The sequence below is a fragment of the Hyaena hyaena genome, unplaced genomic scaffold (assembly GCF_003009895.1).
Source record: "Hyaena hyaena isolate Hyena2069 unplaced genomic scaffold, ASM300989v1 scaffold_50, whole genome shotgun sequence".
NCBI lineage: Eukaryota > Metazoa > Chordata > Mammalia > Carnivora > Hyaenidae > Hyaena > Hyaena hyaena.
In genome coordinates, this window is record NW_024080682.1 from 4,763,647 (window position 1) to 4,832,507 (window position 68,861).

The following is a 68,861-nucleotide window of genomic DNA, read 5'->3' on the forward strand; positions in this document are numbered from 1 at the left end:
TGGCCGCCTTGATACATGCTGATTGTGAAAACTGCTGATCGGGAAACGCGTTTGCACACGTCGTCCGGCCCGCCTCTCGTGCTGATTGCCCACATTACTAAAATTGTACGGCCCTGGTACACAACCTCGGGCGGTCTTGTTGTGGTCTTTCCAGCATGAAGACTTTGGTGGTGGCGTTAGGTGAAGTCTCGGTGTCCAGGGGGGCCTGGGAGAGGGCAGGTGGCTAGAGACACGGTAGTGTCTAACGTCGTGTTACTCTGTGTGGCCTCCCGTGCCGGGCAGTGTGTGTGCTGAGGTGTGCTGTGTGCTGTGCTGTGTGCTGTGTGCTGTGCTGTGCTGTGTGCTGTGTGCTGTGCTGTGTGCTGTGTGCTGTGCTGTGCTGCGGTGTGCGGTGTGCTGTGCTGTGTGCTGTGCACTGTGTGTGTTGTGCTGTGGTGTGCTGTGTGCTGTGCTGTGCTGTGTGCTGTGTGCTGTGCTGTGTACTGTGTGCTGTGCTGTACTGTGTGCTGTGTGCTGTGTGCTGTGGTGTGTGCTGTGTGCTGTGTGCTGTGCTGTGCTGTGTGCTGTGTGCTCTGTGTTGTGCTGTGTGCTGTGCTGTGTCCTGTGTGCTGTGTGCTGTGTGCTGTGCTGTGCTGCGATGTGCGGTGTGCTGTGCGGTGTGCTGTGCTGTGTGCTGTGCACTGTGTGTGTTGTGCTGTGGTGTGCTGTGCTGTACTGTGTGCTGTGTGCTGTGCTGTGTGCTGTGTGCTGTGCTGTGTACTGTGTGCTGTGCTGTACTGTGTGCTGTGTGCTGTGTGCTGTGGTGTGTGATGTGTGCTGTGCTGTGTGCTGTGTGCTGTGTGCTGTGCTGTGCTGTGTGCTGTGTGCTCTGTGTTGTGCTGTGTGCTGTGCTGTGTCCTGTGTGCTGTGTCCTGTGTGCTGTGCTGTGCTGCGCTGTGGTGTGGCCTGGAGGATGTTGTTTATACCACCGGAGGCCACAGAGCCAGGGTCGCAGGGCAGAAGATAATAACTTCGTGTGGACGGAGGACCGCGCAGGGGTCTGGGCTGCAGGACACACTGCCCACCGCCCGCGTCACTGGGCCCCTTCTCCTCTCCTCACTTCCTGTCCTGGCACTTGATCATTCAATTATGGGGTTTGATTTGTTCATGTGGTTGGTTTAAAAGTTAAAGTCCGGGACCTCCAACCTTACCCAGCCTGCTGCCTTTGGCTAAGTGTGCGTGCGTGTGCGTGTACGTGTGTGCGTGCATGTGCATTTGCGTGTGCATGCGTGTGTATGTGTGCGCTTGTGTGTGCACACGCGCGCGCGTGGCTTGAAGACCCCAGGGGAAACCGGGATGCTACGACTCATCTTCGTACCAGTCCTAATGCCCCAGCTCCTGAGTCAGCAGCCGTTGCTACTGCAGGCGGGGCGGCTGACTCTCCTCGGGCTACGCTGAGCTGCTCTCTCAGTCCCGTCCGTCTAGCGGAGCTCTGGGCCTGCGCCTGGCAGCGGGATTCAATCTGTCTGAATACATACATGAGAACGAGCATGCTAATAGACACGTAGCATTAAATAAGGAATTGTGTGCGAAAGTCACACACGCCCCTTCTGCAGTTGGGTCACCGAAAACGAACCGAACGCTATGCTTTTCCTGGAAGATGGGTTTCAGAAGCGTCAGAAACCCACGTGGGAATAAGTCAGATTAATTTTCATTAGCTTGGATAAGCCTTATTCTGAAATCTTGAATGTTCTCTTTTAATTAATTTCAAATGTGACTAATCCCTTTTAGGCGTATTACGATATTAACAGTAGACCGGCGTGTGGCAGGCAGAGGCAGTGAGTACCCTTGGTCCCTGTAAATAATTAGGCCGCTGGCTTATAACGCATAATGTCTAACGCTGTAAAAATCCCAATCTTCTACTTCCGTCTCTTTGGCAAAGACGAGGAGGCTCGTGCCGGGCACACAGGCTAAAACAGGAATCCAGTATTGTTCAAGGACACCCCGAGGGACGTGCGGGCCCCCGCTGGCTGGCAGCGGTTTATCCGGCTTGGTTTTCCTCTTCCCAAAAGCAGATCGAGAAGGCCGTTAGACCGGCAGCTCTCACAACTGTGCCCCTGCCCCGCCGGGCCCCCAGCCCCGGGGCGGGACAGGGCCGGTCGGGTGGAGTGCACGGGGACGTGGCAAGGAGCTGCCTTCTGCTCCCGCGAAGCACCAGGGGTCCGGCGACACGGCAGCAGCCGGCGCCGGCCAGCGGCCCAGCTGCCAGGCTCGCCCGCGCGGCGGCTCCAGGCAGAGGCAGGCGGGAGTCCGCTCGCTCGCCCGCACCCCGCTCCACTCGTCGCGTTTCACGGAGTCAAAACAGGACGTTCTTCCTGTGCCGATGACCACAAGGGACGGGAGGCTCGAGCTGGCGCTGGCCGCCCAGCCGCGGGCGCTGCAGGCGGGCTCTGGCCCCGCAGGGCGAGGGGGGCACTGGCAGCCACACGCCGCTGCTCCTCTTCGCCGCCACTGCTTCGGGCGCCGGCGCCGAGGCCCCCGGGCTCAGCCCTGTGGCAGGAACCGAGGGTCCGCAAATAAATCCTGACGTGCACACCGAGCCATACCTGCAAGTCTCCGCTGTCCTCGGCTTGCGCTTTAGGAGAGACACAAATGTAATTAATAATGTTAATCAGTTAATGAAAGTATCAGGTACTGACTGATGAGTGCTAGATAGAGAATTGAAATAGGACCCTGTGATAGAGCAGATTGCGTCACGAGAGACCCGGGGGGGCGGGGGGGGGGACACTGAAAGGGGAACGGGGACCCAAGGACCCGGAGCAACGGGACGTCTTCCCAGCCCCGGCCCTGCCAGGTGCCCCGTGACCCCCCACCCCGAACAAGAGGCGCCCCGGTGGGCTCACCCTCCCCCACATCGAGCCGGAGTCCTGCACACGGAGGGCAGGCGCCCCCCAGCACCAGCAGAGTGCTGACCCTGCCGAGAGGTGGCTAGGGGACGCCGCCCTCCCCAGCTAGAGACGGGGTGGCCCGGCCTGAGCAGGGAGGGGCCCTCCGCCGGCCCCTAGAATCATCCTAGGCCTCCAGAGATGCCAGGTGGCCTCTGCCGGCAGCGGCGCCAGCGGGGACCCGTGGGGGCCCCAGCAGCCCCAGAGAAGAAGCGGAGGAAACGAGCCAACGAGCACCTCAAGATCTCCGAACATTAGATTGTTTTTTAATGTATTTCTTTTTTGAAGGAGAGAGAGAGAGCGCACGCGCACAAGCAAAGGAGGGGCAGAGAGAGAGAATCGCAAGCAGGCCCCGCGCTGTCAGCACAGAGCCCGACATGGGGCTCGAACTCACGAACTGTGAAATCATGACCTGAGCCAAGATCGAGAGGCAGGCGCTTAACCGCCTGAGCCCCCCAGGCGCCCGTGTATCGTAGGTTTTGACGAGTACGTGACCCCAGACAGTGCAGAAGAGATCCATTCTAAAAGTCAAGAAAACAGCTGGGTCAAATCATGCTAATATTCCCCTGCTGCAAAGTGTCTCCAACTAGAAATGATCTGTGAAGTGAGAAATTCCCGGGAGGGCCTGCAGTGTGTAGTTTTAGATGCCCTCCACTGGAAGGTAGTTGTAAAACATTTGCTCAGAGTGTTTTGATTACCTTTATGTTATTACCAGGTGACAATAAATGCGGTGCGGTGGTTTTTACCTAAAAATGTAAATGTCATTTACAGTGACATTGTAGTTGTCACTGTAAATAAAGAGTGACAACTATAGAACTGAAAAAATACAGTAACCGAAGTAGAAAACTCACTGGACAGGTTCCTAATGCAGTAGAACTGACAAAAGATAGAAGCAGGGACCTTGAAGACAGACCAGTGGAATTTACACCCTCTCAGCAACAGAGAGCAAATACCCAGAAACCCAAACGGTTTCAGAGACTGTGGGACCATAACGACACATCCAGCATTCATGTCGTCGGAGCCCCAGAAGGAAAGGGGGAAAGGGTAGACACTGGCCGGAAGCTTGGGAAGTTTGGTAAAACGCATAACCCTACAGGCTCACGAAGTAGTTTACCTTAGGATAGACCCCCCCAAAACTCATTGAAGATGTATCATCAGGAAAGTAAAGACCAAGGGAAAATGTTGAAAGCAGCCAGAGAGAGATCGCAAATACAGGGACACTAACTCGAATGCTGGCGAATTTCTTATCAGAAACCACAGAGGCCAGAAGTAAGTGGCATCACGTGGCTCAGGCGCTAGAAGAAAAGAGCTGTTAGCCACAAAGTCTGTGTCCTCCGTGAAGCTGTCTATGAGGAGTGAAGGGGAAATAGAAGTGTTCTCAAAAGAAAAAAAAAATTGAAAATGTTGTCACTTCCAGACCCACTGGGGTCCCCGGGACGTCAGGACGGTGATGAAGGAGGGTCAGCAAGGGAGACCCCGGGAGGGACAGACGGATGCAGACACGACAGGTGCTTTTCCTTACGATCTTCCTGAATCATCTCTGATGATTGAAACAGAAATGGCAACGCCATTTGATACTCAGGGCCGCGATGTGTAAGAGCGAGGAAATCAAAGCTGAACGGAATCAGGTTTGGATGCTTCGTCGGAAACGGGGAAACGGAGGCCGCGTAGTGAAACACTCCGTGACGTGTCTCCGGAGAAACTGAGCGGCAGCTCGGCAGGCTAATGCCAAATTTGGAGAAAGCTAATAATTTGCATTATCAGCACTGCATCACCAGGACTCAGTGCTTGATCGAACAGGACTTACGATGTATGAGCACTTACACGTGCATACGGAAACATCCCTCTTGCTTATTTTTCCCTTGGGTTAGCGATAGTCAGACCTGCAAATGCATAAATTCATCTTAGGCGACTACAAAGAAGGTGCCTCGCGTGGTGATGAGTACCTCTGCCCGCAGTCGTGGTTTTAAAACCTGTGGCCTGATACGCCGTCGCTCCGTAGGGCACACACATCCAAGAGGTTGTATTCTGCCTGGAAAGTGGCTTGTGATCTCCTCTTGTGCAGAAGCAGGAGCACGGACCTTCTCGGTGGCCACAGGGGCACATGGGCCACCGTCTGAAAGCGCAGCGGGTTCGGCTAAGATGGCCGTCAAGCAGCGGAGACGTGACAGGGGGGAGCTGGAAACGCAGACGGGGGAGGCCAACAGAAAACGGACAGCACGAGGCAGCCCGGAAGCCCAGAGCCCACCCGCCGCGGTCTTGTGACGAGGGTCCGTTCCCCTCCGTGTGGCCTCCCTGTTCGGCCCCTCGGGTTACAGACTGGAGTGTCCGGGCCCTTCCCCCAAGAGGCGGCCTGAAGGGGCCCCTGGGGAGGCCGAAGTGGTCTCAACCCTGTGTTTCTGGGCCCTGCGCGCGGCCCTGGCCTGTCCCACCCCTTCTATGGCTTCCGTGAGCCCCGGGCTCCACGCACCCCCCACCTGCCCTGACTTGGCAGTTTGGGCGCTGCCGAGCGCTGCTCCCCGCCAGTAGGGCCCTCGGTCGCGCGGGAGCTAGAAGGGACGAGCTCTGGGAAGACAGGAAGGCCCTCTGCTTGGGGTGCATCTGATCCCCCCCCGAAAATCCTGGACATGTGGGAACGCCCTGGGGCTCCCTGGACCTGCCCATGTGACAACCGCCAGCGGTGAATAGAGCCCTGGCGCCCCCCCCCCGCCAGCACCCATGTGTTCACCTTGAAAGCACATCATCCTACCTTGAATGACTCTCTTTGTACCTATTTGCACGTGAAGGTGATGCCCCAAATAAAACACCAAATGGGAGATTTCAGGGAAAAAATGAAACCCAGAAAATTGTGGGCCACTTAAGCTCCTCTGGGAAAGCGGGCTGGGCGGGGGACACTGTGGAAGCGTTAATATTTATACCCCATCGAGACCACATTTCAAATGTCAAGTCTGTGTGTAATTGTGAGAGAGATATATAAATAGAGGAATTATTATAATTCCGTCATAATTTGCTACTTGACCAAAATAAACTAATAAGATAAATAAACACGGCTGCTTTTGCCCAACTGACTAATATGACCTGAATAGAAATAAAATATTGGATGAGCTGGAGATGCCAAGTTTACACTAGATTAGCAACAAAATCTCAGCGCGCCGTTGCGATATAATTAACGGGATGATTTAATGTGTTTTTAGCTCAGATCGTCGCGAGGGGTGTTTTTGCCATAGCGTAGAAGTGACCACACGGCGTCTGGGCTGCAGGGGAATGAAAGGTTGTCATATTTTTGAGTCCGCTGGCAGAGTGATCCGTTGGGCCCTCTGCAAGACAACGGAGATGTTTTTCTTCCAATCACTCACAGCCATTATTTAATGTGGGCTAACAGCCACCGTCTTCATTAATATATTAACCTATGGCTCAGAAAGGCCTTGCCGTAAACCAGCTGAAGCCTCCTCGTGACGGGTTTATGTCACGGGGCTGGCGAGAGACAGAGCCGCGGAAACACTGACCTCAGGCATAAGCCCGGGGTCCGTTACCGAGAGCAGAAGCGGGCGAGTGAGGAGAGAGGCCGTCACAGCCCTCCCGAAGCCACCTCGTGCGTGACAGGGCCGGTTAAAAACATATGTGCTCTGGGGCGCCCGGGGGCTCGGTCGGTTACGCATCCGACTTCAGCTCAGGTCCTGATCTCACTGTTGGAGAGTCTGAGCCCCGTGTGGGGTGCTGTCAACACAGAGCCCACCCTCTGTCTCCCTTCTCCGTCCCTTCCCTGATTGCGCGCTCTCTCTCTCTCTCCGTCTCTCTCTCTCTCTCCCAGAAGTAAATAAACATTTTTAAAAACACATGTATGATACAACCTTAAAACGCAATATTCTGCAGCCGCAGGAACAATGCGATAGGACCACAGTATCTCCCTGGCCTCGACTTCGGCTCTTATCACCGTATCTCCCGGCCTCCCGGCCTCTCAAAAACACAGGCCTTTCCCGGACCGCGGTCACTGCTCTTCCCAAGGCAGCGCTTCCTTCAGGGAGACGTGGAAGAGAAAGGTCAAGGCCAAGCATGACCTCGGGAGGCCTCCTCTGGCTACTGGCAGCGCCCCAGCGCCCAGCAGCAGGGCCGCCCCTTCAGCGCTTCCGTTTCTTCCCCGGTGCCTGTCCCTGACGTGCAGTGTACTTTCTCCACCTTAATTTTCATCCCTTTCCCCCAAAAGGTGAATTCCACCCGGGCATGAGGATGAGTCAGGACTCAAGCAGGAAACAGAAGGGACCTTGAGTTGGATTCTTTGAGGAGAGTTTAATAAAAGCACCATTTCCCAAGACTTGGATGGAGGTAGGGAAGTCGGGGGGGGGGGGCAGTAACCCAGCCCGGGGGGGACGGGGACGCTGGAGAGGAAGACAGCCAGGGCAGGAGCCACCCGACGCTCAGTTCAGGGCAGCTGGGCCAGGGCTAGTGCCCCACGGGGAGGGGGCTGGGTCCTAAGTACCCCTCAGTCCGCAGCTGCCCCTCATCGCCCACCCCAACCGGAGCCCAGAGGCGGGGCCCAGGGCACAACGCAGGGTAAGGCTGGGGGAGGGGGGTGACGCACGGGGAAGCCAGGTTTGTCCGCTCTTGAACTTCTGTGCGCAGGAGGCTTGAGCGTCCTGTGGCTGCCAACAAAGTACCGCACGCAGTGGGGGGCGTAGGACAGGAGAAACACATTCTCTCACGGTCTGACGGCCAGATGTCTGAAATAAAAATTTCAGCAGGGCTGCGCTCCCTCGGAAGACTCTGGAAAGAAACTGCCCCACATCTTCCGGGAGCTCCGGGTGGACATAGATGCCCCTTGGCGTCCCTTTGCTATAAACCCAGCCTCCGTCTTCACAGGACCGTCTCCCCATGTGTGTGTCTGTCTGTCCTCACAAGGACACGAGTCCGATTGGATCCAGGCCCATCCCACTGAGCATGACCTCATCTTAACTGGATGACATGGGGAAAACCCTGTTTCCAAAAAAGGCGGCATTCACAGGTGCTGGGTTGAGACTTCAGGTGTTCAGGGGACGCACTCAACCCGTAATACTGATTAGTCAATGATGAATCAACGCATGACTTGTCTCTCCTGAGAATAAAAAAGAGGAGTGAAGTTTGGGGGTCACTCAGAGCAGGTCGTTAAAGGCTCTCCTTCCATTATATATCTATTTTTTTCTTTTCTTGATGTGACATCAGATTATGGCCAGCAGTAAATCTCCAAGAAAAACAAAGGCCAGGATTTAGTGCCAGAAAGAGATCCTGAAAAAAAATGCTAAAAAATAAATGAATGACGCAAGGGGCTAGTAGCAGCAAGGGCGGTGTACAGTCCAGGCATAGGACCCGGAGAGGTTCAGGGCGCAGAAACGCTGCCTTGGGATGGGGGCACGGTGCCGTCACCCACACCCCGCCACGCGCAGCACAGGGACCCGGCTCCACAGGAGGGCTCTTCTCTAAAGAAAGGAAATGTTCCCAAAGCCCCCAGCGACTGTCCTGGCCTCCTGGCCCCCCCCCCACCCTGAAGTGAAGCCTCACAAGGATGAGCCCCACAGGGATACAAAGCCCCCTCTCAACACGCTGTTGCCTTTTTCCTCGCTTGAAGGTCAACAGGGAAAGACTGGACATTTCCAGGAAGCCAGAAACATGGACGAGAAAGAGCAAGAGAAACAGGAAAAAGGGAAGCGAGAAGCCATCTGTACCTATGGTCCCAATTCAATCAAAGATACACACAGTGTGGACGCCTGGGCGGCTCAGTCGATTGAGTGGCGGACTCTTGGTTTCGGCTCAGGTCATGGTCCCAGGGTCATGGGATCAGGCCCTGTGTTGGGTTCTGTGCTGTGCATGGAGCCTGTTTGAGATTCTCTTCCTCTTCGTCTGCCCCTAACCTTACACACACACACACACACACACGCGCGCGCACGCGCGCGCGCGCTCTCTCTCTCTCTCAAATAAATAAATGAAAATGAAAAATGAAAAAATACACACTGTGTTTGTAGATGCATCAGCACACATGTGTTATGTATGCGCGCGTATATGTGCTTTTCGGGGGTTTTTAAATGTTATTTACCTTTGAGAGAGAGAAAGAGACAGAGCGTGAGCAGAGGAGGGGCAGAGAGAGAGGGAGACACAGAATATGAAGGAAGTTCCAGGCTCTGAGCTGTCCGCACAGCTCGCGACGTGGGGCTCGAACCCACAAACTGTGAGATGGTGACCTGAGTCCAACACTGAACCGACTGAGACACTCAGGTGCCCCATGACTCGTGTGCTTTAGATCTCAGCAAACGAAGTATCGGGATTCACACAGCAAGGCCAAGGTTGGGCTCTGAATGTTAAAAACCCTGATTTATGTTGCTCTCCTCATGATGTGCAGCCATGTCTTCCCATGGAGTAGGATTGTTGAGCTACCAAACTGTTTTTCAAAAAAGCATCTGGAGGTTTATTTAAATACCCAACAGCTACAGTAACAGCACCATTGTTCCGTCGCATTAAGGAGAGTACCCGGTGACAGTCGCCGAGCGTAAGATGGAGCCCAGCGCTCAGCCTGGTATTTCCGTATTTCCTACTTCATGGAAGGCTTTGTTGAACAATATTTTAAGGACATCTCTTCTGTCATAAAAGAACTCAGCAAATCTTCTGGAAATGTGTACCAGTGGGTCCACCAAATAGCCAAATGAGTTAGTCTGTTCAATAGACTTGTTTAATATTATCAAATCAGACGGTGGAGTTAGTCTGACAAAAGCGACTGCTTAGATGAGGGCTGGAGGATGCTTTACTGTTTCTCTTGGCAAGAGCCGACCAATGAATTCCATTGTTTCCTGACTACGACTGTAGTTCCCCGTTACCAACCCAGATGGGTGTCTCCTGCTTATTTAATTTCAGAGGCCACGTGACCAGGTAGGCTAAGAACTATTCTAAAATCTGTACATGCGGGGGCTGTGTAAAACAGAGCCATCGTCACATAATTGAACATGGACTTTTATGTCAGAAGGCCATTCCAGCCCACTCTGATTTTCTCAGTGACATTATGATAAAGGCAAAAGGTGCATTAAAAGCTTTGGATCCATACTGAGGTCATAAAATCTCGCCCATAGACAGTTCCTGTCTAGGGATTCGTATGCCAGCAACAGATCAATAAAGGCTGCAAAAAGTTCTACAATATTCCCAACCAGCTGCTTTATCAAGTACAAGTGAACATTCACTGGTTGAAGACTAAAGCATTCCCGCAATGCCAGTATTAAATATGCAGTTAACTCAAATAAAAGAATTTGTTTTCTATTTATCTTCTTGGGAGAATTAGTTGACCAGTGAAATAGGAGACTTGCTTCATTTTCCAGGATACAGTTCTGATGGAACTACTGGTCTACCCCAACCGCGGCTAGGCGACCCCCTTTCTCCCCCAGCAGGCATTGGAGATGCCTTGTACCGAGTTGTTGGCATTCAACTGGATAAACCTCTAGAGGCAGTACAGAGTCTGTCATCAGAGAAATGCCTTTATCATGGTGACAACCCACTAGTGTCAATGGACCGGAGAGAAGGCAGAAGAAGCAGATGTGTCTCCGGGTAGCTGCTCTCCCTTGAAATCCTGTAAAAATGGCCCGGTGAAATGAAGGACCTAAAAGTGAGTCCCCAAAGTGAGGGGACTCTGGGATCCACAAGCCATCCCTGAAACAGGATCAGTTTACTGGCAACAGAAAGATTAATCATATGTTTCACAAAGGAGCCGCAAAGTTCGGTAATGTGCAGCCTTGATTTACAATGGCCTCCTGATTTATTGTTGTGTATTTTTAAACCATGCTATTTAAAACACAGCTAATTTAAAAGCTAGTGTGTAGGCCCCGTCTGACTATTGCTAAAGATTTACTCTGTGCTAATAAGAAAATTATTGTGTCTATGCTATTCCCACTTCTCCCATGCTGTGATCCAACCTCCAATAAAATTGCCTGTCAGGTGATAGATACTAGTTTTCTACCGTAGGTACTATTTCTTTGTCTTTTTCTCCCCCTCCCCCCCCCGAAATACAGTTTACAAATGTTACAGACACAGCATAAGAAAGAGGCTTCGTAGCAGCAGGGCTCAGGGTGAATAAAACAGCAGGTGTTTTTAAAGGGCCCTTTCCACCGGCAAGACCAGAGGCATATGTGCAGCCTTTCATTTGATGGACTGCGGTCAGAGGGTAGGCACACCAGCAGCCCCCTCTCCTGGATGAGGAAGCCGCCTGCCTCCCCGCCCAGCTAAGCGAGGCGCTCCAGTCGGCCACCTCCTTCCCCTTGCACAGCAGCCACTGGGATTCAGAGGGGACATTCATGAATTGATATTTTTTAAAATCTTAGAAGAGGGCCTGATTCATGGCAAACGTGCAATAAATGTTAGCCATTCTTATTAACACAGAAATATTAAGTTCTATGCAAGCTCAGTTTGTCCTAAATATTGTTAGTACAAGACGAACACGGCCTCCTGAGTGGTTCATTAACCATCCAGCTCTCTTTTTTTAATTTAAATCCAAGTTAGTTAACATATAGTGTAATAATAATACCATATGTATTATTATATATAGAATTTAGTGATTCATTACTTATATATACACCCAGTGCTCATCCCAACAAGTGCCCTGCTTAATGCCCATCACCCATATAGCCCATCCCCCACCCAACACCCTCCAGCAACCCTCAGTCTGTTCTCTGTATTTAAGAGTCTCTTATGGTTCGTCTACCTCTCTGTATTTATCTTATTTTTCCTTCCTTTCCTCTATGTTCATCTATTTTGTTTCTTAAATTCCACATACGAGTGAAATCTTATGATATTTGTCTTTCTCTGACTTATTTCGCTAAGTATAATACCCTCTAGCTCCATCTACGTTGTTGTAAATGCCAAGATTTCATTCTTTTTCATCACCGAGTAGTATTCCATTGTGTATATATGCCACATCTTCTTTATCCATTCATCCGTTGATGGACATTTGGGTTCTTTCCATACTTTGGCTATTGTTGATAGCGCTGCTGTAAACATTGGGGGGGCGAGTGCCCCTCTGAACCAGCATCTTTGCATTCTTTGGATCAATACCTAGCAGTGTAATTGCTGGGTCATAAAGTAGTCCTATTTTTAACTTTTTGGGGGAACTTCCATACTGTTTTCCGGAATGGCTGCACCAGTGTGCATTCCCACCAGCCGTGCAAAAGAGATCCTCTTTCTCTGCATCTTTGCCAACATCGGTTGTTGCCTGAGTTGTTAATGTTGGCCACTCTGACAGGTGTGAGGTGGTATCTCGTGTGGTTTTGATTTGCATTTCCCTGATGATGAGTGATGTTGAGCACTTTTTCATGTGTATGTTAGTCATCTGGATGTCTTCTTTGGAAAAGTGTCTGTTCGTGTCTTTTGCCCATTTCTTCACTGGGTTATTTGTTTTTTGGGTGTTGAGTTTGATAAGTTCTTTATAGGTTTTGGTTACTAACCCTTTATCTGATATGTTATTTGCAAATATCTTCTCCCATTCCATCCGTTGCTTTTTAGTTTTGCTGATTGTTTCCTTTGCTGTGCAGAAGCTTTTTATCTTGATGAGGTCCCAATAGTTCATGTTTGCTTTTGTTTCCCTTGCCTCTGGAGACGTGTTGAGTAAGAGTTGCTGCGGCTGAAGTCAAAGAGATGTTGCCTGTTCTCTCCTCAAGGATTTTGATGGCTTCCTGTCTTATGTTTAGATCTTTCATCCATTTTGAGTTTATTTTTGTGTATGGTGTAAGAAAGTGATACAGGTTCATTCTGCTGCATGTCGCTGTCCAGTTTTCCCAGCACCATTTGCTGAAAAGACTGTCTTTTTTCTGATGGATATTCTTTCCTGCTTTGTCAAAGATGAGTTGGCCATATATTTGTGGATCCATTTCTGGGTTCTCTATTCTGTTCCATTGATCTAAGTGTCTGTTTTTGTGCCAGTACCATCCTGTCTCGATAATTACAGCTTTGTTATACATTTGAAGTCCAGGATTGTGATGCCTCCAGCTTTTGTTTTCTTTTTCAGGATTGCTTTGGCTATTTGGGGTCTTTTCTGGTTTCATACAAATTTTAGGATTGTTTGTTCTAGCTCTGTGAAGAATGCTGGTGTTATTTTGATAGGGATTACATTGAATATGTAGATTGCTTTGGGTAGTATCAACATTTTAACAATATTTGTTCTTAAAAAAATTTTTAAAGGGGGGGCACCTGGGTGGCTCAGTCGGTTGAGTGTCCAACTTCGGCTCAAGTCATGGTCTCACAGCTCATTGGTTCGAGCCCCATGTCGAGCTCTGTGCTGACAGTCAGAGCCTGGAGCCTGCTTCAGATTCTATGTCACCATCTCTCTCTGCTCCTCCCCTGTTCATGCTCACTCTGACTCTAAAAAATAAATAAACATTAAAAAAATTGTAATAATATTTGTTCTTCTGATCCATGAGCATGGAATGTTTTTCCATTTCTTTGTGTCTTCTTCCATTTCTTTCATAAGCTTTCTATAGTTTTCAGTCTATAGATCTTTCACCTCTTTGGTTAGGTTTATTCCTAAGTATTTTATGGTTTCTGGTGCAATTGTAAATGGGATCAAGTCCTTGATTTCTCTTTTTGTTGCTTCATTATTAGCGTATAGAAACGCAGCCGATTTTTGTACACTGATTTTTATATCCTGCAACTTTGCCGAATTCATGAATCAGCTCCAGCAGGTATTTTGGTGGAGTCTTTTGGGTTTTCCACGTAGAATATCATGTTGTCTGTGAAGAGTGAACATCTGACTTCTTCTTTGTCAACTTGGATGCCTTTTATTTCTTTATGTTGCCTGATTGCTGCGGCTAGGACTTCCAGCGCTAGGTTGAATAACAGTGGTGAGAGTGGACATCCCCGTCGTGTTCTTGATCTTAGGGGGAAAGCTCTCCGTTTTTCCCCGTTGAGAATGATATTAGCTGTGGGTCTTTCATGTATGGCCTTTATGATCTTGAGGCATATTTCTTCTATCCCTACTTTCTTGAGGATTTTTAATCAAGAAAGAATGCTGTATTTTGTCAAATGCTTTTTCTGCAAAGCGTCTGATTTAATTTCAGATCAGGTCATGATCTCACGGTTCATGGGACTGAGTCAGGCTCTGCGCTAACAGCATGGAGCCTGTTTGGGATTCTCTCTCCCCCTCTCTCTCTCTGCCCCTCCCTGGCTCACTCACACTCTGTCTCAAAACAAATAAACTTTTAAAAGAGACTTTAGTACAAGGCCTACAAATAATTTTTAAAGAACCTGTTAAAATTCTCCAAAGAGGAGCACCTGGGTGGCTCACTCGGTTAAGCAGCCGACTTCTGCTCGGGACATGATCTCACATTTTGTGGGTTGAAGCCCCGCATCAGGCTCACTGCTGTCAGCACAGAGCCCACCTCAGATCCTCTGTCCCCAGTCCCTCTCTCCCCCGCTCCCCACTCTCTCTCCCTCAAAAATAAACATTAAAAATTTTTTTAAATAGGGGCGCCTGGGTGGCTTAGTCGGTTAAGCGTCCGACTTTCGCTTAGGTCATGATCTCGCGGTTCGTGGGTTCGAGCCCCGCGTCGGGCTCTGTGCTGACTGCCAGCTCGGAGCCTGGAGCCTGTTTCAGTCTGTGACTCCCTCTCTCTCTGACCCTCCCCTGCTAACGCTGTCTCTCTCTCTCTCCTAGAAATAAATAAAAATATTTAAAAAAAGTTTTAATAAATAAATGAAATAAATAAATAAAATTCTCCAAAGAACTGAATATGTTGCAGTGTGAATAACTAAGATAACCAAAGTGAGCCCACAGTCTCCCTTATGGACCTTGAAATCCAAATGACTAGACTGGGGCCCCCAACTCTGCTGTTGTAAAACTTCCGCTACAGGCAACCGACAGATAGAGGTTTTCTTTTTTCTTTTTTAATATAATTTGTCAGATTGGTTTCCACACAACACCCAGCGCTCACCCCAACGAGTGCCCCCCTCCATGCCCATCACCCGCTTTCCCCCCTCCCCCACCCTCCAATAGCTGTTTACTAAAGGCCTTTATGCCAGGCCCTGAGAAAGCAAACAAGTGTGACCCAGGTCCCCTTCCTTGGATAAAACCATAAACGCCAGGCACGGGCCACCATACAGGCTCCACCGCCAGGAGGAAGGCACCGAGAGCGCGTGCCAGGGCCTCCTGAGGGAGAGGAGGAGGAAGGTCCGTGTCAGAACACAGGTCGTGTGCGGCTGGGGCGAGATGCGCGAACAGGTGTCCCCGGGAGGAAGGGCAGCGGGCAGGGTGAGTAGCGAGGTGGGGTGTGGCATTGCTGGTTTGGGGGACGGCAGGGCGAGAAGCGGCCCCGGAACCGTAGAGCGAAGCCACCTGCCTGTGACCTGCTGGTCTCCGGGGACCCCATCCTCATCTCCTGCCGTCCTCACAAGCTGTCACCTTCACAGCCTTCCCGGGACGCAGCAAGGACTTCAGAGAAACAAAAGAACGGAACGTGACTCCCTCCCATTTCCCCAGAAACGCGCGTGTGTGCGTGAGAAGGAGTCTGTGCTGGGGAAGGAGAAAACCAACTTGGGTTTAGAAAGAGAGGAAGAGGTTTCTAAAAAATTGTTCTGTTATTCTTCCTAGGCTTTTTTAAAACTGCTGAGTTACGTTGCATTCTTCCGGAAGCAAACCTTGAGTCAAGGATTTTGATGCTCCCAGGAGCACCCGCTCTCGCCCGCGGCCGGACCAGGGAAAGACAGCCGTCCTGGGTCTAGTCCTGGCCGGAAGCCTGGCGAGCAGCGTGTCAGGAGAGATGGGCCCGTGCGGGAACACTGGACAGAAAACAACACGGGGACGATGGCCCCGCGGGGACCCGAGACCGCCTGATGGTAAAGAAACAGCACAACAAAGACGGCAACGAGAAATCCTACGTGACTAGTGAAATAGGCGGAACCCTTCTGGAGACGGGAAAGCGCCGGTGTGGGGACTGCAAGTGCTCTGATCCCAGAGCGTGTCTATACCGCGCGCGGCGAAGCGGGGCAGCATCTCCTGACGACAGGAGAAGGCCGAGGAGGGGGAGAGCGTGCAGAAGGAACAGAAGAGCTAATGGAAACTAATGACGCCTCTGACATCCAGCCCGCGGTCGACGTGGCTCTCCGTTACCCAAACGCAAAAGAGCTGAGCTGCAGGGCCCGCCCCGGGGAACGGGGGTGTGATGAGGACTTTGGCAATCAGGAATGTGATTGATAACCAGGAGGAAAGCCATGACATTAATAATAAAGGGATCAATGACACACACAAATATATCTGCAGATCATTGCCTCAGCTCAGAGACGGCAAAACCCCAGATGTATCACCGCTTTCAAATTTATTTATAGATCAGTGTCTTAATGTGATAAGCAGCGGGCTTGTAAACTAAAATACTGAAAACCACAGCATGTAACTGTGGCTTTTGTTCCTTTCCTGTCTGCACGAGAGATGTCAGCGCGGGCCCGGGACTCGGGACAGCTCCTTCGTCACCTGGGGAGTGGTGGCACATGGCAGCTTATCCTGCAGCTGACCACTAATGAACACAAACCTGAGGCCCCGTGGACACCCCCAGCTTGGAGCCACGGGGCTCCAGAAGCCTCTCCCGTAGAGGTGTCTGTTTCGTGTCGAATCGGACCCGGTTGCTGCAGCCGCGTGCTGTCTGAGAGGAGAGCTGGGCCCGTGGCCTCGGCGCTGCCGTTCCATCGCTACTTAACGTGCCAAATGGAAAAGAGTGCGGACACTGGCTCTCAAAGTCCCCTTCTGCCCCAGCCTGAGTGCCCTTGGGCGTTCCAAGGAGCCCACTCAGGCACGCATTTGCCCAGCGAGCGAGTGAGCGCCTCCTGCCGGCCAGGGCTAGAAGTAGGCCCTGGAGGTAAAGCATGGCTGCAGAGAGCTGAAGACAGAAGGCGCGCTCTCCCCTCCAGTCGGGGGACGGCGCTGAGCACCGAGTAGGTAAGGGGGGCGCGTAGCAGTGGCAAAGGAGGCCGGAAGCTGTCTCTGGGCAGAGCCGGAGGTGATCAAGCAGGAAGGGGCACTTCCAGCCAGAGGGCAGTCAGGGAGGCTCAAGACCCCGTGTCCTGCCAAACCCAGGCACGTAGGGAAGCGGCCAACAGGGCGCTGGGGTCGGGGAGGCCCAGAGGGGCTGAAAGTCCAGGCTCTGAACCTGGGTCTCCGGGGAACCACGAAAGATCCTAAGCAACGGAACAGCAAAAGGAGATTTAGGTGGAGAGCGAACGCTCTGGCAGCCGGTGGTCAGAGGAGAGCCACCAGGAGGCGACGCTGGGCCGCGCGGCTGCGGGATGGGGAGAAGGGGACTCCGGTCCCACCTGATGTTCTCTGTGTTCTCCATGCGGGGCTGCGGCGTGGATGCTGGGGGAGAAGTCTGGGCTGCCCTTTAGCAGGAGGCGGAGGAAAGGAGTGTGTGTGACCTTGACCTTGCAACCAAGGGCCTCTCTGCATGCTGACCTTTCACCTACCAGCGGGCCAAGAGGAAACCCCAGAGGCGTCGGTGAAGGAGAGTGGGGGTGGGGCACAGGGCTCACTCTGCGGCAGCACAAACCCACACAGCTTTGGGGTTGCAAATTTGGCATTATCTGTGAATTTTTACATTTTTTAAAGTTTATTTATCTTTCAGAGAGACAGAGTGTGAGCCGGTGAGCAGAGAGTGAGACACAGAATCTGAAGCAGCTCCAGGCTCCTGAGCTGTCAGCACAGAACCCGACGTGGGGCTCGAACCCACGAACCGTGAGATCATGACCTGAGCTGAAGTCAGACGCCCAACCAGCTGAGCCATCCAGGCGCCCCATTTGTCTCTGAATTTTTAAAGAAGACACGTGTACTTTCTCTAAGCCATTTCTAGGATGACAATCTTGTGAAACGTGCACTCTCCTGCGCGCGCGCGCGCGCGCGCACACACACACACACACAAGGTTCACTATAGCATTTTTAATAGTGCAAAATATGTGCTCTTAAAAGGAAACCATCGAATATTCCTCATTAGTGGACTGGTGACAGAACTCGGGCCCATCGAGCCGCTGGAAAGAGAGGCACCCAGCGTCAGGACGTGGATGTTACTGTGCCAGGAATCACCCCGCAGGCTGCTGAGTGCGGATGCTGACTCGGTGGGCCTGGGAAGGGCCCACAACACTGCTACGTTCCTAACCCCCCAGTAACGCCGCTGCCAGGCTCCAGCTCACCGACGTGCAGAGAAGCCTCAGCTGAGTCATCTATTGCAGAACAATAGGTCCTATTATGGTAAAAAAAAAAAAAATCATCATCATAATGCAAGTTGATATATACACTGAATGCCCAGAAGGAAATGTATTTCTGGAAAGAGGCGCATAGGGTGGACTCCCCTTTTACATCCCATGTACAACTCTAATGGTTCCGTTTTTACAGCGAACATAATTTATTTTGCATCAGTAAAAAAAAGTAATCAATAAATTGATGCAGTGAAACAAAAAAAAATTGTGAGCCTCAGTGTCACGGACAGAATGTTTTTGTTCCCCAAAACCCATGTGTTCAAGTCCTCACCCCCACTGTGACGGTGTGCGGAGCTGGGGCCTTGGGGAGGTGATCGGATCGGGAGGGGGAGCCCACGGGGCTGAGTGCTGTTCCAGGGGGACCCCAGGGAGCTCCCTGACGCTCCCACCAAGGGAAGACCAGTGAGAAGACGCTGTCCGCGAACCAGGCGGGGGGCGGGGGGGCTCACAAGATACCAAATGTGCCGGCACCCTGACCTTGGACTTCCAGCCCCCAGAACTCTGAGAAATAAATGTCTGCTGTTTAAGCACCCGCACGCGCGCGCGCACACACACACACACACACACTTAAACTCGGACTAAGACACAGAGTTAAAGGCTACACTTTAAATTGTAGATCATATTACTCGTTATAGATCATTCACGCTATTATTTTTAAAAAGCTGTCAGGCAGAGCCCAACCCGCAATTTTTTTCCAGGCTGGGGGACAAGTGTCTGATGCAACAGGCGTCTGTCTGCCCTTCAACGCCCACGAGCCTCCGCCAGCCCCGCGGGCAGAGGGGTGAGCCTTTCACAGCGCAAACCCGTTCGGGTCGCGTCCGAACAGTCTTACCCACTCGCCCCCCGAGAGGGTCTCACTGGGTCCTTTGTGCGCCCAGAATTAAGACGAAATGCGGCACGAGTTGCCAAACCTCACACACCTGGCCCCCGCCCCCCCAGCTTGTATTTTGCACACGCACACCCACACGCACACACCAGCACTGCAGTTCCGCTACTGGCCGGTGCCCTCTGTTGCCCGGGTCCCCGTGTCATCAACGGACTGTGTGTTATGTTTGCGTTCCTGGACGTGGCAACGGGACGGCAAAGCCTCTTCTCTCCCACCCCAGCTGCTCTCTCGAGGGAAGCAGAACTTCCTCCCGGCCAGCCGCCCGGACGCCTGGCCAGCGGGGCGATGGCGGTTTGCGGGTTTGGGGACACAGAGCTCCTCCAAGTGCGGAGCCGCCGGAACGAATGCCGAAGGCCTCCCTCCCTCACTTTAGGATTTTAGGGTTGAAAACTATGCCCAAGATTTGCCCACACGGAGTCTTAGAAGCCGTGGCTTCGGAGCAAAGCCGCCTGGGCCATCGGGAAGCCAGAGCTGGCCAGGCGGCCTGGACGCTGCCAGCCCAGGGCTCAGAGCGCCCGGTGAATGCCAGCTGATTAGGGAGCTCGCCGGCCTTCACTGAGCAGTCACGACGTGCCTCCCCCCTTCCAAGGACTCTGCGTGAGTGAATGAACTTAATTCATCTGGTTCCCGTCAAAATGGGTTAGAAACAAGGGTCTGTGGCTGCCTCCCCCAATTAGCAGCAGAGAAATGACTGAGCGAGAGGGAAGCGTGGACCCCAGGACATTACAGCGGAAGCAGGGGCCCTGAAGAGACGGGAGGAAGGACAGGTGGAGACACGCCTTCTTGCTTCGGCCTCGCACGCGGCCAGGGCCCGGGAGGGGAGGCTTCCGGGAAGGCGGGGCCAGGCCAGCACCCCAGCACCCGCTCCGCAGTGCTCCTCACTCCCGGAGCCCCAGGACCGGGGCTGCCCCCCGCAGGCCCGCCCTCCCCTGACGCTCCTCTCCAGGCCCTTAGTGGTGTGGACGGGGAGCCGATGCCTGATCTCTCCACGCTGCAAGTTGTTCATCAGACCGGCTCTGACCTTCAGCCTCTGAGCCACTCATTCCTTCAGGAGTGTTCGTAGCCCCGGCGAACAAGCCCTCCCCCCAGCCCCAAATACCGATGAGGGGGGACAACTAGCTGCATGGGACACAGAGTGAGGGTGTGAGGTCCAGGAGCCTGCAGCCGCCCGGCAGAGCCACTGAGGGAGAGCGAGAGAGAAGCGCATACATTCCACCACAAAACCAAAGACAGCAGGTGTTTTTAAAAAGCCCCATTATTTTTATAACAGCCCCGTGGGATGGGCACGACCATCATCCCATTTTGCAGACAGAGAAACTGAGACTCGGCCTCAGTGGGGCTGAGCACGGTCACACAGCTAGGAAGTGTGAGGTAGGATGTGAACCCAAGCCCCAGAGCCCCGGCTGTTAAACGCTCTGAGTTTTGAACTTTTGTTTGGTTGTCTCTGGTCCTTCCTGAAGTTTCTCTTTTCTCTTCACCTCTGAGCCACGAGTAGGATTTGCTTCTACCTCCGGGCTCCCCTCTGCTGCGCTAGCTGCCTATGATAAACTACCTAGTAACGAAGGCAGCCGAAAACAACAGAAATGCATAGGCTCAGGGCTAAAGCTGGAAGTCGGAAATCCGGGTGTGGGTGGGGTGACTTCCTTCTGGGCTCCCAGAGAGAAGCTCAGGCCTCTCCCAGCTGCTGGTGGAGGCCCGCAGAGGGGTGGTGGCCCTCTCCCCGCGGAGCCCGAACGCTGGGGAACCCAGGAAGCCCCCTCTTACCTTGCCTTTGACTGAAGTACAATTAACAACCAGTGTTATATTAGTTTTAAGCTCACATTCCCAGGCTCTGGGAATTCCCACGAATACTTCCATCCCGGGACACGGCTATGATAGAGAAATAATGGAACATCGCCCTGCAAATACCAGGCAACCCTAATAAATACGGAGGTGAGACATAACACTGTAGTGGAGGGACCGCAGGCCTGAGCCTGAGGGAAACTAGCAAGTGTCAGAATCATAAGCTTGGATAAGTTCCGCCGGTAAAACGCCACTGAAAACAACATTAACATTTTCCCTACGGATCTGTGAGAGGCAAGCGCCTCTGAAGAGCCGCGCCACCCAGACAACCACACTTACTCCTGTGGCACAGGCCGTACGGTTTCCTTCGTTAAATGAGAATGCACTTGTGTGCTCAGCGCACTGACTTTACAGCGTTTGCAGAGCAGGCGCCCTTTGCGGCCGCGCCGTTCCCTGCGCTGCCGCCCTCCCGCCAGCAGGGGACGCCGCCCCGTCCGGCGCAGCGCCGGCCCTGCCCGGAAGTCCCGCCCGGCCGGAAGTTGGAGTAGGAGCATCCAGGAAAATGGCGGCGTCCGTGAGCGCGGGCGTGACGGGCCGGCGCTGGCGCCGGGGGCGCGGGCAGCACGGACGCGGGGGCCGCCGCCGACGGGGGGGCGGCCCGGAGGGAGCCCTGAAGCGGCTGAAGCTAGCGGTGGAGGAGTTCGTGCAGGCGACCTCCGAGGGTGAGACCCCCGGCGGCCCCGCGGCGCCCCGGGCGGAGGGGCGCGTGCGGCGGGGCGGGAGGAAGAGCCGCAGGGAGCTGAGGAAGGAGAAGCGGCACCTGAGGAAGGCGCGCCGGCTGCAGAGGCCTGCGGGCCGCGAGCAGGGCCCGGGAGGCGGCGGCGCGGGAGCCGGGGGGGCGAGCGGCCCCCGGGCGGAGGGGTCGGCGGGGGAGGGCGGCCGGCGGGCCCCTCGTCGGGCCCCGGCGCCCCCGGAGCGGCCGCGACCTCCGCCGGCCACGGGCGCCCGGGCCGGCCCCGAGGCCAGGGGTCTCCCCGGGAGGCCCGGGCCCCCCAGCGCCGCCGCCGCCGCCCGGAAACGGGCCCTTCTGGCGGCCAACGAGGAGGAGGACCGGGAGATCCGAAAGCTGGAGCGGCGCCTCGGCTTGAACAAGCGCCGGAGGAAGGGCGACGCTGGCTCCGTGCCGCGCAGCTTTGCTCGCGACGGGCTCGACTACGTTCTGGGGGCCCTGGGCTCTGGGAGACCCAGCGGCTCGGACGGAGGCGGTAGTGACGACGAGGAGGACGCCGGAGAGACTGTCCCCGAAAGTGACTTGGAGAGCGACACCGAGGGGGAGGGGGAGGAGGAGGAGGAGGAGGAAGAAGAAGAAGAAGAAGAAGAAGAAGAGGAGGAGGAGAACAAGGTGGAAGCGGGAGCGCAGAGTGAGGAGGCCGACGGGGAAGAGAAGAAGCCAAAAAAAGCGGCCGAAGGGAGAGCGAAGTCGGGAAGGGACAGAAAGAGAGTCCGTTTTGCAGAAGAAACGAGTGAGACTCCCTGTGAGGACGCGGACGCAGACGCAGCAGACCAGGTATCGTGTGACCTACCTAAGTTCTCCGGGATTTTCCCCGAAATCTTCCCGGAAATCACGCCTAGGGGCCAGAGTGGGACAGACGTGGCATATTGATGTATTGGTGGGTGTGGAGCCAAGTGTGGGTAAATCGGGTTATTATGTCTGTTACGTTTTTCCATTTCCGCAGTGAAGACTCAAGGGAGGAAACCTCTCTGGAGAGCTTTAATCCCAGAAGCTCAATGGCCGTTCCCACCGGGTGCCCTAAGGCGACACCTCCTCCACCCGGTGCTTACTGCCTCAGCCTCCAGACCTGACCTTGAATCCCCTCCCCTCTTGCTCTGTTCCAGGTTGGCCGCTGGTGTTCTGGGGGGGAGGGGGGACGGCTGCATCACCCCTGACTCGCCTCTGCCCTCACCTAGTCCTTTTTCTGTCCCTCGGCTCCTGGAGTGAATCTCTAAAACGTAACGCTGATCTATAACACCCGCTTCCACAAAGTCCTGCGCTGAAGATCACGTTCAGCAGCCGCCTTCTTGGGGGGGGCGGGGGGGGGCACTTCCACGCGCACCTTGAAGGCAGGCAAACGAGTGTGCACTCCTTCCCACATGTCGCTGTTACCACGTTCTGTCCATAAATGCATTTCTCCCTCCTGTTAGCACAGCCTAGCCTCGGCTTCTCACCGTGGCTGTCTGTCCGTCCACGTAGACTTCCTGGGTGTTTTTCCCCATCGTAAGTGCAGGCACTGACTCTTTGGTGTCTGTCCCCGGAACCGTAGCGCCTGGCGTTCTGTGAATGGTCTGTAACCGCTGTCCGTTCCTCTCTCCGGACTTGACTTTTGGACCAAAGTTCCCTAACTGTTCTCTCACGGCTTGTGGAGGCAGGGTTGACGCGTCTGAGGATGGGTGTCTGGAGGGTAACAGTTTCCGCGGATGTTAAAGTGTCTTCTCCAACCGAGTTTGAGCCCCCTGACAGCAGGGGTCACACCTTACACACGTTTGTCCCCTGAAGCCCTCACTTAGGTACCCGGACAGTGTTGGTCAACGGTGGTGATCTGTAACCTTCCCAGTTGATAATCTGGGACATAGTGAGCAATAGACTGATTTTGATTTGGTCATATATGTGTAGATGCAGGTTTTGAACCGGTTTGAAGTTCTTTTCTTTTATTTTTGAAGTTATCTTAGAAGAGTCTCCCACCAAAACCGGCAGTGCACGTAATTTCTGTGTTTGTGAACTGACGTTCCTGCCGAAAATTCACCCCAAGGAGGCATAGAATGTGGGGCTCTGGTGGGCGGATGCCAGGGGGGCACGGCCAGTTCTGAAGAGTCACAGGGAAAACGAGTAGACCAGACGTGCCGACAGTGACGTCAGTGCTGACGCCACCAGGCTGGTGAACGGGGCTCAGGGCTCCCCGTGGCTCAGAGTACATTTCTACTGATCGTTAAGCGACAGTGGTCAGTGGTCCAGCACCTGCGGGTCCGTAGGACTGTAATGTGGAAATGTGAACGCAGCAGGCAGAAGAGTGGAACTTGTCCAACGTAAAACTTTTGTCATTTATTTCTGTCCTTTTAAGCAGAGGCTTTGTGGGAGCAACGGAAAGTACATCCCGCCTCACGTGAGGCAGGCTGAGGAGACCGTGAGCGGTGAGAAAAAGGAGGCACTCGAAAGACTGAAGAGACACGTCCAAGGTCTCATCAACAGGTAAGCTGGCGACACCGTCACCCTGTGCCACAGAAAGATGTTGTGGTTTGAGGATATAGGGACTTTCCCAGCACAGACCGTAAGCCACAGGGGCGGGCCCATCGTGGTTGATCAGCTCCTTCGTGCCAGCTCTGTGCCTCAGAAAGCAGGATGCTCGCCTTTTCTGTCTGGTACTTTGAAGCCTTCGGAGTTTGAGAGCCACTCAGGCGCCATGTGGTGGTTCTGAGAGGTCTGGGCACGGATTTCCCCTGCGCGGGTGCTCTGGGTCTGGGGTGCGGGCCTCAGTCCCCTTGTCCGTTACTCATAGTTGCATGTGTGTGCGTTCTCCGCAGGGTCTCACGCAGGGGCCCCAGGTACCTGCCCACAGTGACGGTAGGACCTTCCTGGCATGCTGGCCTGTGTGGTCGCACCCGGTCCTCCCCCACACCCATCGCCTTGCTTTGTTTTGTTTTGAACTTTACTTATTTATTTTGAGAGCAAAAGAAAGAGCAGGGGAGGGGCAGAGGGTGAGGGAGGCACAGAATCCCAGGCAGGCTCCATGCTGTCATGAGATCATAACCTGAGCCAAAGTCAAGAGTTGGACACTTAACAGACTAAGCCACCCAGGTGCCCCCATTGCTTTGTTTTTAATTAAAACAAAAAAATAAAACATTTTCCATGGTACATTCTGGAATTCTGCCAAGCATGCCAGTTTCATGCCCATGTCGGCACAGGCACCGTGCATCATCTTCCATGTGCACACCCAGCCCTCCCCCCCACCCAGTATGCGGAGCAGCCTTTTCTCTGTGCAGGAGCTGCAAGGTTTTATGCCGGCCTCTGGCCCAAAAGCGGAAATGTCAGACTTCCTCCCAACGGCGCATACGGACATGCCAAGTCAGGGCAGGTCCCTGTCTGTGCCTGGGATGCTGGGTCAGCACAGTGGTGGAGCGCCCTCATTGCAGGGTCCCGGGTCTTAAAGCGGGTCCCACGAGTGCCCCCCGCAGACGGAACAGCGGCTGGGTCATTGCAGGACCCCAGAGGACCGCGTGCCATGTGCGGTGCGCGTGAGTCATCGGGGCCCCCCAAAGCTGGCGGTGGGTCAGACGTGCATGTGAGACCTGGGCATTGGGTGTCCATGACTCTGATCTTTCTAAGCGGCCCTAGGAAAGAATCCCTGATGTGAGGCGTCATGCTGCTCTGTCTTCACAACTGTCCACAGGTTGAGCGAGCCGAGCGTGGCCTCCATCAGCGGGCAGCTGGAGGAGCTGTACCTGGCCCACAGCAGGAAGGACATGAACGACACGGTGACGGGCGTCCTGCTGAGCGCCTGCGCCCCGGGCGCAGCCATGCCGGGCAGGCTAGTGATGGAACATGTGCTGCTGCTCAGCGTCCTCCACCACACCGTCGGCGTGGAGGTAGGGCCCCCTCCCCGCGCCAGGTCTGGTCCGCCCAGCACTCAAAGTCACGGTCGGCTCGGCGGGAGGGTGCTGCTGTGTGTCTACCACGTCGGAACCACGTCCCCGAATACGGGGCTCTGCGTCCGGCCCGTTGCGGTGCCTTCGTCACTGGTGGTTCGCTCGGGAGTGATGCTCCCGGCTCCCCCGGGGACTTGCAGCAGGTGCTGGAGTACAGCGGTCCACGTGGTCTTTTCTGCTCAGGTGTTCGCACTGGCTGCGAGGTCACTTTTCCGTGAGGCCACCACGCTGGGAGTGACCGTGGGTTTGATTAAGTGCGGAGACGTGTGATGGGGCCGAGGCTTGGAGCCCCCAGGTCACCTGCGGGCCGCCCGTAGGCTCTTCCTTGCTCCTGGCCCTCTGCGTTAGCCTCGGGGAGGCCATGGGGTGACCCCTCCCGCTCTGATAAGTCCTCTTGGGTCACCTCCTACGGTGAAGCCACGACCTTCCCAGGGCATTCGTGTCCACGGTGTGGCCTGTCCCGGGCTTAGCAGAGGACTCCCAATCCCAGAAGTTTATGCTGAGACACGGGAGCCGACGGCTGAGTAGGAACCAGGGCTTCATCTCCCCGGGTGGCGGGTCCTGTGAGACAGTACGTGTGTGGTTGGTTTCTTTGCCTTCTGATCTCCTTCCTCCCAGGAATGAGCCTCCCCTGACAGCCTGACCCCGGGGCGGGTCTGCGCCCTGGCGCATCCCTTACACCTGGTCCCCTGGGACCCGAGGGGCGAGTGTGGGGAAAGCCAGGCCCGGGAAAGTCTCCAGCATGTAGGTCAGCGTGCTTTTTCCCCTTGCTTGCCTGTTCTTTGCTCTCACAACTCACTGGCACCTTCCAAGCAGGCCTGGCCCGGGCTCCCCAGAAAGGCCGCGAACTTGCCAGACAAGCTCTCCTATGTGTGCTGGGGGTTCGGTGGCGGGCGCAGCGTGGCACATGGGGGAATCATTGGCTGCGTCCGTCACTTGACAGTGGGCTTGGGCTAGCGAGTTGTATACACGCTGAGGGTATTCGGGGGCCTTGCCCACGGGGCGTGCTCAGCAGAGGTCCCTCACGCTGATTCGTGCTCCGTGTGAGACGGTGTTTTGAGGTTGAAAGTCTCCTCACCGGCTTCCCTGCCACCACTGGCTTCATCGCTCTCCCTACACAGCCTTTGGAGCCAGGCGCTCCCATCCAGCAGCGCCCTGGCGAGGGAGTTTGGAAGAGGCAGATTGTAGAACCTTCTGGGCATCAGGAGGTAGGGACAGAGAGGCCTAGGCCCAAGGGTTCTGGGCAGCGGGACTGTCCTCAGCTACATCTGCGCCAGCCCCTTGAAGTAATTGTTTTGTCTGTAAGAGCTGTCCTCGTTTTCACATGACACACCGCGAGTCCCTTCCCTTTCCTGTGAGGTGTGACGGAGTCACTGGACGCCTCTCCCGAGTGCCCTGGGGGGTTCCGAGTGCTCCCCCGCCCTCCCGGGGTCACACTGGGTACTTTGTAGTCAAGAGGACTGACCGTAGATGGCGTGTCGAGTTCCAACAACAGCTGTGGACGCCAGCACCCCCAGCACAGAGGACCCGCAGGACTGGAGGGCATGAGGTGGTGGGTCCCACCTGTCATCACACCCCCACTCACAGCATGAAGGACACCCGAATGACTTGTCCCCGGGGAGTGGTGCTTAGCGGGCGACGTCCACCTCTGCCAGAAGATGACCCCCTGTCCGGATGGGTCCGTCAGTCTGTCAGTTCTGTGAGAAAGGCCTCCCCACAGGAATTCATGGGAGGGGAAGAGTCTGTCACAGACCCCCTGCTGTCAGTTACTAAAAGTGAAATCGGGTCTGCACAGCTTTGCTTTCACCTCTCTGAATCAGGGGCTCCTGGGTGGCTCAGTGGTTGCGCATTCGAAGTCATGATCTCGCAGTTCACAAGTTCAAGCCCCACGTCCAGCTCTGTGCTGACAGCTCAGAGCCTGGAGCCTGCTTCCAATTCTGTGTCTCCCTCTGTCTGTCCCTCCCCTGCTCACAGTCTCTCTGTCTCTGTCTCAGAAATAAACAAACATTAAAAAATTGTTTTCTTTAAATCTCCACGTCAGAATTAAGGTGTATTCTAAGGTAACTTTAGGAACATGAAAGTTACTCATATTTTTAAATTTGCCACTAAAGTTGTACTTTATTCTGAAGATATCAACAGGAATTTAAAATTTTGGCAAACGATGTAATTCATTCATGTGATTGAAAACGTACCTAAGTATGTTTCATGCCTGGATTTTTCTTGATGTCTGCAGAATTCTACCTTCTCTCTCAGGTTATATTTGACCGTGATGTAGCGGTCACCACAGGGGGCGCCCTTCAGAGTCCCCGTCAAAGTCTCAGGCTTTGTGGACACACCTCGACTCGGGCTCTGAGCCCTTCTCTCGCCCCCCTCCGGCCTTAGCTGGAGCCAAGCTCAGGCCGCGTTAGAGCCTGTAACTTAGCAGCTGTGTGTTTTATGTGTTAACTTAAAAAGCGCTAGACATTTAGGTTTGTTGCAAGAGGAAGAAGGATCCCTGAGAAGAGCTTGTCGACCCTGAGTTTTGCCTGTTTGTGGTGATTTTTTTTTTCTGCTCTTTGTCCAGGTCGGGGCTCACTTTGTGGAGGCCGTGGTGAGGAGGTTTGACGCCGTTTACAAGAGCGGAGGCAAAGACGAGTGTGAAAACCTGTTCACCATCATCGCGCACTTGTATAACTTCCACGTGGTGCAGTCGCTCCTCGTCTTTGACATCCTGAAAAAACTCGTTGGGACTTTCACAGAAAAAGATATTGAACTCATCCTGTTGATGCTGAAAAACGTGGGCTTTTCGTTGAGAAAAGATGATGCGTTGTCACTTAAGGAACTGATCATGGAGGCCCAGGCCAAGGCCAGCGAGGCGGGTGGCAAGTTCCGCGACCAGACAAGGGTACGAGTGCGTCACCTGACCCGCTTCCTGGGTGCCTAATTCGCACCGACCAGGGCTCAAAATCAAGTATCTGGGGTAAAATCACGTTTAATTTCTTAGCGGTCCCTGGCCCCCGATGTCCTCTGCCTTGTCAGGTTTTGTGGTGTATCTTTGATAGGTAAACGCACCTTTTTCCTACTAAGAACTCAGGCATTTTGTGAATTTAAGCGTCAGTGTATTCCACGTTTATGCAGGGAGGGAACGCTTCCTAGGGAGGCCACGGGGCTCGGGTGTGGGCTCCTGGCACTGCCGCCTCGGGGACAGGAGAAGGGTTCATGTGGGGAGCGTGCCTGGGAGCCAGGGGCAGGAGGAGAGGGCAGAGGGCGCGTTGGGAGGCTTGGTGGCCCTTCGGGCGCTTAGGACCTTACCCTAGAGGCACCTGAGGGGCTCTGAGCAGGTAAAGGACAGGTGCTTTCTTGCTAATCCCACGTTGACTACCGTAGAAAGGGGGAGGTGGGCAGGCAGGGAAGTAGCGCTGCAGGGGTCTGGCGGGAAGGGGAGTGTCCGCTCGGCTCGCTCACACCAGATGTGGCTTTAGGGTTAGAAGTGGGTTGGAGGGGGGGCCGCCTGGGTGGCTTAGTCGGTTAAGTGTCCGACTTTCGCTTGGGTCACGATCTCGCGGTTCGTGGGTTCGAGCCCCGCATCGGGCTCTGTGCTGACTGCCAGCTCAGAGCCTGGAGCCTGTTTCAGTCTGTGTCTCCCTCTCTCTCTGATCCTCCCCTGCTCACGCTGTCTCTTTCTCTCCTAGAAATAAATAAAAATATTAAAAAAAAAAAAAAGTGGGTTGGAGGGGAAGGCGAGTGTGAAGGAATGGAAGGGGTCACCACCAGTGGACAGCAGGAGAGGAGAGTCCTGAATGAAGGTGCTGGGGCCAGCTCTGGAGAGGTGCTGGCGTCCCGGGGAGTGGGCGGAGCTGACGGTTTCAGAGTGGGAGTGTCTCCTCTGCCGGGGGCCCCCAGAGTGTCCCCAGGAAGCACTTGGCCCTGGGTGGAATGCCTAGAGGCCAGGTTTAAAACAAAAGTCTATGGAGGGGGGAAGTAGGCTCGGTTGCCTGGGGCGGGGTTTCGGCGGTGCTCATATGCATTTGGAGCCTCTTTCTGGGAGTGATAAACATGTCCTGACTGATCAGGACAGCTGCACCCCCCTGCTCATTGTAGGGTGTTACTTGGGTGAGTTTCATAGCATGTGAATTACCTCAATATAAAGGTAACATTTGGGGAAATCTTGGAGGCATGGGAAAAATGATTTTGTTCTTGCAAGTTTCTCTAATTATGACATTATTTCCAATTTAAAAGTTAGAAAAATAGGACCAGGAATGAGGAGACTTTAAAACGTAATGGAGAGAGAAGACAGCTAAGACCGAGGGTTTGGGGGGCACCAGGGGCGGGGACAGAGGCCTTGGAGACGGAGGAGAAACCGTCAGATCTTGGGCCCCAGAGGACGTCGGGTGACAGACGCGTATTCACACATAACCCTGAGCCAGAGGGTCAGGTTAGTGGGGACCGTGCACCTGCGGACCGCGCTGGTCTAGTCCCTTCCATCTCAAGGCGCTTACACTGCAAGAAATGACGCTTTCTTTTGTCCTTTTCCTTAAAGGTTCGGTTTATGCTGGAGACCATGCTAGCGCTGAGGAACAACGACCTGCGTAAGATCCCCGGCTACGACCCGGAGCCCGTGGAGAAGCTGCGAAAGCTCCAGAGAGCCCTGGTGAGGCCCTTTGGTGGAGGTCTGGAAGGAAGTGGACCTGTTAGCGAGGTGCCACATCCCGGTAGTACGAGCTCAGGGTCCTGGAGGGCAGTGTCACATTTCTGTGGAGAGACCTCTGACTGGTCTGTGCCGAGGGTCCCCAGCACTTAGCCCATGGTGCCCGGCTTGGCCGCACAATAGAATTCTCCAATCGCTCTGTAAGGGGGCTCAGGCCATGGCTCTGCCCAGACCAATGAGGTCACTATGGGGGTGGGGGGCCACCTGTTAGCTCCCTAAAAGTTCCCCAGATGTGGGGCCACAGCTGGGGCCCACAACATCCCCAGTCAGGGGTCCTTTGGCCCCAACTCTGGGCAGGTCCAGAATTGCTGACTCCAGCCCCCAGGTGCCTCTGGAAAGTTCTTACCGCCAGCTCGGTGCAGCTGTCCTCGGAGCCGAAATCTGAGCCTCTCCCTGGTGTGGACGCTCTCCAAACACAGCAGTGAGAGTTTATGCCTAACTCTGGCGTCATTCCAAACTGGCTAACTGTCCCAGTGGTCGGTGACTCCTTGTAGCGTTCACAAACCAGGGGCACCTGGGGGCTCAGTCAGCTCAGGTCATGATCTCACGGTTCGTGGGTTTGAGCCCCGTGTCAGGCTCACTGCTGACAGCTCGGAACCTGGAGCTGCTTTGGATTCTGGTCTCCCTCTCTTTCTGCCCCTCCCTCACTTGCACTGCCTCTATCAAAAATAAACATTTAAAAAAAAACAGTATTCACAAACCAGAAATTCCATTATCAAAAACAGAAGAAGCCCAAGGGTGAGGAGATGCAGACTGTGAAGCACCTGCAGTGTTTCACGAGCTCCTTCTCTCCAGGTGCGTGGCACCGGCTTGGGGACAGAGACTCAGCTCCGCGTCTCCTGGGACAGCATCCTGAACGCGGAGCAGACCGGGCGCTGGTGGATTGTGGGGTCTGCGTGGAGCGGGGCGCCTATGATTGATAGCGGTCAGCAGAAGATCCCGGAGAAGCAGCCGGCGGGGACGGTACGAGACCCCCAGGCCCCTGTTGGGCACACCATCCGTGATCCCTGTGGGCCCCCTGAGGTCTTGCTGCGGCCCTCCCTGCAGCGGCCACCTGGCTCCCTGGACAGTGTTCGACATGTACACACGAGGCCACATTCAGAAGCTTACTGTTCAGTGATGAAACTTAACTCCATTTCTGTTGTTTAAGTCCCTGAACACGTTGCATGAAGGACTTAGAAGTTGAAGGAGGGAAACACGAAGGCCGAGCACTCACACTGCAGGTACCAGGCTCAGTGCAGACAGGTGTTTCCCAGGAGGTGCCTGTGGTCCGTTAGGCTCGGGTTTCAGGTGGTCGGAATCGTTGTATTTCTTTGTATTTTATTATTAACTAAAGTCCATATGTTATTCCAATTTTCCTCACTTTCCTAGGACATCCTTTTTTTTGTCCCAAGATCCTATGTCTTACATTGTTGTCCTGGCTCTTCTGGCTGCGGCCACTTCTAATTCAAGTCGTTACCGTCTAGACTGATGGTGCTGCTCCCGAGAAGCCTCCCGAATCAGGCGGTGTTCTCCTCCCGCGGCCTCTTTGTCCCCTGCGCTGTGTTCTCTTGGGGGCTCCCCAGGGATGCGGCTTTAGCACTCACACGTATAAATTTATGTAGAATTCGTAGCTAACCTTCCGGAAAGCCATAAAAGCACACACGTTTATCTTTTAGAAACTTAGTAACGACAGTGAACGAAATTAACTTTCGCCTGAAACATCTGTGTGGTCTGTTTGACTTGTCCCTCTTTCAGGTTAGCGGGAAGATACTAGAACTCGCCAGGAAGCAGAGGATGAACACCGATGTCAGGAGAAATGTGTTCTGTACAATAATGACGAGTGAAGACTTTTTGGACGCGTTTGAAAAGCTTCTGAAGTGAGTGTGTGAGCGCCTGGGGCTGCGGTTTGCTGGGACGTTGCGGCCAGAGTCTGCGCGTTGAGCTCTGCGTTCCCGGCGTCCGCTGCCGGCTGGCCGCTGGGGTCCGGAGTGGACCGTGTTCGATGCACGGTCATTCTCAGCAACTGTTTATTGTCATAAGTCGCTTAGAATCTTCGTATGAGCTTGCCTTTCCAATTACTTCCAAGTTAAAAGCGTCCTGGTGCAGTTGCTGCGATTGTGAGATTTTTCAGGCCCCTGTGTGCCCTCACAACAGCCTTCTCGGGAAGGGGGTAGTTCATTTTCCTGTGTTTGCTTCCCACGGAATGAAACTCCCGGGCGCGAGGACAGGCCCACCGTGGCACCCGTCTTGTGAGCCACGCCTCCTCTCCTCGGCTCCCCTCTGCCCGGCCTGCCTGGCAGGCTGTGCCCCTCTGGAAGATTCGCTCACCGCCGTCTCTGTCGCAGGCTTGGGCTCAAGGACGAGCAGGAGAGGGAGATCGCCCACGTTCTCCTGGATTGCTGCCTTCAGGAGAAAAGCTTCAACCCCTTCTACGCGTTCCTGGCTGGCAAGTTCTGTGAGCACGAGAGGAAGTTCCAGGTAGCTCTGTCAGCAGGCCGCCCCCACCCCTGCCCCGCGCCACTTCCTGGGCCTTCCGTGTGGCTCAGCCCAGCGGCCTCGAGCACCCGGAGTCAGTGGCCCAGCCGGGGCCGAGGCCAGGCCTCTCGGGGAGAGCCCGGGGCGGGGCGGGGGCATCAGCGAGGCGGAGTGGCAGGGAAAGGGTTGCTGCGCCACCTTTTCCTGCCGCGGGTGAGGGCACCTGGCGGCCCATGTCACCGGGAGGGTCCCTGGCTGCTGTACTGCTCCGGCCTCTTCTCGTCTCTGATGTTTCCGCCGCTTCGAGGGAAAACGCGGTTCAAACCATGCGTGGGACGGGAGGACCTGACTCGGATGCCGCAGACGCATGAGTAGCAGCGTGGCTTTAGAGTGTGTTCTCGCGCGTGTCCTACCAGTTTCCTGCGTTTTGACTTCGTCTTTTTCTTCAATCAATCAGATGACTTTCCAGTTCAGCATGTGGGATAAATTCCGGGACCTAGAAAACTTGCCAGCCACTAACTTCTCTAATTTGGTTCACCTGGTGGCCCACTTGTTGAAGACAAAGTCACTTCCACTCTCCATTTTAAAGGTTTGTATCACAGACGGAGTTGCTGAGAGCAATGAAAATGATAAACAATTGCTTACGTTTGGTCCCTTAAGAAAATTTGTTTCCTTAAGTTCTGACATACCTGAAACGTGTTTAATTTTATCTTGAGAGAAAGCGCATGTGTATGAGCAGGGGAGGTGCAGGGAGAGAGAATCCTAAGCAGGCTTCTCATCATCAGTGCAGAGCCCAGTGCGGGGCCCCCATCCCACAGCCGTGAGGTCATGACCTGAGCCGAAATCAAGAGTCATATGCTCAACCAGAGCCATCCAGGCACCCTAGTTTGTTTTTTGTTTGTTTGTTTGTTTGTTTTTAATAATTTATTTTTGAGAGAGAGCATGAGCAGAGGAGGGGCAGAGAGAGAGAATCCCAAGCAGGCTCTGCACCATCAGTACAGAGCCAGATGCGGAGCTCGAACTCACAAACCGTGAGATCGTGACCTGAACCGAAATCAAGAGTCAGACACTCAACTGAGCCCCCACCCCCACCTCCCTAGCAGCCCTGAGAATTGTGTTTATAACACATCACACCATGAAAAGTAGCCGGGGTGGCTTGCAGTGTGCATGTGCTCAGTAAAGGAAGGCGCTGTGAGGCTCTGCTCATCTTGGAGGCTCTTGTCTGGAGTCGAGGTTCCCGTGCAGGCCCTGATGATACAGCCTGACCCGCGCTGGCTGCCGCTGCAACCGGGGTGGGGGGGGGGGGGGAGGTAGGGAGCTGGCGGGCCGCCATGCAGGGCTTCTGCGTTTTCTCCCCTTGGGATGGACGGCATCTCTTAAAGCGAAGGGCGCCCCCGCCCTGCCCTGCTTCCAGGTCACATCCGAGCCAGTGACGTGCAGGTGCCCCAATGTGTGGAGTGGACAGGGGAACCTAGATAGAGGACATGGCGTTTGAGGTGGCCGCCGGGCCTGGGCGTCCTGGAAACGTGGACAGGGAGCCTGCGGGCAGAGAGGGTGTTCGGGGCCTGGACTCCGGTGCCTCCTGCTCCCTGACGTGCAGACTGGTGGCCGCTGCGGTTTCCTGGCTTCCTGACGTGTCCAGCCACCAGGGCCCTGATGTTAGGTTGGGTGTGGTATTGGGTTCCGGTCACTGTGCTGAGAACCAGGCACTGAGCCTTCTGCCACATTCCGGAAATGGCAGTGTTGTGACAGATGGTGAGGATGTGCCTTCTCATTGCTGGACTAGACCTTGCCTTCGGTTCCCTCAAGTTTTGAGTTCAGATTGGAGGAGGATGCGATGTTTCCCTGGGTTCCGTGGAACCTAGAGATGTCCTTGAAACGTGTCCGGGGTCCTCCGCCAGCCCCATTTGCTGGGTCCTCTCTGGTTCTCAGGAAGCTGTTGAACTCTGACTGGGCCTGTGTGTCTACAGGTGACACGTCATGTCATCTCACGTACTGTGTCCTCCACGTGGACAGTACTGTCCTGCCCCTGTGTTGAGTATCCTTTTACAGTTCCTTGTGGTTAGGTCAGCATGAGTTTGAAGTATATCCACGTTTATACCTTTAATTCTCTTTTCTGGTTTCCTCCCGCACAGTGTTCCGTGGTGTAAGTGTACCGAAGGTTATGTGTGTTTCTCAGGGAGCGTATGTATATACGCAAATATGAGGGACTCCCCTCAGATCTAAACTCTGTGTCTATGGGGTGATTTGGCTGTGGTTTCTTGAAGGCCTGCGCCTATGTGTGCTTCAGTTCTAGAATTCCTGATTCCTAACTTGTCGCCCCTATAAACTCTCAGCAGCAGCGCGCCCCCGGCAGTGGCTTGCACTCCCCTGCCCACGGCCCCTCCCTTGCCAACAGCCCTTCATTCTGTAAAACTGGAAATAGTTTACTTAAAGGGGGCAGGTAATTTTTTACTCTTAATTAGAAGTCAATGAGAAAGTTGACTAAATCCATGTAACTTTTTCTCTGTCCTGACTCTAATTAGGTAGTTGAATTCAGTGAATTAGATAAACCCAGAGTCCACTTTTTACGGAAAGTGCTGTATATGCTGTTGATGGAAACTGAAGTTGAAGACCTTGCTTCAATTTTTGCAAGGTAAGTGCCCATCTTGCTCTGTTCTAACACGGAAAAGAGATAAGGAGAGTTATTTCTACTCACATAGGTTGTTACGGATTACATGCAGCCTAAGAAGTTATTTGCTTGATATCTTATACGTTAGATTTGGGGAGCACCCCACCTGTTGGAGTGCAGACCAACAATGTCTAGTGTGTAGCGTAGGTTGTTAAGCTCTTGATTCAGAACCTGCTTTGAAAGCAGTTAGGCTGCGTCTCCCAATTGGAGACCCTGGGGCTGTGGCTGTCACTGACACGCAGCTCCTCACGCCCTTCCCAGGGTGGCCGACAGCCCGAAGCTGGGCGTGCTGAGAGAGGGCCTGAAGCTCTTCATCAGCCACTTCCTGTTGAAGCGCGAGCAGGCGCACACGAGTGCGGAGGAGGCCGGCGTGCTGAGAGAGAGGGCCGATGTCGCCACCAAGTGTTTGCAAGGCAAGGCTTCCCTGCGAATGTAGTCTGCAGAGGGACAGCACGTGAGTGGTCATCTGTCTGAAAACATCCTTTTCAAACCCACGAGGCTCGATTTTCCGCTGACCATGTGTAAACGCCTCACGGGCCTATGCCACGGCTTGCTGTATTTAAGATACTGTATTTTAGATGATGTTTTAATTTAAGGTTATGCTGTATTTATGTATTCATCTGTTTTCACGTATCTGTGTACGTGGTGGAGTTGGGAGAAGACGGGGAGGGAAGTTCAGACAGACCCTGGACGTGTTCTCCCGAGCCGAGAGACTGCCTCGGGGGCGGGTTGGCGTGTGTGGGGGCGCTGGTCGTCTTTAATAGACAAAGCAGGCCACTAGGGGGCACAGTTACAAAGAAGTTGATGCGTTTTTTAATCTTTTTTAATATATTGGTTAAAAGTTCACGAACCGTCAGTCAGGTGTGGTACCTGATATGTAACTGAATGTGTCGAGTGTCGGGAATGGAAACCTGGGAACGTCAGCAGCTGACCTGAGCCTTGCAGAGGCCTGCCCGGCAAGGTGCGTGGAGCCGCCCTCCAGCACTGGCCTAAAACTGGGACACGGTGGAGGACACCCTTCCTGTTTGCGTCTGTCACTTACACTCATCAGCTCCAGATTGTAAAGCGCTTCGCCAACCAGCTTGACGTCAGCAGGTAGCGGACACTTCCCCGGTGCGGCCGCCGAGCCTGTCCCAGGAGGGGCGTTGTGTGAGGAAGGGGCGTCTCGCAGCGAGACGCAGCCCTGCTTGTGCGGCGAGCTGCGGCTGATTCTGTGCAGGGGTGCGTGTCCCCCCGGCCGGCAAGTGTCTGTCGTCTCTGCAGCTCCTCGGACCTGCTCCTCTGTCGTAAATGCTGCAGACCTGACTTACGTGTCACTTTCGGTTGTTGAAAAGTCCTCAAAATGAGTTTATATGTTAGTATTTTCTACACACTAAACGCACGCATCTGCTGTCCGTCAGAGTGGTCCCCCTGGGAAGCGGCACTGGCCTGAGTGCAGCCTCGCTCCTGTGCAAACCGCCTCTTGTCACAGACTTTCACGTGACGCGACAGCGGTTGGTGCCTAGAAACCACCCATGGGAAGTGCTGAGTCTCCGTGGGCGTCCCTCACCACAGGTGTCAGTTTTGTAATGTGTCAGGGGCCTGGGACACTCGGTGCCGTCTGGCCCTTCTCGTGCTTGTTAACCCCACGGCCAGGAGCCACCCCGGTCCTGAACTTGCACGACAGAGAAAAGCCTGTGTCAGCGCGCCCAGAGCCTCCCCTCTGTCAAGGGCCCTTCGCAGAACGTGCTGGGCGGTGATCAGGCCGGACGGGCCAGTGCTTCTCGTGCCCGACCCGTCTGCGCGCAGCTGCCTGTGTCCAGAATGTCCTGCTTTGGAGAAAAACGTGTGCCTCGAACTAAACCGTGAGCTTAACGACCCAGTCAGCCTACATTCCAGAGCCCACTCCTTCCTGTCTCCCCGGGTCGCCCGTAACTGACCGGAGCCCATTCTCTGTGAGGACAACTGCTGAGACCGAGAGAAACTTCCATGCAGCGCAATGGTCCCCCCACATCCATGACACGCGCACCAGACCCCGGAGGTGTGGACAAGCCCAGGCTGCCGCTTCCTAGGAGATAAACTCGTGCGAGCCGTGTCCCACTTTTACGTTGTCCTGTATTATTACAACAGCAGGAGTGACTATGTTGGTGACTTAATTCCTAATGGCCGAGTTGTCCCATTTGTTACATGCCAACTTTTCCGCAAATCCGTCCTCTTTAAGTGTAAGCGCCCCTTTTAACACAGTATCATGGGTTATCACGTGTCCGTGTGCTTTACGTAAATATATCTTGACCAAAGCTATTGTGATTTCAGATTTGCTTTTAAATACATAGGTTTTTAAAATGCACTATGATAATCTGCATCTGAAAAATACTGCAGTCAGTGCTGGGTGTCTGTGAGTTCTTGTGATGCAGGTTGAGAACTGCTATCGTATTGACGGGATTTATGAAAAGGTGTCTTTTAAGGAGTTTTTTTTTTTTTTTTTTAACAATCTCTACATCCAACCTGAGGCTTGAACTCACAACCCCAGGATCAAGAGCTGCCTGCTCTGCTGATTGAGCCAGTCAGGCGTGCATATGGGATTTCATCTCCAAAATAGAGACCTAAGGGACAAACTTTTTAACATGTTAAAATGTACAAATAAAAATATTTTTTATATATACAGTGCTCGTGAAGGTTTATTTTGAAAGGGGAAGTCTGTGCTGCTAAGCATAGGGCTTAGACGCACCTGAAACACACATGCACGCGCGCGTGCGCGCGTCTGCGCCCAAAGAGGAGATAGAGCAAAGGAGGCAAGATGCTAACCATTAGTGGATCCGGGTGAAGTCTGTGCAGACAAAGTATTCTAGCTTTACATTCTCCATGAGTTTAAATTACTTCAAAACAAAAGAATTTTGGTAAGGCGTTCCTAATGCAGAACCCAGCCTTCAAAGTGATAAAATACTCGTGATTTTTCACAAAAATAATTCAGCCAGCTGAAATCACCTTTGCCTCCTTCGCTGACTAGCTGGGCCTTACTCTGTACAAGAGTGACGGGCGTATGTCATTTGCGCTCGACGTGGCCCCAGGGTGGGGGGTGGCCGGGGTCATTCCTGGTCACAGCTCGGAGCCTGCACGTGGGCTGGGACTCGGGCCCCCTAGCCACCCTGCACGCATGAGCGGCCGGCTCGTGCTTCCTCTCCATGGTGGGCTGGGTGCCAGGCCCGCGTCATTTTCTGAAGGTGGCGTCACGCCCTGTTACCCCGAAGGGCTCTGTGTGTGTTTCCTGAGAGTGCCGTCCCGGCCCCGGAGTCAGGGCACGAGTCAGGGCGCGAGTGTGGACGGAACAGCCTCCACGTGGACGGGGCGCCAGCACTGCCCCTCCGTGTGGGCCTTCCTGCTGCTACTCAGGATCCGGCCCACACCGCCGTTCCCTTCTGTCAGGAGCCCCGTGACGGCAGTCTGTCCCACTGACGCGGTTCACTGGAGCTGGTGCAGGCCATGTGGGCTGGGGTCCACACCGGCCATGACCGTGTGCAAGTAGAGCGGAGGAACCCAGTTAACCTAGCGCTGCACATGCCCAGTCGCCCCCCAGGCTGTCTGGGGCTCTCTGGGTCGCGTCCACGAGCAGCTGGGCTGCTCCGGGTCTGGCGAGAGGGGCCTGCTGCCACGTGCCCTGCCAGCCCTCGGGGCTCCCGCCACACCTCTGGGCCACACGTCTCGGCCGGAATAGCCAGAGTGGCTTCTGTTCCCCGCACTAACGGCTGAGAGCCCGGTAAGCTGCTGGATGTTTCCGGGTAGCCTGCCTGGCGCTCGGCCTCCCTGCGGGCCCTGAAGGCCTTTGCTTGGGCTTGTTCCTCGTCCGGCTGCCCCGTCCCTGGTACCAGAGCGCATGCCGTGTGCCATCCCGTGAGCACAGAGAGCGTCCCGACCACAGGAGGGCCCACGGCGCGATCCGGGATGCGGGCCCCGCAGCAGGTGCGACACCTCTCGGACCGCCCCCCCCCCCCCCCCCCCCCCCCCCCGCCCAGCTCGCTGCCTGCTCCCTGCAGTGTGTGTGGACACGTTTGTTCGCGGGCTGTGCCGTCTCTGACCTGCTTCTGCGCAAAGCCTCTTCTGAGGTGCGCGTGAGATCGGAACTGTCGATTCGGCCCAGCGCTTCCTGGGGGCCTGCCCGGTGCCACCCTTCCAGCTGTAGCCTGGGTTCCAAGACTGAAGTGTGACCAGCTGGCCTCGGTCGTGAAAGTGCGCCAGATGTGTGAGGGGGGCAGCCAGCGATGCCCACAGGGACAGGGACCCAGAGCTTTCCACAGAGAGCAGCTGAGACAGGCACCCTGGGGACACTCAGGGCCTCCGGGCATGGGTCCCTGGGCGCAGGTCCCTGCCATGGCCTGGCTGAGGACAAGGCAGCAACGCCACAGGTGTGCTTGGAGCCTGATGGTGAAACCCTGTGTCCGCGCTGAGGAGGTGGGGGGTTGCTCAGTGACAGCAAGGTCCTGACCAAGCACGGCTCTGGACGGGCAAGTGGCTGAGCTGGTGACCGGCCAGGGAGCCAGTTCCTGTGACCTGCCCAGCAAGGCGCGCTGCACCAGGGTCGGGGTGGCAGCAGCCAGGGGCCCTTCTGCAGACACTTGGGAGAGAGGGGAGTTTGACCTTGGCGCCCTGGACCCCACAGAGGGCAGGAGCGGGGTGGGGGCGTGCAGACACACCACCCGGAGGCGGGAGCCACGGCAGGGAGCCCGGGGACCCGCGCACAGAACACTGCCACTGAGCAGAGAGAAGGGGCGGCCAGGGGCCACGGACTTGGCTTTGGGATTGTCTAGAACGGTTCAAAGACATCCCAGAGGCGGAGCTCGCTAACCGCGGAGGCAGCTTCGCGCAAAGACTGCGCAGTCACAACACGCCGGAAGCCCCCGTGAGGCCCTCCTGACGCGTCCCTGAGCGTGAAGGGTTGAAGACCACGCACAGGTGCGCATGTGATGCACCCCATAACGGACGGTGACACCGAAGGTCGGGGGACTTGGGTTTTCTCAGGAAAGTCATCGGGCGCAGGGATCTGCACTGTCCTTCTTCCCACCGGGGAGGTTTTGTGCCCTACGCCGCGCTGCGGGTCGAGGTCACAAGGAGGTGACATTTATCTTGAGCACAGCAGGATAAATGATGAAAAGTTCTGTTTGCGCGATAAGATGATGAAAGGGAAATCGGACCCAGCGTCCAGTGCTCTGAGGGTGCAGGGGTGACGTCAGGAGCAGGGAGGGCTGCGCGGGCTCGGAAAACAATGCCCTGTGTGTGCCCACGGGCTACCCGGGCCGAGTGGTTTTGACCTTGAGTCTGTCCAAACAAGGATGTATGGGCCACTGACCTTCGAGGCTTATCAAGGCAATGCTTTCCCACCCCTTCCCCCGAAGACACCCCTTGCCCTGTGCTCTGCCTCTCCCACGCCCCCCACCCCTGCCGCGGCAGGGCCCTCCCCCGCCTGCAGCCCAGCCAGGGAGCCGCGCCCTGCCCTGGAGAGCGCCCCTCGCAGGCAGCAGGAGGCACAAAGCCGGACCGTGCGGAAGTGAAACCGGTTAAGGGCATTTTATTCCCTCTAGAAGGTCGTTTGTGACGGACCCTTCCCCTCATTCTGCTCTGTCGAAGGGTCTGTGAAGACGAGGGCAAATTCTTCCACTTGTGTGTGGGGTTTGCCCGTTAACGTCTGCCGTGTTCGCCTTTTCTCCTCTTCGTACACACGTCCACGTGCCTTTGTACGCTCGGCGCGTTGTGCCGGCAGCGTTTGGAAACAGACATCGGGACACCTGACGCCTCAAGCGCCAGGCACCTCGTGAGAGCGGGCACCTTCTCCAGCAGCCGCGGTGCCCGCAGCGCATTGGGCGCGGGGGCGGCGCCAGAGTCCGCACCAGCCGGTGTGCGAGCCGCTCGTTCTGAAGCGGATCCTCCGGAATGTTTGCCCTGCACCCAGGAACACGACCAGGGCCCAACGCTGCGTCGCCTTTTCACTTCTGTAACAGAACCCGTCCTCCCTGCTCCTTCAGAAAGCCCTGGACGCTGGGCGTTTGGAGAGTCCTGGCCGGTGCTCGGGGGAGTCCGGGTGTGCCTGCGAGCCTGGGGGCAAACGCTTTGGGGTCACACGGGGGCCCCAGGGCAGCTCGCCGCTGGTGACCGCCGGTGCTAAGTGCATCCCAACATCAGGCTCAAGGCCACAGACGTGCAGAACGGTCGTTTTCTAGCTGTCATTCCTCCTACATGATCAGCTGCCATTCTTGCTTCAAATGAGTCTTCCTCATGGGGTTCCCCGGGGGGCTCAGCGGAGCACGCGACTCTTGGTCTCGGGGTTGTGAGTTCAAGCCCCACACTGAATGCAGAGATCACTTAAATAAACTTTTTAAAAAAAGAGCACGTTGGGGCGCCTGGGTGGCTTAGTCGGTTAAGCGTCCGGCTTTCACTTGGGTCATGATCTCGCGGTTCGTGGGTTCGAGCCCCGCGTCAGGCTCTGTGCTGACTGCCAGCTCAGAGCCTGGAGCCTATCTGTATCTCCCTCTCTCTCTGACCCCCCCCTGCTCACGCTGTCTCTCTCTCTCTCTCTCCTAGAAATAAAATAAAAAATATATATATATATAAAAAGAGCACGTAAAACGAACCTTCATATAGTCCTCTCCCCTTTCCCCGGCGGAGATGAGACTCCACCCACCTCTAGTCGGCTGACGTGTGACGCAAGGCTCTGGTTGTGCCCGAACGCACTGTAACGGGCTGTGGCCAGGGCAAGACCTGCAGAGGCCGTCAGCCGGAGGGGGGCAGGGTGCCCAGCTTGGAGGCAGGGACCTGTCGGGAGTGAGGCCTGCCGGGTGGAAGGGAGCCGTCGTGGGCGGCCAAGCTTCCGGAACCCCCAGCTGCCCGGCCTGGAGTCCCAGTGAGATTACCCTTCCCGGCCCTGGGTCTGGGCCTGGGGTGCTATTTTGTCACTTTGTCTGTGTGCTGTTGAGAACAAACTTTGGGGGGCCCCTGGGTGGTTCAGTTGGTTGAGCATCAGTCGTCAGCTCAGGTCATGATCTCACCGTTCGTGGGTTCAAGACCCGCGTCAGGCTCTGTGCTGACAGCTCAGAACCTGGAACCTGCTTCCGATTCTGTGTCTCCCTCTCTCTCTGCTCCTCCCCCACTCTCTGTCTCTCTGTCTCTCAAAAATAAGTAAACTTTTAGAAAAATTAAGACAGGAAAAGCCTGGGCATCACAGTATGCAATCCCATTTTAACGAGGCAATGACGACTCGGCAGAGGTGCCGCTTGGTGGGTCCTGAGGTGCAGAAGGGACCGGGAGTGTCAGGCCCGGCCCACGGCCAGCCTCCCCCGCGGAGCATCAGCCCCCAGAGGTCACCCCATCTCGGAACTGCTGTGCCTGCTACTTGTGTTTCCCTAATGTCCAGGTGGGTTTGTGGGCACCTGTGGCCACGTCAGTGGGACCTCTGGGACTCGGGATGGGTTCACTAGCAGCCCGTTAAGGCAACCTGCCGTCGTGTCTGCTTCGCACCGATCCTTACTCCTGTCCGTTGCGGTGACCGGCTGTCCTGCCTGGTCCAGGAATCCGGGCAGTTCTCAGGCTGGAGCGCTTTTGGTGCTAGGACTGGGAAAGTCCCAGAAGACTGTGATGGGGACCGTCCCCTACGTGCAGGAGCCAGTGTGCAGCCGCAGAGAAGCCGAGGGGACCGAGGGGTCGGGTCCGGGGGGGACGGCGCGAGGCAGCCGGACTCGGTAGCTCTCTGCTGGCCTCGCCTGTGGTGCCCGCCGCCACGCCAGCGCCTCCTGAGATAGAAAGTGTGCGTATCAGTTTTGCTGACAGCCTGACACGGGCAGGGATGAGGGCGCTTCTAACTCTTGGAGTCTGATTTTACGACCTGTCACGGGTTTCGTGTCCTTCAGAGCATCCAGCGCTGCGTTCGTCTCCAGGCACCTCTTATCTGGCCCCAGGAGGGGCCTGTTGACCAAGACCGGTACCACTTCCCAGGGCAGAGAGGACGGCCTCGAGAATCAGGCCTCTTTCTCAGTCCCCGGCTTCCCAATAAAATCACCCCGAAGGCCTGTCTCACTGTCACGCTTCCTCAAAGCTGGTGGATGACGCAGGACATTTTCCCAGTCTCTGGAAAATCATCCTCAATGGAGGTAAAGTAAAGCTTGCAGAAAAGTACAGGATGAGAGAGAGCAGGTGCTGAAAGCCATCCCAGCCCCCCACCCGGAATACCCTACAAGGGTGCCCGGCACCCGCACACCTTAACGCCGAGCGCTAAGGTTATTTCTGGTATAGTTATTACTGAATCTGCCCAGGCTCGGCCAAACCTCTGATTTCCTAGAGAGAAGCTGACTCTGAGCAGATGTGCCCCAGGGCGTCAGTCATTACAGACAAGACGCAGAAGCGGTGCAAGACCGCGCGAGGGGCCTGGAGAGCCTCGCCCAGCGCTTGCCGCGTGCGGGAAAGCGGCTTCCCGTGTTTAGGGCATAGAGCCGCTTATTTAACGCCTCGAAAATACGACGTGATTATTTGAGATTTATTTTAGCCTTGCCATCAGACTTCTGATTAGTGAAGGAAGTGCCTTCCGAGCCGGCCCCAGAGCAGCAGGTGAAATCCACAGAACCCTCATTAGCGCCCTTGCACTTTTGACTCACGTGGACAGTGAGAGTGTTAAAGCCTCTGTTTTCTAAATCAGGTCTCACGGGGCCGACAGAGTCTGCTTTTCTACTTGGGCACCAGAGGGACCAACGCTGAGGCCCAGCTGGAGGCCGCCTCTGGCAGCCGAGGCCGGGCCTGGGCGAGGCTGCGGACGCCGGGGCTGTCCCCGCACGCCTCGCACACCCTGTAAATCCGCCCCGAGCCGTGTGGAGAGAAGCCCAGATGACAGGCGGGGGCTGGGAGGTGCGCTCGCCGTTCCCGCCCCCACGCGTGCGCCGGCGGATCTGTGCCCCTTCCGGCCGGTGGCCCCGGCTCTGTTCCCATGGCGGAGTCTGCGTGAGCCCCGCTGCGGGAGGGGGGGACCTCAGAGCCACTCCCCTCGGGTGCAATTCATGACACCCCCCCCCTCAAGCCAGCCCGGTCCCCGCCCCTGCCCAGCTGGGCGACCACGGTGCCAGGGCCACCCGGCCGCGCACCTGGGAACCACGTAGCCACATAGAAGCGGCCCCTCGCCGTGAGGAAATGTGTGTTCGGTGGAGATCTCGCCGAGACCCCTAGTGGGTCACCCCCCACTTCCCCACCAGAGGCCAGAGGCCTGGAGGGAGGGGCCTGCTGATGGTGGTCAGAGGGTTTCGTGTCCCCACACGGTGCCAGGATCCTGGGGGGCCCTGCGGGGTCTCTGGTGCACCTCACCCTCCCTTCAACCTTTCTGAAGGCGTCCGGGACTCGGGGCGCCACGTGTGCCCGCCAGGCGGGGGGCCGTCCTCGGAAACGCCCGGCCGGCCCCAGGGCTCGCAGCTTGCCGGGCGGGAAAATACAGCACTTTGTCACCTGTGAGTGTGGGGCCTGGTACAAGTGAAATAGTGTCACACCACCTGTGATTAGGAGGCAGCTGGCACTGGGGACTGAGTAACATTTATGGGTAAATATAATTTATTTCTGTTCTCTGATTATGAAGGTCACGGTGGTTTAACCCTGTCGGGAAGGCCTCAGACGCATTATCTGCTCAAATAGTACTGGGAAGGAAAACACTGGCGGTCATTAAAAGTGAATTACTTTGTGTTTTGAAGATAGAGGCCTCCAAAGCCTCGCCATTGCGGGGGGCCTTTCCGAGAGGGACACATGGGGCCCTGCGGTGGGGGGGTCGGAGGGACACACGGGGGCCCTGCGGGGGGGGTCGGAGGGACACACGGGGGGGCCCTGCATGGGGGCAGAGGGACACACGGGGGCCCAGCAGGGGGGGTCGGAGGGACACACGGGGGCCTAACAGGCCCGGGGGGGGGCAGGGCTGGAGGGAAAGGCTCACAGACGGCCACCAGACATTGGAGCAGGTCGTGAGCTCCCCTGGCGGCTTCCTGGAAACCTGGATTTTCCCAGCAGTTCTGAAAGCTGCCCGGAGTGACCCACAGGCACCGCCGCTGTGTCCTTCATCTGTGAAATCGAGGAAAGGATTTCTGAGAGCTACAAAATCGGCTGGTCTTAAATTTAGCAGAAGACTTGGGTTTTTTGATGCACTGGCCTTATTTTGCAGAGTGGAATGTTTGGTCAGGGATGATCATTTCCAGCCCCTCCTGACCCCGTGAACCACGGCGCCCCACTCCCCACCCCCCGGGCTCCTGGGAGACGTCTGGTCGGGATTCGCTTACTTGAGCTCCGTGCAGAGACGCTCACCCCCGTACAGGGAAACGTGGACTATGGACATGGGTGCCACATCGCACTGGGGACTGAGGGTTGGTGGGTGGTGTCAACTTTGCTGAATTCGGGGGGGAACCGACCAACGTATGGGTCCTTTTTCTGTGTTCATCTCTACACTGGGTACCATGGGGGTTTAGAAGACACCCAACCATACCTAGAATAGGCAAACTCACAGAGGTAGAGTAGGCCTGAGGGAGGGGGTATTGTTTAGTGGGGACAGAGCTTCTACTGGGAAGAGTCTGGGGTCGATGGTACTGACGGGTACACGACGCTGTGAGTGGATTTAATGTCGTGAATTGCACACTCACGAATGGCTACATGTTGTTATGTACGTTTTGCCACAATAAAAATAACCAAAACACACACCTGAGGCAGAGTTCTTGTTCCCCAATATCCACTCACCCCCTTTGCCCACCGGGGAGAGGCCCAATCTTCAGCCAGGCCCGCGGCCCGCTGGAAACACCGATTTCCCCGTGGCCGGGGAGGTGCCGCGGCCGTGTGAAGGGTGCTAGCCAGGTGACTAGAAGTGAAAGTGCCCGTTTCTGAACTCCTCGGAAGGAAACACACTTATTTGCCCTTTGTCCTTCGCCCCGTTCGCTGGCTTGTGGGCCCCAGCGCCATCTTGGCCTGTGGAGGAAAGGCCACGTGATTACCACGAGCCCCGGGATGGCGGGCCCAGGTCAGCGGTGACAGCGGGGCCCCCAGCCCAGCCCCGGGCAGTCTCGGCGCATAGGAGGAAGAAACAGACTCCTGTCTACGCAACCCCCTGCATTGGGGGCTCTCGGGTCATCTAATCCTGGCGGCTAGAATGGCTGCCGGGCCCCGCTTAGCCGGTGATCCGGGCGGGGGGTCTCAGCGGGCCTCGGGCCTGTGGCCGGTGTCACCGGGCAGCTGGCTGGCGGTGCAGCGGGCGCGCAAGCATCGTTCAAGGCTCTGGCCGCGTCCCATCTGCAGACGTCCCGTGGGGCGGGCGGGATCCGCGTCCCCCTGCCAGGCAAGGCGGGAGCGGCCAACCGGGGCGCCCGCGCTGAGCCAGGGCCTGACCCAACGCCCCCCCTCCCCCGCCGTCCCTGTCTGCCTGCTGACCGGTTCGGGGTCAGGGCTGGGGTGGCCCCAGGCAGAGATGCCACCTGACGGGCGAGCCCCGAGGCAGCGAGTGGAGCAGGGAGACAGGCGAGCAGGGGACCTGAGACCCTGCGGGAGACGCAGGAGGGTGGGTGTGCGGGGCTGCTTTCTTGGGGACCAGCCCTTTCTCACGGCTGCTCTGTGACGCGGCCACGGCTGTCCCCACATGACCAAGGAGGACCCTGGGGCTCAGAGAAGTTAAGTCACTTTTCCAAGGCCACCCAGTCGGTGAGTGCCTGTGTGCCGGGGCCAGGATCTCACCCGCACTTCGGCCGCCGGCTCCCCGCCACATGCCTACCCTCCCTCTCCTACCGCACTCCTACCCCACCCACAGCGCCTCTCCCCAGACTCGCTGCCCTACAGCGGCTCCAGCAGGCCCGTGAGTGCGTCCTGTCTGCCTGCGGCACGGAGACCTCGGGCGGAGAGGTACATACGGCGGGGGGGGACTCTTGGTTTAAGGACCCCCGGAGCAGGCACATGGTGCCTGGCAGGCTACAAATGTCCAGTTGTCCAGCCCTCACAGCGCCCTGTGAGATGGGAACTGAGAGGGTCCTTATTTACAGCCGGGGACACTTGGGCACAGGGCGTGAGGAAGTCATCCCGGCTGTCGTCTAGGTGAGGCAGGACACAGGCCCAGGTGGCCGGGCCCTGGGGTCCCCGCCCTTCTCCACGGCCCTCGCTCTGGGCTCAGCGACTCCCTGGGGGGGGACGGGCTTGCCTCCCATCCGGTAGAAGGGACAGTAAGGAAAGCATGAAGGGCCACGCGTGCAAACGTGCGGCCGCAGACACACCGTGCGAAGGGCGTGCTGGGCGGACGCCAGGCAGGTGCAAAGGGGGTCCGTGGTCACGGAATGTGCGGCGAGGGTGGCCCACTCCCAGCGACACATGAGCCCGGGCCTGGCACCGGCGTCCTGCTCCTGAGCTCCCTCCTCCAGGGGTCTTTCCGCGTCGCTAAAAGTGGCCCTGAATCGCTCATGTGAAAATTTCATTTTTCTCTTTTATAGTCTAGAGTGGTATTAAATGTGTGAATTAGGGGTGCCTGGGGGGCCTCAGTCGGTTAAGCGTCCGACTTCAGCTCAGGTCATGATGTCACGGTTCGTGGGTTCGAGCCCAATCAGGGCCGACAGCTGGGAGCCTGGAGCTGCTTCAGATTCTGTGTCTCCCTCTCTCTGTGTGTCTCTCAAAAATAAATAAATGTTAAAAAAATTAAATGTGTGAATGAATTATTAATATTAAGACATTATGTACCTAAAATGAATGCAATGTTCTGTGTCGCTTATATCTCCACAGAAGAAAGAGAAAGAAACCAGTCACCTACTTCTCTCCCCAAAGTCCTGGGGGACCAGCCGCCGCCTCTCTACCCTGGGTTCTGCGACAGTCACTCCAGCAGAAGGACTAAGAAGACCGAGAGTCAGGTGAGCGTGTGGCGGGTCAGTGCCCTGCACAATTCCGAAGGCCTCCGTCCTTCCGCCCCGGCACTGAGAGGGATGCAGCCCGCTCCGCACACCCCATGACGCCAGCACGGCCGCCATCTGGGATGACGGCCCAAGGGAGGGCCACCCTCGGGGGACTGTGCCGCTCGCCCCAGACCTGCCCCGGCCCTACTTTACAGTGATGCCCGAGCCTGCATAGGACCTCGCGTCCCCACGCGCCTTCACATCACCCGGCGTGTGTGTGTTTCCCGTGCAGGGGCTTCTCCTCGCCCTGCGGGGGCTGGCTTATCGCTCACCCGTGTATTCGGTGCCCCAAACGGTGTCTGGCTAGAGGAGGTTTTCTGGAACGTCTGCTTGCAGGCAGGACTGTGTGACTTGGCTATTGTGATCGATTTTGTGGACAGAAAGGCTGCAGTGTCACACAGGCACCTAATCTGGGGTGTACGAGACCCTGATGACACGTGCTGGGGAAAATGTCACCAGGATAAATCCACCAGGGCGGCAAAGAGGCTATGGACATGTTGCGGACCCAGGGGAAAAAACACTGTGCGTTTCCTTCACAGAGTCATCTATTTTTAACAATAAACCACAAGTTTCCTACCCCAGCCTTGGCCTCTCTGTTGCACGAGCAGAGCCACCCAGCGCCCAGTGTGGGGACTCGGGTTTGCAGGAGGCAGTGAGCCTTCCTCCCCCTCCCCCGCCCTCTCCCCCTCCTCGACCCCCCCCTCCCCCGCAAGCCCGGCTGCCTGGGGTCGCAGGACCTGAAAGGCCCCCGCCCCGCCCCAGGACGCAGGACCGGCTCCGGAGGAAAGGGCGTCCGTCTGTGCTCTCCGGCCTCCCCCCCGGGCGCCCCTTATTCGTGTTTGTTCTCCCTTTTTCCAGGTCTAGCTTCTCCCACAACCGGAAGTGTAGGCTGGACGGAGGAGAGGGAAGGGGAGGGGGCCGGGGAGACCCGACGGGGTGAAAACCGCCCAACTCCGCGCGCCCAGCGCAGACGCTTCGTGTGCACTGAGGGTCCCGGTTCTCAGAGCCCGCCGCCTCCGCGCCGCCCCCCGGCGCCCCCTCCCAACCCCGGGCGGCAGCGACCCCACCTGGGCTGCCCGCCCCCCGCGCCCCCGGCCTGACCCTGCGCCCCGCCGAGATAAGGCGGCGAGCCTTTGTTCCTCCCCCCAGCTGGGTAAACCGCGCCCGCCGCCCCCTGGCCCAGGCCGCCCGGGGTGGGGGCACCCTTTGTCCCGCCCGAGCGGCTGGACAATGGCCCGGGGCAGCCGCACTTTTGTCCGGCACCGTGTGCACACCTGGGGGGCGGCAGGTGCGCGGGGTCGGCGCGGGGCCGGGGGCGGGACTCGTGGAGCGGAGGGCGGGGAGGCCCGGAGACCCGCCCCGCCCCGGACCCCGACCCTCAGGCCCCCGCCCCCCGGGCCCCCACCCCGGCTCCGCACCCCTGGACCCCCACCCCACCCCGAGCTCTGGCCCCCGCCCTGACCCCCGGGACCCCTCCCCGCTCGCTGGAGGGGGGGAGGGGGTGTTTCTCCTCGGCGTCCAGTTGGGGACACACCTGGCGCGTCTTAAGGTGATTTACGAAGTGAAAGTGTTAAACGAGGCCGCCAGCTGGAGGCCCGACCCGGCTTTATGAGTTTTATTAGGTGCCCTATTACGGAAAATAAACTTTAATCCGACCATAAAAACCAAATCTGAAAAACATATTTGCGCTTGTAGTCGGCCCGGTGCACGTCCCTGGCGAGGTCACACCTCCCGCGGGATTAGTTTTATTGAGGGAGACGCAAGGCACCGCGGGACTTTGATACGGGGGGGGCGCACCTCTGCGGGGAGCACTCCCCCAGGTGGCCCACAACCCTCACGCCCCCCTCCTGCGGGCCCCCTCCCACCCCACCCTGGGAGCGCAGTCTCCCCGGGGCAGGGGGCAGGGGCCCGGGGCCGGCCGCAGGGCTGAGCTAACCCGCAAGCCCGGGAGGAGCTCAGGGCCTTGGGCGCGACGGAGGGGGCGGTCATCCAGACGCCCTCTTGCTCCGGTCCGGGGGCTCCCCTCCTGTGCCCTCTCTGCGCTCTGGATTTTCCACAGCAAGTCACCGTCTTCAGGAGGGAAGGAGGGAGAGGGTGGAAGACAGGCCCGGCTTCGTCTTAACCGTCTCCAGGGGCCGCTCCCTACTGGCGTTGGGAAAAGATCCCCAGAATCTTTCCGTCTTGCAAAACTGAAACCCTGTACCCCTTGAAAAACTCCCTTTCCCCTTTCCTCCCAGGTCCACGCAACTACCACTCTACTCTGTTTCTAAGAGTTTGACTGACCCGGATTGCACATCTAAGAATTTGTGACTGGTTTATTTCACGTGGCATAATGCCCTCCAGGTTCATCCACGCTGTGCAGGGACAGGCCTCCCTTCCCAGAGGCTGAGCAACGTCCGTCCTGTGTGTACACATCCCTCTTTCTCTGTCCGTCTGTCCGCAGGCACATTGCTTCCACCTCCTGGGTATTGAGACTCGCTCTGCGATGGTCACGGGTGTGCAAAGTCTCTCTTCCAGACCCGGTTTTCGGGTCTCTAGGGTACACAGCCAGAAGCAAGACTGCTGGGTCCTATGGTAATTCTAGGGTTTTTTGGTTTTGTTTCGTTCTTTGTTTCGTTCTTTGTTTTCGTTTTGTTTGTTTTCAAGGAAGCTCCGAACCGTTTTGCAGGGTGGCTGCCCTGTTCTACATTCTTAACCAGCTGGGCACACAGCTTCCAGTTTCTCCGTATCGTCGCCAACACTTGTTATTTTCTGGTTTTGTTTTTATAACCGCCATCCCAGGGGCTGTGAGGCAGTATCAGGTGATGGTCTTGATGTGTCCTTCCCCAGTGACCAGTGAGGTCGAGCCTCTTTCCGTGGGCTGCGGGTCACTCCTGTGTCTACTTCAGACAAATGTCTCGAGTCCTTTGCTTGTTTTTAGGTGGGCTTCATGTTTTTGTCATCGTTGGGTTGTAGGAGTTCTTACCTACGGGAATATTAGCCCTTTACCAGACACATGATTTACAAGCATCTTCTCCCGATCCGGGCTGTCTTGTCATTCTGTTGACTGTTTGCTGTGCGAAAGCTTTAGAGTTTGATGTGCTCCCGTTTGTCTATTTTTGCTTTTGTGGCGGGTGCTTCTGGTGTCCTAGAAGGTCTTTGAAGCCGCTCCTGCGGAGCTGACCGCCCTCTGGGGATGGGCTGTGGAAGGCGCCCCTCCGAAGGAGCAGGCCTTCCCCTTCTAGGTTCTAGTGCGTTCTGCACGTCTCAGACACCGGCTATGGAAGCTTCTGTAGAGGCCTGGGACCCTGGGCCACAGCTCTGCCGTGGGCAGGAGACCGTGGGGCGCCCCGGAAGGATGTGTGCAGATTGGATTCTTTGTCACAGAAAAGGCGTTTATCACATCCTTTTGTGCAGCTCCGCAGGGCAGATGCCCCTTTTCTGAGATCGAAGGGAAACCTCCCACTAGGATGGGGAGAAGCACAGGCAAGATCGGCCCTCGGCAAGCAGGGGTTCGGACTGGGGTTCCCAGTGGGGCGCTTTGGGTGGAGCCCCGGGGGCTACAGGACCGGGCGGCGCGCCCACTCCCGGTGGAAAGCGGGGAGGCCAGCGCGATAGGCCCGGGCTTGTCTGAAGACAATGCCTTCGTCTGCCTCTGGGCTGTGGGTCCTGGAAAGGGGGTCCCGGGAGGGGGGTGTTGCACAGCCTCCCCCCCCTCGCGCGGCCAGCCCGGTGGGGGGCGCGCCCGCGAGCCGGGCGGAGCCGGCCCGGCGGCCGTTCATCAGGCGGGATGAATTGTTCGCCGTGCCCGGAGTGGGTGAGGACGAGCCGGTGATTATATTTAAATTTGCTATAATTGATTTGGGGAAGAGCTACTGTGACAAGAACGAATTGATCATTAAATTTATTAGCGAGATAAATTCCGCCGCGCTTAGGCAGCCGGCGGGAGACGCCAGGGCCGCGGGCGGTCGGGCCTCCCCTCCGCCGAGCCCCGCGCCCAGGCCGCCGAGGGCACGGGCGGGGCACGGGGCGCGCCCGCCTCCGGCGCCCCTCCTGCGCGGGTCGCGGCGCGGGCCGGCCCCGGGCTCCGGGGGCTCAGCCCCTCGTGGGGAGGCCCCCCGAACCCCAGGCCCCGCTGCCGCCCCAGACTGAAGGCAGCCAGCCGGGGAAGAGACCGCTCCAGGCGAAACCTCAGCCATGTGTTAGGAATTAAAACGCCGTGTCCACAGATTGCAGAGGGGGCGCGTGTGCGCGCGCGGAACCCCCCAAAGCATCTGTCTTTCTCTTGACTCCCTCCTCCAGCCCTCTCAGCCCCCGCCCCTCCTTCGGAGCCCTCTGGCCTCCCCGCCGGTTGCGAGCCCGGCCCCGGTCCCCGAAGCACCTTTGGACCCCGGGGTGGCCGAGGCCCGCGCCCTGCCGGCGGCTGCTCCCCGCGGCTCCGGCAGCGCCGCGCCGGCCTCGGCTGACGCTGCGTTTTACGGAACGAGCCCTGGGTGAGAACGAGCTGCCCGGGAGGATATCAATCTCTCCGCAGCCCCGGGGCGGAGGAGCGGCCCCGCCAACCCGCGCCAAGCACCCCGAGGGAACGCCGGGCCTCCGGAGCTCATTTATCAGCCGGAGGGGGAGGGGCGGGGAGGGGGAGGGGCGCTCCCGCGCGGCTGGGGGGGGGGACGGGGAGCCGCAGGGCGACGGAGGGGGCCCGAGGGGGGTGCCCTGCTCCCGCCCCCCCCCGCCCAGGAGGGGCCGCGGGCATGTGTGCGGCACATGGCGGCCGGTGACCGAGGGCGCGCGCGCCACGCTTGCTGACCCGGCGCCGGGCGGCGCGCACAGACCCGGGGGCCCCGCCGGGGAGGCTCCGCGGGGCGGGGCGGGGCTGCGCGAGGACCCGGACCCCGACGCCCGCCGGCGGAGCCACCCAGTTGTGTGAAGGCTGATTTGCCGAAACGTTCAAATCGTGTTTTCACTCCCGAGCGCCAGTGAAGCAAGACCCTCACGGAAATGAAATAAATGCGCGGACTCGAGAGCGGCCCTCCGGGGACCCCGCGTCCGGACGCAGGGATTTGTGCCAACATCCCGCACGTGCGGCTAACCCTAACCCTCACACGGACTTGCGATTCTGATTTGCACCCTCTGCTGTCAGAGGAGGGACCCCCCCCCCGTTCACTGCAACGACAAAAATTGTCAAGTCCGCTTTCCTAACTCACCCCCAAAGACCTGCACGCTCATGCAGTAAAAAACCAATTTATTTTACATTCCATCGTGGGCGACGGGAGAAGCTGAATAATAATTTAGCATGCATACGTAGACGTTTCTTTATATATATATAAATACAATATACAAAAATAAAGACGGTACAGTTTTGAGATTTCCAGCAGTTTGAAAGCGCATGACATCAAGTCGCCCCTAGGTAGGTAAGCACAAAACATCTTCCCGTTTTCAATACTCAAGTTTTCCAGGTCGTCCAACACTGCAGGTCCCGGCCTTCTCCGTTCAGGAAGTGGGGGGCGGTGGGGGCTTCCCCTGGCGGTGCTCAGGGCTTCTCACAAACGGCACCCCCAACACTAACCAAAATTAAATTAAAAAGGACAGGAGTTCACGTGTGCACCCGTCGGGTGTCCCTTGGAGAGCAGACGGGTGCCTGAACCAGCCCAGGTCGCGGGGCCTCACGCCGGGGCTGCCTGGGGGCGCGGGGGCCCCCTCCTGGGGCGGATGCCCGGCCGCGGGGCCCCTACTGGGGCTGGGGCTGGTGCCCGGGCCCGCCGGGCCGCGGGGGCGGGGAGTCGGCCTCGGACGAGCAGTCGGAGGAGACAGCGTGCGCGCTCGCTCCGTTGCTGTAGGGAAAGGGGTCCTCGTCGTCGTCGTCGTCGTCCTCGGGATCACTGTCCCTCAAGTCCCGCAGGCGGCGACCGCTGCCTTTGTCCCCGGCCGCGGGCGGCCCCAGCAGCTCCTCGTCCCCCTTGTCCTCCGCGAGGCCCCCTTTGCTGGCGCCCCCGCCGCCCTTCTGCTTCTCAGCCTCCTGCGCCGCCTGCTCCTTGGCCTTTTTGCTGCGTTTCCACTTCATCCGCCGGTTCTGGAACCAGATCTTCACCTGAGGGCACCAGAGGGCGTGAGAAACTGGCCACCCTGTCCCCACCCCACCTCTCTCTGGAGTCCCACCCGCACCTCGCTCACTGGCCCTCAGGGGGCAGGAGTGGGGTCAGGGGAAGGGCTGACCCCCCAGACATCAGCAACCCCCAGGGTGGGGCTGGGGTCTCCAAGGAAGCTCAGAGCGGGACCTTGGCTGCAGGACTCCCGTCTTTTTCCAGGGGTCTCTGGCATCGACCAGATGGGACCTGGGCAGCGGGAGCAGATATCTGTAAATCTCCCGACGTCCCCGCCTCTCTTTCCGGAATATAATTCCTCACATGTGGCCTGGGAAACCACTGCTTCAGAATGGAGGCGGGCGAGTGTCCTTCAAATGCAGAGTTCTGGGTCTCAGCCCCTGAACGGGGCCTCTGGGCCTGGTGTATGAGCCCTGGCGGGGCGCCTGCGAGCCCTCCGGGGGGCTCAGGCCTGCCGAGGGCCAGGGGTGCACAGGAGACATGGCCCCAGGGGGCGGGCGCGAGGGACCACACACCTGGGTCTCGGTGAGCATCAGCGAGGTGGCCACCTCAAAGCGCTTGGGCCGGGACAGGTACTTGTTGAGCTTGAACTGGTGCTCCAGCTCGAGCAGCTGCTGGCTGGTGAAGGCGGTGCGCGGCCGACGGCACTTCCCCAGGAGGTTTGACTGCGCCTGGGCTGGGGACAGAGAGGGGCGTGAGGCCTCCGGCCCCCACTGCCACCCAACGCGACCCGGGCCGCCCAGCCGTCAGCCCACAGCACTGCCGCTCTTTCTTCAATGTGGGCGCCCTCTCCCCAGGGGCGCCTGGGTGCCCAGGCCCCGATGCCAGGTGGAGCCTTACGAATGTAGGTTTAATGGGACCAAGTTTTTTTTTTTTTTTAACCCAAAGCTGGGCATTCTGATTAGAGGCGCTCTGGCCCCTCACCGCCCATGGCAGCCCCGTGCACCCGGGTGGGGGCGTAGACGAAGGTGGACAGGCAAGGAGCAAAGGCCGGAGGGGCACTCCTGCCCACTCCTCACTGAGTCCTCCCCCAGCTCAGGCTCAAATCCAGACAGGTCCCAGCCGGCACGGGACCGGTGTGGGATTCCCACCACCACCTCCTTCAGGACCTAAGAGGGGAAGGGGGAAGGGAAAGGAAGAAGGACGGAGAAGGGCCAGATCCTGGGCCCGAACCTGCGCATTCGTCAGGCTCCCCCACTGAAAACGGCCCCGCGCCCAGGGCGCGGAGGGGCAGAGCCCAGGGAGACAGGGAGCCTCTCCAGAACCGGTCTCATTTCGCAAATGGAAGGCGTAGACCCGGGGGGTGGGGGGGAGGGGCGGGTCCTGCTTCCTTGCGTTCAAGGAGGCCCATTGGCTGTATTTACATAATTTCACACGGTTACATCACAGAGAATTTTATGACCTCAAAATGAGACTTGCCTTGATTTCCCAGGAGCCTGACAAGTGTCAGACAATAAAGGGAAGGGAAGAAAAGAGGCCAGCGGAGCGGCTGAGCTCAGGCCCCCGGGGTGGGCAATTTGCTTTACAGGAAGGCCCACGCCCCCAGCTTTAGTTAAATGAGGCCCCAATTCCCAACTTGACAATACATTAGAACTTTAATTAAAACACTGGCTCCAAAGGGACCATTTGGGACATGCCATCCAACAGCAGAGACAACCTATTAAAGGAAACCAAACAGGTTCACCAGCGGCCAGAGGAGGAACTCTCAGAACAGATGCCGGCACCCTGGCCGCTTTATTACTGCCCTTTAGGATTTGGCGTTCAGGTTCCCTGTCTAAACTTAAAGCTGGCCGGGTTTTACCTCTGCTCCCTCTAGGTCAGGATTAGGAATCGGGGATGGGCAAAGTGTGCTGGTGAAGGATTTTGGGTTTCACCGATCTCCCGAACGATCTTGAGCTCTGCGAGGGCCCAGGAGAGCACCCATCCCTAGGGGGGCAGGGGACCCAGTGCCCAGGGGACCAGCAGCCCCGTCCCAGGGAGACTAAGCATCCCAGGCTCTGGGAAATGCAGATCATAAGGGGAAATCCATGGGGGGGCTTCACACGAGCAGGGGTTTGCAAGGCTCTGGCAACGAAGCCAGGAAGCAAGCCCTGCATTTGGCTGACCCGGGATCAGCAGCTTCTGATACGTCTGAGGCTGCCGCCGCCACACGGAGAGGCGAGGAGGAGGTTCCCCTGCTAGGGGTCAGGCCGAGCAGGCCGGTGGTGGCCGTGAGGGTCTCGTGGGAGCTGAGCTGGCAGCAGTCAGGGCTGGGCTGCAGGCCGGCAGTGCGCACGCAGGGATTTTCTCACCTGGCTGTGACTTCTCCAGCCTCAGGGTCTTGGCTTTTCTCTGTTTAGTCACAACCACGGCCTCTAGCAGAGGGATCTCAATTCTGCCAAGTGTTTATTTCTGTTTTCTTTTTTGCTTTCTTCCCCTCCTATGCCTGCCTCTCCCCAGTCCAAACACACCCACTTGGAGGGAAACAATGGGGTCTCTTTGTTCCGGTCTCCTGCAGCTGAAAGCGTCAAGTCTTCAGCATCAGCCTGTTCCGGAATCGGGGTGGGCCGGGACCCAGGCTCCCCAGAGGGCCAGCCCAGGGTGCCTGCCCAGGGTGCCTGCCCACGGGCCAGGAGAGCTGAGTGGGCCCAGGCCAGCGGGAGGAGTCCCACCTCTGCCCACAGTCCAGCTGCTCTCCTCCGGGCTGGGGCCGGGGAGCCCTCCCTACCTCCTACCTTGGGGAGGGGCTCACTCTGGAGGGGGTGCCTCCAATTCTGGGCGGGCACCTGCTGCTGTACTGAGAGTCCCCGAGATGGGGTTCCTGAAAGAGGCACATCTCCCCTTCCCGGGAGCACAGCGTCCACGCTCAGTTTAGGTCAGGCCACCTGCCTCCTGGGCATCGCAGGGCGGCGCAGGGTCCTTACCGAGGCAGGCACAGCCCCCGGGGCCGGAGCCTCGCCAGGGACCTGGCCTTGCGGCCCCGGCCTCTTGAACCCCAGTCCGTGTTCTCGGCGCCCGCTCTCTCCGCCCAGAAGGGGCCAGGGGCCTCCTGGGAGCCCAGAACCGGTACCGGAGTCAAGTCCGGGTCCCTGGAGAGAAGCCCGGTCCCGGCGGCCCCGTCCCCGGGCCAGCCTACCTCGGTGCTCTCCGGCTCGGCTCGCCGTCCCTCCCCACTTCCTCCTCTGGCCTGCCGGTTAATCATTAGATTGGAGTCTCACACCTCCAGCTGCCCCTTCCCGTTAGGAGAGGAAGAGAAAGCAGGGCCCGCGCGTGGCCATTTTAGTAACTCGCTGCCGATTCCACCGCGCGAAGCCCGCACGGGTCTTCGCGGGCCGCGGGCGGAGCCGAGGCGGCTTCGCGGCGCTTCCACCGCGCTCTCGGAGCGCAGAGCCGGGCACGGGGGCGGCGGGCGGCGGGGGCTGCGCGGGAAACCCGCGTGCCGGGACGCTCCTCCCCCATCTCCCCCTGCTTCCCCTGCAGGCCCGGGGCTGCGCGGTACTCACAGTTAAAGTCGGGCATCTTGGGCAGGATCATGCCCGCAGTGGACGCACGCAGCCACTGGTCCAGCTGGAAGGTGCCGGCGCCCAGCTTGATGGGGTCGGCGGGGTGCGCGGGGTGCGCGCCCTGCACCTGCGGGTACGAGTAGGAGAGCGCCGGGTGCTGGCCGGCCAGCGCGGCCGCCGCCGCCGCCGCCGAGTAGCCGTAGACCGGGTGGCCGTAGAGCGCGGCCTGCGCGGGGAGGCCCGCGCCGCCCTGCGCGCCCCCGGGGTGCAGCCCCAGCGCCAGGCCCCCCGCGGCGGCGGCGGCGGCGGCAGCGGCGGCGGCGGCGGCCGCGGCTCCTGGGTGCGCGTGGTGGGGGGGGCCCCCGGGCCCGCCGCCCGCGCCGCCCGCGCCGCCGCCCGCGCCGCCCGCGCCCAGGAAGCCGGGCTTGGGCAGCAGCGCGCAGTGCGCGGCCAGCAGGCGCGGCGGCGACGGGCTCTCGGCGCGCAGACGGTCGGCGGGCGCCGCGGGCGGCTCCGAGGACGCGGGGCTGCAGCTGCCGCTCGCCCCGCCGCCCGCCCCGCCGCCGCCGCCGCCGCCGCCGCCGCCCCCGGGGCCAGACGCGGCGGCCGCGAGCGACGTGACCAGGGCCAGCGGCGCGGTCTGCGCGGAGGCCGCTCGCGGGGGGTCCACGGCCAGCAGCGCATCGATGCGGAAATTTTTGGATTTTTCCATCGGCCTGTTTGGGGCTGGCGAGGAGGGCCGGGTGGCGCGGCCGCGTGCGGGCTCGCGGAGTCCGTGCGCGGCGGTGGCAAGCCCCAGGGTTCGGTATTGTTATGGTGATTATTTGCCAATAATCAAAGTCGCCGCCGGAAACTCAGCCGAGGGTGACCATGGTCCGGGCGCCTCCTCCGTGCGGGCCCCGCCCCGGGCCGCACTCGCACGCGCTTTGCACAAACTCGCCCGCGAGCGCCGGGACGCACCGGGCCGGGGAGCCCGGCTCAGTGCGCTGGACCCTCGGGCGACCGCGCCGAGGCCGCTGGCGCCGTGCTGGGGACCTGCGCCCCTCCGCGCACTTGAAGCCCAGCGCGGCCGCCGATTGGCGCGCTCGGCGGGGGCTCGGGGAGGGGCGCCGGCCCCGCCATTGGCCAAGGGGCGCACCTGTCACCGTCCCGGCCGCCTGCCGCCCCGCCCCTGCGCCGCGGGGTCCTAAACAACCGGGGCGCGGAGCCGCGATGGCGGGGCGGGGACTGCGCCGGGCTTGCCAGACCCGGAGCCTCAACCCGGGGACCCCGCTCGCCCTCCTGCCAACACAGAGAGGGGCTGCGGGCGCGGGCACCCCCGGTCCGGGTGTGGGCCCCGCTGCCCGAGTCCAGCTCCCGAGACACGCTGTCCCGCTCTGGGCTCGGCGTCGCCTGGGGCAGTGGCCCGCGCCGCCTCGCGCCGCCTCGCCAGCCCTGGAGTCCGCGCTCCTGCGTCGGGAGCGCACGTTGCTCGCAGATCAGCTGCTTTGCTCCGTGACCGCAGCACAGCGAAGACCATACGGGTCCCCAAGCCCCGCTCCCGGGTCTCCAGGGTACCCAGGAGCGGCCCGTGTCCCTGTCGCCAACTCTCTGCAGGTGGAACCTTCTCCTCTACTCTGTGCGTCTCAGGTGCTGTGTGTGTGTGTGTGTGTGTGTGTGTGTGTGTGCGCGCGCGCGCGCGTGCGCCTTCCACTAGTCCTGGCCTTGAGCGCCTGCCCCGTCGAGGCGGAATAGGCTGAATCCGCGAGCCCGCGGCCTGCCAGACCCGGATCCGAAGGGAGACCTTGCCCACCTGCCCTTGAGACGACCCTCAGTGACAGCGCCCCTCTTCTCTGCGAAGGTGACCCTCGGGCGTGGGAGAGGCAGCACCCTCCCCGGAAAGCCGGCGGGAGCGCAGAGTCCTCCGAGGCCGGGGCCCCGACCCTGCCTGGTCCAGGCGGGAAGATGCAGCCTCTCTCCCCCGGCTGCCTGCAGCCTGCGGGGTCGTGCCGAAGCCTGCGCCCCCTGGCTGAGCAAGGTAGTGGAGTGAGAATCCAGACTTCACACCTACCCCCTTGTCCCCACACACACTTCAAATATTTACAGTAAAAGCACTTCCAAGGCCTTTTCTGCAGCCGAGAGAATCAACAGGCAGGTCGGGGAGTCCAGCGGCCACCCGCGAGAGGCTTTGTCAGTAACTCCAAGAGACTTAGTTCTCCGGCCCCAGCTGGGAGAGAATGGGGGGCGGATTCTAGAAGCCTGCTTCCCAAGCAGGTGAGAGGGCGGTAAGGGACAGGGTGGGGGCTGCGGGAAGGGCAGAGGAGGAAGGAAAAATCAGGGCAGGTAAACTTTAAAATTGGCAGATCAGGTTGCTACAAGGTTTGTTTGATTTTTTTAAAAAAAGGTAAGTATAGGGATCACTTAGTTTCCCTTCAAAAGGCTTTTTGCCTTGGCAAAGGGGCAAGTTTCTTTTTCATTAAAACAGGGTAGTTCCCAGACACACAGACTAGTTCGAAATTGGGAGGACGGCAACGGAGCTAAATGTTACACGGCTTTGCCAACACCGATCATGACCTGTAAATAGAGATGACAGCAAGTACGTGGCGTGTGCCTCGTCTGCAGATGATGTCTCTTTGGGTGATGGAAACGCAGTCCCGGCGATGTGGAGAGAGGGGACACTCAGGGTCAAAGAAGTTGAGAATCCTGTCCCCTGCGAGCCGTTAAGCCTCATTGTCTGGATGCGACGAAGTCTGCCAGAGGGACACACAGCTCTCACTGCCGCCCTCCAGGCTCCCGGGGACCCTCGCCCGTTTCTGTGCCTCTCCGTTCCCCTTGGGGGAGGAGGGTCTACGGAGGAGACGAGATTCTCAGCCATCTGCTCTGCGCAGGAAGCCCTTCGCACTTGGAGGGAGAGTAACGCTAGCTTGGCCGGCCCTGTGCCTCCCGTCGTGGCCCCCACCGCTGACCGCGGTTCGCTCTAAGGCTGACTCGCCTTTGCCTGCCTCTCCCCTCCTCCATCTGCCGGGGCAGGACTCCTGGGCTGGGCGGGGCAGTGATTTAGGAGGCTGGGGGTGAGGAGTGACAAACTAATGCAACTCCCCAAGGTTGATCCTGGAGAGCCTGCCGGCCTCCCTTCTCCCTGAAATGCCCACCACAAGGGCTGCTTTCGTTGGGGACAGGTGTGCGGTCTACACACAATAAATCTCCCCGTTTCCCTCAACAAGATCATTCTGGTGATTAGAACTCCCCAGGAATTCATTTCACCCGTCTTTGTTCTGCACTGACCACGCTCCGAAACCCCTTAAAATCCCAGGCCTTCCCGTCCTGTCCGCCCCGAGAGCCGCTGAGAGCACTTCCTGGGAGCCCAGACTGGGCAGGAATGTGGGGGGAAACACCCCCCCCGGGGGCACAGGTTCACCCAGCTCTACCCCCGAGCCCACACCCCTCTGGGGAGGCATCCGCGTGGCACTACGCCTGCTGAGGGTCCTGGTCCCGGCTGCTGGTCCCTCTGCAGTGTGACTCTGGAGGGCGGTGCTCTTTTACTTTTATAGACTCTGTTTCTTTGTTTAGCAAAGTCTGGGTTAGGTCTCTGAGGGGCTAAAGGGCTTTAAAATTATCCTATATTCTGTGAATGTCAAGAAAAAGTGAATACATACCGGAGGTTTTCCGCGCAGTTGTATGGAAAGAGGGGGACAGGGAGAGGGGAGAGGCCTCGGAAGCTTGGGGGCTTCGTGTGGTTTATGAGGTGTGAGCTGAGCCCGCTGGGGCTCTTCCTGTCTCCAGCACGTGTGTGGGTCCAGCCCAGCTGGCTTTGAAGACGGTTTGGGGGTTTGGGGCAGCCGGCTTGCGCCCCATGAAGGGCCCTAGAACAGATCAAAGGTCTGGCCCCAGCAGCACTCCCAAACCCAGTGGACTGGAGGCTCCCTCTCCAGTGGCCACGGGGTGGGGGTGGGGGTGGGGGTCCCCCCCCCCCCGACTCCTGGGGGAACCCTCCGTTCTGCGAGTGGCCAAGGCCTGCCTGCTGCTCCATCCACGGCTGTGTCCCCTCTCAGCCCCTGCCCTGCCCGCACGACACCCCAGTCTCCACACGGTCTCCCTTTAAGATGCCGAACGCTGTCCTTCCCCACTCCGTAGAAAGGACTGGTGGCTTCAGTCAAAAGTTGCAAAAGAAAAAGGCGTTTGTAATCCATGTCTGCTCATGTCTGGAATTAAACACACATGAGGTTGGGAAATAAACCTGTCTCTGCACATATTCAGAGGGTGGGGGGCAGGCATCATTGTCATTACACATTGCTCCTTTCCCCTGAAGTGGGCCAAGCACAGAATACCACCTTCAGCAGGAGCACAGGGTGCAATCGGACTTGCCCTGTGGTCCCTGTGCGCACCCCCCCCCCCCCCCCCCCCCCCCGCCCAGCCACGGGAGGTGCACAGCGCCCAGACCGCCTCGGGGAGTGCGCCAGCCACGGGAGGTGCACAGCGCCCAGACCGCCTCGGGGAGTGCGCCAGGCCTGGGGTCAATCAAGGGGGCCCCTCGCACAGGGGTTGGCGGAGCCTGGGGTGGGGGGTGGCTGGGGTCACGGGAAGGCGAGCGGGGATGGATCTCTACAGGTGTCCCCTACCGCCCCCACCCCCGCCCCAAGCAGAGCCCTGAGGGCCAAAGGTATCACGTTATAACGGGGCCCTTTGATCTGCTGACCGCCTTCCTGACCCGGGGACTCCACCTTTAAAGGAGTCTGGAAAGCGTGGGACCCCGCAGTCCAGCCTCTCCAGCCAGAGGTGGGGCTTGCCAGAGGCTCGCTCGCTGCCTTTTCCGGAGGCCCCTCCCCGAATGCACGTGCCCCTTTAGAGATCACCGCCTGCTTCAGGCCTGAGCCTGGCCAAGCCCACCTCCCAGTGGCCCAGGTACAGGTCTGACCCTGACCGCAGGGCCCAGCCCTAGATGCAAACAGCCGGCCCCACGGGGCTCACTGCTGGGCTCCTGCTGAGTGGTCAGGTGGGTGCTGCAGGATTTCAATGCCTAAAATTCCAGCAACCTAAGGGCCCTCTATTTTGGGAAATTTCCTCCAGATACAAAGATATCTGCTTTATCCTCAGACCTTGGGCACAGGACGGGCTTGGCTGCGGGGGTGCTGGGGGTAGGGGTGAGGTGGGGGGCAGGGCTAAGCGCTGGTCCCTGCGGAGGCAGGCCTCGTCCACTGCAGGTTTCCTTCTGGCCCAGAACACTGAAAGCGTTTCGAGCCTCTCTATTGCACAGATTCAAAGCTCTGGGTTACAAAGGGAAACAAATCCCTCCCGGGAAACGGGGGAGCGTGGGGAAGCTCGCCCGAGCCCCTCTAATCAAGCTGGGGGCCAACAGTCTTCGACAGAGATGAAGAACTCCCCCCGACCCCCGAGTAGCCGATATGTTTGCTAGAGGATTTTAATCTAATTGTCTTGCAGGCTCACTCTCTCACTGTCGTTGGGAACCAGGAGAGAACGCACATCCCGCGAAGTCAGCTTTTCCCGTGAAGTCAGCTTTTCCGGAGCGACCCCTCTCACATAAGCCGCCACCCGGCCTGCACTTCGCAGTGAGTGAGCCTTGGCCTGGGTGCCTCTTATTTCAGGGTGGGGCACAGCGCACCCCTGCTTTCCGGGCTCCCTATAAAGCCCGTCTAGTTGCTGGCTTTCTGAAGGCTCCACACTGTGGGGACCGAGTGGCCCCAGGCCCTCCCCCACCCAGCTGAAGGGGAGGGTCGCTGAGCTCACGCCGGCAACTCTGCCAGTGGGAAGGTCACAGCCACACAGCCGTGTCCACCCTGGCCCGGACTGTCACCACCGACCTGGGGGGGCGGGGAGGAACAGGAGAGACGCGCAGATGAGCACAGATGCTGCTCAGGATCTGAACTGTTGAGTGTATCTGACTCCACATGATGGCTGGAGAGCAGCCTGGTGATGGCCACGGCCACGTCCACGGCGGATAATGGCAGGAAGTCGTTGCTAATTGGTCTATTTAGTAGTGCTGAGGTAGCAGAAGCTGTAGCTGCTGGCTGCTGAGAGAGAGAGCGAGACAGAGGAGAGTGAATTCCTTCTCATTTCCCAGAGCTGGGGGGGGGGGGGGTTCCCAGGTGTCTGGGGTCAAGTTCTCCGCGTCCCAGGCTGCCCCTGCATCTTCTCACAGGTGCACACTCAAGACACAAGGGAGGGTCCCAGGCTTGGGGAGACTTGCGGGGGGGGGTGCTGTGTGCAAGTAGGACACGGCTGGCTTACCCAGGACACCATCCACAGCGCCTTCCCTCAAGCGGCCTCCCTCCCTCCCTCCCAGCACACCCCACCTGCATTTCCCAAGGGCCTGGGCAGCAGTGCGGTCCATAAGGCAAGCACCCACTCCTACCCCACCCGGTGAACAGGGGATGTTTTACCCAGGGGGTGCCGCCTGGGGAGCCAGATTTGAACCCAACTCTGCGGGCGCCGCCCGGAGCACTGGAAGCCCGTGCTGTGCCTCAGTGTACCTTCTGGCGTGGTCCGGTCCAATAGTGATAACTGCAAGCAAGCACAGTGGTGTCCCCTCGTACAGATGGGCAAACTAAGGCTCTGAGAAATCAAGGCGCTTTGCTCCCTAGAGCACAGCAAAAAGGCGCTCTGGCTGCCAGGCCCGTGTGGGGCCTTGCGCTTCACCCGGTCAGCCACGTCACTTACTGTGTTATAATCTCCTCGCTCCCGGAGTCTAATAAGCTTTTCCCACTTGGCCTTTGACCGGCTGGGCTCCTGACCGTGGAACATGGGGTGGCAGAGAGGCGGAATGTGTGCTGCTGGCCGCGCTGGGTCTGGGGTCCCTGCTTCCCGACACCAGGGAGGCGGGGGTGCGGCCCCTCTCCGCCGAGGCCGAGGCCGGGGGTGCAGAAAGCCCCGTCGGCCTGCTCCCGCCCCCTTCCCCCAGCCACCCGGCTCGGCGGGGCCGGCAGGATCATTTGGCTAATGAACTCGTTAAAGGGCCCCTGGTGACCCGCCCCGGCCTCCCCTCGGCCCATCTGGGAAATTCCATTGAAAGGCTGAGAGCCTCCCAGCCTCCGCCGTCTGTCGCCGCGGGAGGCGCGAACCCGGCGACGAGCTGGGCCCTTACATTAAAATAATTACGCGGCGGAACAGGTGGCCCACTCCGGGCGCCGCGCCGGGAGCATCTGGGCTAGGGAGCCGCCGCCGGGGGAGGGGAGGCGGGCCCGGCTGGGCGCAGAGGGGCCGCGGGGCCTCCCGAGCTGCGGGGAGGGGCGGCGGGCAGAGCGGAGCGGGCGCACGCGCTCACCCCGGGCAGCGCTCCAGGGCGCGCAGGCCGCTGCGCACGAGGGCCGCGTGCGAGAGCCTGTGTGCGGGTGCTGCACACGCGCGTCTTCCTGTGCGCACGTGGGTGCGGTGGCGGAGGGGGCAGCGCGGCTCCCAGCCCACCCCCCACCCCCACCCCCGGCCCGCGCGGGAAGCGCCCTCGGGCTCCCGGCCCTGAGCGCGCGTTTGCAGGCCGGGCCTTGGGGAAGCGGCCCGCCGTGCCACTAAAAAGAGCCGCGCGATCCAGGCGCGGGGCCAAGCCTATTGCCAAAAACACATATTACACTGCGACATTCTGTAAATGAGATAATGATACATAAACCCGGATGATAGATGTGACATGCCTGGGATGTCTTCTCTAAATTAGCTGCTCGCATCGACTGCTAATAATGGTGAGTTTATGAAAGCAATTTCAGTGCAAAATGCGAGCGGGTCTTCTTACTCTAATCAGCCTGCCTCGGTTAATGCATGAGGGGGTCAGGCTGAGAATTATTGACACGCCCGTGCCCTTAACCTGTTTCCCAATAAAGCTGATTAGTTTTTGTCAATCCATCAGCTCACCACTCCCGCTGGAACTGCATCAAAGCCTTATTTGCTCAGGGGAAATCAACAAGTCACAGATCAGCTCCATTAAGGGGCTGCTGGGCCAGGACGGTCCTGGGGGCCTAGGGACACCCGAGTGACCTCACGCCCCCCAGAGCGGCTGACAGCATGGCCTCCTAGCCTCCAAGCACCAGCACAAATGCATTCCGCCAAATTGCTGGGTCTGAAGACTTCCTCTTTCTGTGGAGAGGTCTCTGCAGCCCAGTGCTTCGAGTCGGTGTCCCAGTGACGCCTGTCACCTGCCAGGCCAGGTGAGGTGGCCCAAGGCAGCGGGGCCCAGTGGGCTGTTGCAGGCGGCAGGGAGGGAGCAGAGTATAACTGGAGGGCCTGGGGGGTCTCAATGCATCCCCTCCAAGGTAACAGAACGGACAAGAGTGCAGATTCCCGACTGTACAGGGGACCGAGAGCTGACAGTAGGCGGAAGGGTGCTATTGGGGGGGTGGGGTTACACCTACAACCAAGGCTGGCCCTGACCCTGATCTTTCCTAGTTACCTCCACAGGCACGTGGGCTAGGGCGCTGGGCTGCCTGGGAGCGCACCTGGGGGGGGATCATGGTCACGGCCCCCACCTGTGCCCCAGATGAGCTGCTGCAGAACTGCCGGCCGCCTGGCCTTTCCCTGCAGGCAGGAGCCGCAGACCAGCCCGACCCGTGGAGGTGACCTCCGTGCCCTGGCCTGGGTGGGCGGGGAGGGGGGGGCCGAAAACATGTGCTGTCCCTTTAAGCCCTGGGCCACTGTCGCCTTCCGACCCCATCCCCCCTCAATTTAATTTCATTAAAACAGAGCATGAATATTTCTATTAAACCTAAAATGAAATATGAAGCCATTTAGACTCTGCCTGCACCAATCACCCAGATTTATGACTTTTATTCATCACATCAAGAGCTTGGAAAAATGAATTTTCTTCACCCAGGAAGGAAATAAAACCTCAGGCTTGGTCATTTCCAGAAAGCTGTTAATTTGACCGTGTGGTAATTACTTTCACAATTAACTAAAATACAAATCAACTTGACAAATTGGGCTAGTTTATATATTAATTAGCCTGCTTAAATTTATTCATTATGAAAAGACAATTTAAGGGGGCCTGTGGTGTCTGTTTTATTGCAATAAATTATTGTTAGGAAATGGGTCTAATAAAATATCTTAATATTTAAGGATATTGTATACGCGAGGGGGGGATGCTTTATTGACAATTTCATTTTCCAATTAGTAATTTTGTTGTAATATCTCGGGGAGCCCGGACTCGCTGCCTGGAGGCTGGATGCTCTGGCCAGGGCGGCGGCGCGGAGGAGGCGGCAGGTGTGCGCGCAGGGCCGGTGGCGGCAGGTCACAGGGCCCGGATTTGGGGCTCCCGCGGCTGCGCCCCGAACCCCGCCGAGCCGCTCGCCGGGCGCCCCCTCCTGCTGCCAGGAGCCGCGGGGGCTGATTTAATAGAATGTCGATAGAATCATTCGATGCCTTTTAGCTTGTGATCTTTATAAATGTCCCTCTATTAAATTAGAAAATGATTCTCTCCTCGTTTAATTGTATCTTTCGTTTCTTATTTCCAATTAATTAGTCCTATCGACGTTGCAATATTTTAAGTGACTCGAGTCCGTTTCCAGTTGGAATATATGGGTCAGCACATGCAGTTTTATACCCGACAGAACTATGTAATGTGGGTTTTAACTACTCGCTCCTCATCCGTCTTAAATATCTGGGCGGGACGCGCCCCCTGCCCGCCGAGTCCAGCGCGCGGCGCCTGCGGCAACTGACATCGGGGCGCTGGCTTGGGATTCTTGCTGTTTTAACTCTAGTCCCAGCCTCGGAGGGTGAGGGCACCGCGCAGGGGAGCCGGCGTCCCCGCGGGGTTCACGGGGCTAGAGGGCTGTCCTCCCCTGGGTGCCCCCCCGGGATCCTGGGGCGCAGCGAGGGTGCGCCCCCCGGACGCCCCTGGGCGCCGGGGCCCAGCGCCTTGCTCGCCGAGCCAAAGCCTCCAGGCTGGGGTCTCTGGCACCTTGTTTTCCACTGCGCCCCCGCCCCCCACACTCGCTGTGTTACAAGACTTTAAATCACTTTTCGAAAAGGTGGCCTTGGCGCAGGTTTCTCCCCAGGGCGCCCTCGGCCTGTGCCAGGGCGCAGTGCCCTCGCTGCGGCAGCCGCGCAGGGACCTTCCCTCAGCCGCCCCTGGGCTCACCCTTCGGGGGAGCCACCTTTAATTCATCTGCAAATCAACTACCCCCCCGCAGGAACACTGCGGGGGGGGGGGGGCTGCGGCTGCTGCGGCGCCTCCCACGTGCGCCCGGCCTGCGCCCCCAGCCCCGCCCCTGCCCGCCCACGCCCTTTCCTGAACCCCCAACCCTCCACCGTGGGCACCGGGTCCCCGCGGCCCGCGCCGCCGCCCTGAGAGTCGTGGCCTGCTCCCGCGGGGGGCGAGGGACCGGTAACCTGATTCGGACTCCACGGTGCGGTCGCCAAGGGCGGGGCAGCGGCGCCCTGCGCGCCCCTCGGCTCCCCTCCCCTCCCCTCCCCTCCCCTCCGCTCCCGCCAGCGCGCAGGGCCCGCAGGCCGCGGGGCTCCCTCCTTCCAAGGCGGAGGAGGCAGGAAACCATTCGGTGCCTTCCACGTGGTTCTGAGTCACGTCGGGCTTCTCCCCCAGAGCAGAGAGACCCCAGTGTCCTGAGAGTGAACACAGGAGACCCACCCAGCCCCTCCCCTCCGAGTCGGGTTCTGCTCCACCAAACCAGGGGGGCCCTGCTCACTGCGGGTGGAGCCGGCTTGGGGAGGGCGGGAAATCGAGCATCTCAAGTCTGGACCTTAAGAGCTGTGCAGGGAGCCAGGCTTGAACCCCTTCCTCCCCGGCTCCTTCTGCCCTGCCCAGCGCCCCTGCTCTCCGGGAAGAAGGCAGCTGGGCCTTTAATGCCGTGAGTAAAGAAGGGAGCAGGTGGGTCTTCAATGCGGTGGCATTTTTTGAGGGGAGAGGAGGATTTTAGAGCAGGTGAAGCCGGAGGTGGGAGGAGCCTGCAACCTGAGTGATTCTAGCAGCTTCTAAAGCCTCTCGAACACCAGCCCCCACGCGATCAGCCTTGCTCTGGGCTGCAAAGGGCAGGTCACTGCCTTTCGTTCACCCCGAAGCCTTCAAGCCTTTGTCTGGCTAAACTCAAAATCTGCGCAGCTCGTCTTTCTGGTTATTCGCTAAGGTGCTAAGGTTGT

The 68,861-nt window shown here is 58.0% G+C and overlaps 2 protein-coding genes across 2 annotated transcripts; one reads left to right on the plus strand and one right to left on the minus strand.

Moving 5' to 3' along the window:
* Positions 1–21,385: 21,385 nt before the first annotated feature.
* On the plus strand, positions 21,386–37,977 carry NOM1 (nucleolar protein with MIF4G domain 1). The gene is made up of 11 exons (XM_039230712.1): positions 21,386–22,390; positions 23,940–24,067; positions 25,266–25,461; positions 28,085–28,405; positions 30,041–30,151; positions 31,004–31,171; positions 31,946–32,067; positions 32,536–32,668; positions 33,123–33,254; positions 35,191–35,300; positions 35,598–37,977. Exons 1-11 carry the CDS (start codon positions 21,386–21,388, stop codon positions 35,770–35,772), a joined length of 2,601 nt encoding a protein of 866 aa, XP_039086643.1. The 3' UTR covers positions 35,773–37,977.
* Positions 37,978–53,494: 15,517 nt separating this feature from the next.
* MNX1 (motor neuron and pancreas homeobox 1) lies at positions 53,495–58,767 on the minus strand. The gene is made up of 3 exons (XM_039230777.1): positions 57,792–58,767; positions 54,825–54,985; positions 53,495–54,296 (listed from the first exon to the last, which is right to left on the minus strand). The coding sequence occupies exons 1-3, from the start codon at positions 58,501–58,503 to the stop codon at positions 53,937–53,939; spliced, it is 1,233 nt and encodes a 410-aa protein (XP_039086708.1). The 5' UTR covers positions 58,504–58,767; the 3' UTR covers positions 53,495–53,936.
* Positions 58,768–68,861: the final 10,094 nt, after the last annotated feature.

Bases quoted from the DNA above. Each gene is read 5' to 3' on its own strand.
- NOM1 (XM_039230712.1), top strand. From the start codon at position 21,386: ATGGCGGCGTCCGTGAGCGCGGGCGTGACGGGCCGGCGCTGGCGCCGG. The intron at 28,406-30,040 runs GTACGAGTGCGT...TTTTCCTTAAAG, and splicing joins AGTTCCGCGACCAGACAAGG to GTTCGGTTTATGCTGGAGAC. The intron at 32,068-32,535 runs GTGAGTGTGTGA...TCTCTGTCGCAG, and splicing joins GCGTTTGAAAAGCTTCTGAA to GCTTGGGCTCAAGGACGAGC.
- MNX1 (XM_039230777.1), bottom strand. From the start codon at position 58,503: ATGGAAAAATCCAAAAATTTCCGCATCGATGCGCTGCTGGCCGTGGAC. The intron at 54,986-57,791 runs GTGAGTACCGCG...CTCTGTCCCCAG, and splicing joins CAAGATGCCCGACTTTAACT to CCCAGGCGCAGTCAAACCTC. The intron at 54,297-54,824 runs GTGTGTGGTCCC...TGGTGCCCTCAG, and splicing joins TGATGCTCACCGAGACCCAG to GTGAAGATCTGGTTCCAGAA.